This window comes from Pteropus medius, unplaced genomic scaffold (assembly GCF_902729225.1).
Source record: "Pteropus medius unplaced genomic scaffold, Ma_sr-lr_union100, whole genome shotgun sequence".
NCBI classification, from domain to species: Eukaryota; Metazoa; Chordata; class Mammalia; order Chiroptera; family Pteropodidae; genus Pteropus; species Pteropus medius.
This window is the reverse complement of record NW_024344321.1, coordinates 176,926-246,350: the sequence shown is the minus strand read 5'-3', so window position 1 is coordinate 246,350 and position 69,425 is coordinate 176,926. Positions and strand designations below refer to the sequence as shown.

General features: G+C 42.2%; 5 protein-coding genes, 1 non-coding gene and 1 pseudogene across 10 annotated transcripts; 4 read left to right on the top strand and 3 right to left on the bottom strand.

Moving 5' to 3' along the window:
• Positions 1–10,761: 10,761 nt before the first annotated feature.
• Positions 10,762–10,882, top strand: LOC120608115 (uncharacterized; annotated as a pseudogene).
• Positions 10,883–14,883: 4,001 nt separating this feature from the next.
• Positions 14,884–20,805, bottom strand: PNP (purine nucleoside phosphorylase). The gene is made up of 6 exons (XM_039869811.1): positions 20,647–20,805; positions 18,738–18,907; positions 16,811–16,914; positions 16,449–16,624; positions 16,146–16,336; positions 14,884–15,551 (listed from the first exon to the last, which is right to left on the bottom strand). The coding sequence occupies exons 1-6, from the start codon at positions 20,655–20,657 to the stop codon at positions 15,334–15,336; spliced, it is 870 nt and encodes a 289-aa protein (XP_039725745.1). The 5' UTR covers positions 20,658–20,805; the 3' UTR covers positions 14,884–15,333.
• Positions 20,806–30,171: 9,366 nt separating this feature from the next.
• Positions 30,172–33,796, top strand: PIP4P1 (phosphatidylinositol-4,5-bisphosphate 4-phosphatase 1). Of its 2 annotated transcripts, none has more exons than XM_039869810.1 (7): positions 30,172–30,559; positions 30,899–31,089; positions 31,438–31,544; positions 31,933–32,038; positions 32,247–32,299; positions 32,403–32,493; positions 32,951–33,796. In XM_039869810.1, the coding sequence occupies exons 1-7, from the start codon at positions 30,418–30,420 to the stop codon at positions 33,092–33,094; spliced, it is 834 nt and encodes a 277-aa protein (XP_039725744.1). In that variant the 5' UTR covers positions 30,172–30,417; the 3' UTR covers positions 33,095–33,796. The 2 variants fall into 2 exon arrangements, with proteins under 2 accessions (XP_039725744.1, XP_039725743.1); XM_039869809.1 differs by having other exon boundaries at positions 30,288–30,580.
• Positions 33,797–33,875: 79 nt separating this feature from the next.
• Positions 33,876–36,818, bottom strand: APEX1 (apurinic/apyrimidinic endodeoxyribonuclease 1). Of its 3 annotated transcripts, none has more exons than XM_039869805.1 (5): positions 36,503–36,818; positions 36,068–36,187; positions 35,664–35,857; positions 34,825–35,017; positions 33,876–34,689 (listed from the first exon to the last, which is right to left on the bottom strand). In XM_039869805.1, the coding sequence occupies exons 1-5, from the start codon at positions 36,636–36,638 to the stop codon at positions 34,172–34,174; spliced, it is 1,161 nt and encodes a 386-aa protein (XP_039725739.1). In that variant the 5' UTR covers positions 36,639–36,818; the 3' UTR covers positions 33,876–34,171. The 3 variants fall into 3 exon arrangements, with proteins under 3 accessions (XP_039725739.1, XP_039725741.1, XP_039725740.1); XM_039869807.1 differs by lacking the exon at positions 36,503–36,818 and adding an exon at positions 36,472–36,499; XM_039869806.1 differs by lacking the exon at positions 36,503–36,818 and adding an exon at positions 36,313–36,473.
• A 139-nt stretch (positions 36,819–36,957) lies between these two features.
• Positions 36,958–43,283, top strand: OSGEP (O-sialoglycoprotein endopeptidase). The gene is made up of 11 exons (XM_039869808.1): positions 36,958–37,222; positions 39,073–39,192; positions 39,375–39,550; positions 41,128–41,223; positions 41,359–41,408; positions 41,558–41,636; positions 42,163–42,228; positions 42,336–42,426; positions 42,667–42,742; positions 42,843–42,941; positions 43,088–43,283. Exons 1-11 carry the CDS (start codon positions 37,108–37,110, stop codon positions 43,125–43,127), a joined length of 1,008 nt encoding a protein of 335 aa, XP_039725742.1. The 5' UTR covers positions 36,958–37,107; the 3' UTR covers positions 43,128–43,283.
• A 5,872-nt stretch (positions 43,284–49,155) lies between these two features.
• Positions 49,156–63,606, top strand: KLHL33 (kelch like family member 33). Of its 2 annotated transcripts, XM_039869804.1 has the most exons (6): positions 49,156–51,629; positions 51,834–55,357; positions 55,555–57,053; positions 60,661–61,585; positions 61,720–61,887; positions 61,997–63,606. In XM_039869804.1, exons 3-6 carry the CDS (start codon positions 56,318–56,320, stop codon positions 62,547–62,549), a joined length of 2,382 nt encoding a protein of 793 aa, XP_039725738.1. In that variant the 5' UTR covers positions 49,156–51,629; positions 51,834–55,357; positions 55,555–56,317; the 3' UTR covers positions 62,550–63,606. The 2 variants fall into 2 exon arrangements, with proteins under 2 accessions (XP_039725738.1, XP_039725737.1); XM_039869803.1 differs by having other exon boundaries at positions 51,834–57,053.
• Positions 59,450–59,568, bottom strand: LOC120608104 (5S ribosomal RNA). The gene has a single exon (XR_005654305.1). It is a non-coding gene; the product is annotated as a 5S ribosomal RNA (ribosomal RNA).
• Positions 63,607–69,425: the final 5,819 nt, after the last annotated feature.

The window sequence follows — 69,425 nt, the reverse complement described above, 5'->3', positions numbered from 1 at the left end:
TAAAAACTATGGTCTTGGAAATTACAGTGTAAACAGGAAAAGGTATGGCACTATGGACATAGAGTGTCAGGGGAGACCCACAGTGGGGATTCTTGTCAATCCTTGATGTGCAGGATGATACTAGACAGTCAAGTGAGAACAAAGAACACTAGTAAAGAAGTGTGTGTATGTGTGTGTGTCTGTCTGTCTGTTAGAAGGAAGATGATCGTTTGTGAAATGGCTGACAGGTAATAGTAACACAACTCTTAGAGAATGGCCTCAAAATATTAAAACAATAAACTTCACAGAGAAAGAACCAAACTTAAACAATTGTCACTATGTTATACTTCAATTTGAGGTAGTTGTCTAACAACTTTTAGTGAAACCACACTTAACTATCAAAAACCTCTGAAATCAAAAGAAGATATACCAGCTAAATTGGTGGCTCCTAATCTTTTAATCTCCAAGGACACTTTATTATTCACAGCCCTCATGGGTCTCTATAAGCTACATTTGTTAAGTTACAACTATTTCTCTTGCTTAAACTAAGATGAGATAACAAAGACATCCAGAAAGGCCAGATGGCCGGCCACCTAGGAGGGGCTTCAGGAAGTAGAAGCAGCACAATTACCCAAGACACACCGGGTCCTGTTCTCAAGCCACAGGTCCACACTTAGTTTTGTCCATGCATCCTGACTCACAGGATTGACTCACATCACTCGATCTCAGCATAAAACTATAAACATTCAACAAAGAGCTACATTGGAAAATGTGTATAATCAGTCCCACATACTCTCTCCCTGAATTATGTGGGAGACCAAACCATAAAGATGTTTGTTTCATGAGCAGAGCTGGTGAATACTGTTAATTCAAGACAGGATGAGGGTGGGGAGACAGTTCTTGCTCAGAATTAAAGACTGAGCCAGCATTTTATCCCGGAACAGTTGTGGTTTACAAGGAAGTAATTTTCCCAAAATTTAGAATTTCCCTTTATAATCTCCAAGTTCCCCAATCTCCTTCTTCAAATATATTAGCATGCTTTTTGGTTTGTATTCTTTCACACCCCACCTTGTTCCAAGATAGGATTAAAGAGAGCTTGCAAAACTATCTACAACAAATGATGACAGAAATCAAATTCAGGTTAAGAGAAAAGAGTCAAGTTCCAATTTGATTGATTGTATTTTAGTTGTGAGGATACTAAAACCACTATACTTCCTTAAGCCTGTATTTTGGTCCCCAAAACTGGAATCTATAGATTCTAAGTGACCCGTTCCCCGTGCCACAGTGTGGTGATAGATTAGGAGTTTGAATGGTTTGATTTTGCAAATGGTGGCTACTATTTTCCAAATGCTGATCTGACCTGATTTAATCCTCAGTACCAAAAATTTCAAGCTTTGAGAAACTTTTGCTATTATACTTGTGAATCACCACAATTTAATTTTCCCATTTGTATTAATAATAATAATAATAATAATAATAATAATAATAATAATAAACTTATAAGACTGAGATAACCAGGGTTGCCACAATGGGTTGATAAAATTCAAATAAACTTAGTTTTAGTTAGCATGTTGTAGTCTTATTCAGAGTAAATTTGTGGTTTTCATTAAGATTTCTGAAATGTTAAAATTAGCTCACAGATCTCCAAGTTTCCGTTCTTATATCTAGGCACAATCTTGAAAGAATAGCCACCAACTGCCTCAAACAAAAATCAAGCAAGCAGGTAAGCAGGCAAGCACAGGTGCCCCTTAGTTTGCAAATCAGATATTTTCCTGCACAAAAGTCATAGGAGAGCAATAAAGCTAAAATTTCAAGGTAAAGGAGATTGTTTTCTCTTTATGAAACTGCGTCTGGTGCTCTGGTCGGGTAATGATGACAGAGCAACTGGCTATCTAAGGAGCAGTGTTTTTTTTTTTTTTTTTTTTTTTTTCTGCAGAGTTTCCATATACCCAGGTAAGGTCACCAGATGGACAAGCCAGTCATATGGGCATGATTCTTCTAAAGGCAGGATACAGAACCAAGAAAAGAACCCACTCACCAAGGAGAAACTCTGCCCTTACCATACTTTTTTGAGATCAGAGGCCAAGTTCACTGGGGTTAGCAGACCCTGGTACAGAAGTTAGCATTCTGTGAAGTGCAAATAAGATTTGGTGAAGGAGAGAGGAACTGAGGGAAGGTGAGCAAGAAAAAGGAGTAGGGAGGGATCCAAAAACAAAGCTCTAGCCATAGCCTAGAGGAGAGCAGTTGAGATGAGCTCAGGGGAAAGGAAGAGTCCTGGACTCTAAGAGATGCCCTTCTGACAGACTTTCAGGTCCCCATGCTCTTGGCCAGTCTCTTTTTTACCTCCCCCAGTATACAGTTGTTTTAATCTAGCTGGCCAGATAAATGATTGCAGGTCTGCTTTCAAAGATGAGAGCTGGAGAAATAAGAAAAGGAAAAGCACTTAGAATCTATAGTAAGACATATTGATAAGTAAGACATATGTAGATCTTACTGAATTAATATTAATCTTCTTAAGTGAGATAATGGTATTGTTATTATGTAGAAAGTCCTTATTCTTAGAGGTGCATGCCAATGCGTTTAAAAATGAACTGTCGTGGTGTCTGCAACTTACTTTCAAACGGCTCAGGAAAAAAAAAAGGAAGTGTGTATGTGGCAAAATGTTAACAATTGATGACTTAGAAGGTATGTATACTAGTGTTCATCACACTATTCTCTCAACTTTTCTATAGGCTTGAAATTTTTCAAAGCAAAAAGTTAGACACAAAGAAGACATTAAAAATTTCCAAAAACTATATCAAATCCATAGTGAGTACACCAAACTGGTAACAGTGAGGGAACGAAGGGGTTTTTTTTGTTGTTGTTCTTTTTTTATTTTTTGTTCTTTATATTGTCCAATTGTTCTACATTAATATGTATGGTTTTATAATCATATAAGATTTTCATTTAAATTTTTTAATATATATATTTCTTATTTAAAGACCAAGCAAGGACTCTTCCTTCTGCTCCTGTGGCCTCTCTCACTATACCAAACACCACGCCCCCCACCCCCACAGCCCTAGCAAAACAAGCCACCTACAAACCAAAGTTCTCAACAAGTCACCAGCCACATAACCCTCTCCCTGACAAGCACTTTCCTTATAACCTACTGCCCACACAAAATATATTCCCTCTAAACTACTTTCCCTGAACAAATAACTTCTTTGGCCACTGACTAAACCTCTGTGCAAGGCTTCCACCCATAAACCAGTCCTTCCCCAAAGTTCCTGTGTAATTCTTCCCCCTCCCATCTTCTCTGAGACACTATCTCAGTCTCCTGGTGAATTCCACCTAGAATGCTGCTACGGATTTCTCAACTGCTGAACTAAAGGGTTGCCCTTTCTTGCCTGATGAAACAGTGAATTGCTCTCACTTTTGTATGGGATCAGTCATAGTTCTCTACTCTTCTAATCTAACCACCCCATCCCCCCGCCCGGCCCGCATTTCCGACGCCTCCCCTGCATTGGTCTATACTTGGATATGCAATTAGTGCAATATGAAGTACAGTGTAACAGCCTTCCTTCCTTCCTTCCTTCCTTCCTTATAACTTAGTGTTGGGGGACTGTGCTACTGTTATCCGGACTTTTGCAAACAAGCCATAATGTTTCAAGTAGCTTGATTTGAACAGAATTTTAGAGATTATAAAGTCAAAGATTTCTCTCTAAAGCTGTGCCAAAAATTCATCTAGTCCCTGCTTCAACACTTCAAGAAGGTAACTCTTTATTTTTTTGTGGAGCTCTTCCTAATATTGAGTGGACTCTGTCTCCCCATTTAAGTTCCAACTATTCAAAGTTGCATAGAATAAATTTGCTTTTGTTTTATATCAACAATCCTTTTAAAATAATAGAAAACAGTTCCTCGCTACCCCATTTCATCTCCGATGTTCCAACAAACTTAACACCCCTTCATATTCAGCTTAAACATGGGATGTGTTTCCACTCGATATTCACCAAATCACTTTCTGTAGATTCAATGATACAAAGACAAAAGTCCCGAATCTGAGTTCTGGTTTAGCTGTTCCTTTGCTTTGTGTGATGGTGGAAAAATTAGGTAAACTTTCTCTATGCCTCTCTTTTTTAATCTGAAAAATGAAAATGAGAATAATATTGATGATACTTACTCAATGATCTCGATGAATATCAAAACTGAAAAGAACAAAGAATGTAAAATCTTTTGTAAACTGTAATGCACTGTATACACGTTACATCTGTGGTTATTCGCATGAAAGTTCCAATCACAGCAGGAGTGTCTTCCTCCCTTCCATCATAGATTAAGTCTCTCTCTACTTGACTTTTTTGGTAAAATTCTCCACAGACTTTGGGATTCAGCATCAATGGCTCTTTTGAAATTATAGTGATGGTGATAACTCCAGGGAAATCAGTCTAATTATAACATCAATGATCCAACATCATTGTTCTTTAAATGCTTCAACAAGATAGCTACAACTTCTCTCTGTACTAGCCATCTCTCCATACTCAGTCAGCTTTATAGTTGCTTCCTTCCCTCCAGATCTCAAAGCCTGGCCACATTATTCAAGTATGTCACAAAGTATGTAGCCTCTAGGGTCTCTAAGTTAGATATTAGCATTCAAGTTCTGGGAAAGAAGGACCACATTCCCTCTATTATCTTTGAAGAGTATATAGCAGAGTCATTACCCTGCAGGGACCAACTTGCAATTTCTCTATTTCCTAGCTAGCTCTGCTGCCCTCTTTTGGACCACTATCAAGTCAAAGCTAAGCTCCCAGAGTGGATTCATATTATTTCATTATCAAGGGTCCCTATTGCACAGCACAGTTGTAACTGTACTATAAGCAAGTCATGGAGTACTGTATCAATATCAATTAAACTTGTCCCAGTTAACTTCCATCTTCTCTCCTCCTTTATATCATAGCCAAGTCCTAGTTGGTTTCTTTCTATTTCAAAATACTTTCCATCAAAAAATAAAAATAAAAGTCCCTTCCCTTAGCCTTACATCCTTCCTCCAGCCACCACTCCCTATATAGCAAAATTTCTCAAAGGTGTTGTTTGTGTATCCTCTCTCTACTTCCTCATTTTTCATTTCTCTGGTTTCCACTTCAATCAAGGTGCATCCTTGTTTCTCCACTAAGACTACCTGTCAAGATCAGCAGTGACTTTGACCACTCTCTTCACTTGCCCTCAAAGACATTCTACTTCCTGATTTTCCTTCTACCTCACTAACGGTTCATTCTTACAACTCCTTCTTATCCTGATTTCTGTTCCTAGATGATATTATCCAGATCAGTGGTTTGGATGCCATCTATATGCTAATTATTTCCAAATTTATATATCTAGCTTAAATCCCTTTTCTTTGACTTGAGACTCATTTACCCAACTGCATACTCCACTTGTCCACCTGGAAGTCTAGACTTTCCAAACTTAACCGCTATAAAAGCAAACTCTTGATCATCTGCTCCTCTCTTAAGGGTCTCATCTCAAGAAATGGCAACTCCATTCACCTGACATATCAGACTAAAAGCTTAGGAAATATTCTTGATTCCTCTCTTTTTCTCATCCCTTATTTCTAAGTCATGTCTGCTCTTCCTTCAAAATATCTCCAGAATCTGATCTCTTCTTACCACCTCCATCACCACCACTGGTCCAAGCCAAAACCAACTTTCAATCTGGTCTACCACAGTGGGCTCCTATCTGATCCCCTATTTCCATTTTTTGCCTAATACCTTTGCTTTACTACAAAGCAGCCAGTGAGATTTTTTTAGATAAATCATTTAAAGATTCTTTCAGTATCCACCTTTTATGCTCAAAAGAAAACTCAAACTTCTTACCATGACCTACAACACCTGCCTACATCTCCAGCCTTATCCCCCACCACTGTTCCTGGTGTTCACTCTAACAACATTGGTCTTCTCGCTGTGGCTGAATTGCTAAGTTTCCTCAGCACCTTTACCCTAATGGTGACTTCTACTTGAAACACTCTTCCCTAAGCACTGCATTGCTCATTTCCTCATTTCTTTAGGCCTCTGTTCAAATGTCAGCTCCTCAGGAAGGGCCTTCCCTGACAGCCTCTTTGAAATCACTCACTCCTTTATTGCCTTCTTTTTAATAGCCTTACTGAGGTATGTTTTACATATCAGAAAATTCACTCGTTTTAAGTGTAGAATTAAATAATTTTTAGTAACTTTTAGTGTCACAACCATCACCATAAATCGACTTGGGAACATTTTCACTCCCAATTAAGATCTCTTACGCCCATTTACATTAATTTCTATTTGTGCTCTGAGCCTCAGGAAACCGTTCATCTACTTTCTATAAGTTTTCCTTTTCTGAACACTTCATGTAAATAGAATCATAGGATACATATTCTTTTGTATCTGGATCATTTTACTTATAGAATGTTTTTGAAGTTTGAGGTTAATCCAGGACATAGCGTGTGTCAGGAGTTTGTTCCCTTGTGTTGCTGAATAGTGTTCCCTTGTGTAGATATACATTCATCTATCCATTCACCAGTTGTTTCCAGTTTTGAACCACTATGATCAATGTTGCTGTTAACATTTGTGTGTAAGTCTTTATGGGGGTATGTTTTTATTTTTCAGTAGGTACCTGGAAGTGAAATTGCTGGGTCATACGGTAGTATAGCGTTTAACTTTTTGAGTAACCACCAGTTTTCCAAAGTGGCTACACCATTTTACATTCCCACTAGCAGTATATGAGGGTTCTTGTTCCTCTGCATCCTTGCCAACATTTGTTAATATGTCTTATCTATTACAGACATTCTACTGAGTGTGATCCATTCTCTCCATCTTGCTTTAAAGTACCTCATTGTAGTTTTAACTTGCCTTTCCTTCCTCTGTTACTTTCCATCCCTTTATTTTGATTATGCTTTTCTTAACACTACTACTTTAGATTTTCTTTACATTTATATTTATTTATACTGACTCCCCCAATTTAATGTAAACCCCATGAAGACAGGAATATTGTCCTGTTCTTTTCTGTATCCCCAATCCCTAGAACATACTCCCTTCATATGCTCATGTCTCTCTGCTCAGCAGCCAAGAAAGGTAAACTTGACAGGTGCCTTATTTGAGATATTGAAAAGATTCAAGCTTCCTCAAGGTTTCATAGGCAGACAAGAGTTTATAAGCTGATTTTTAAAAATTTTTGCATTATATATGTATACATGCCACACACACACACACACACACACACACACACACACACACCAGCATTTCTATGTATGGCTTAATACATCTGATTATCAAAAAGATAAAAATCAAAATAAATAGAGAAAAAATAGACAAACATAAATGCAATACAAGGTTATCAAGTAACTGCTATGGTAATCCAAGTGGCCGCTGTATTCAAAAACATCAATATTAGGTACAGATTGATGGCAAGACCTGACACATCACTTGAATAAATCAAACAGGATTATTTATCCAAAAGCAAACAGGGTTATTTATCCGAATTAATTCAGAGGGATAAACAAATTTTCCACAGACAGAAGTACAAATATCTTGACTCTAACACCTTCACCAGAAGGGTGCATTGTCACTGAAAACTCTAAGTAAGTGAGAGTCATGTTAGACTCCATGGAAATATATCAGTGTCTCTCAGTCTACTCTAGTTGTACTCATAAGCAGGTGTAAACATGCTCAGACCCCCTCTAGTGTGTAAGGGTTATACAATGCACAATACAAGGCACAGTTAGGTTCTCTAAGACATCTCTTTCAGACTCTCCAGGCTAGTATATTCTGGTCTGAGAACATTCCTGAAATCAGTATTGTGGAAACATAACAAATATCAGTTTCCTAGATCCTTGGGATACTGGCTAACCTTAGGCCAATCATAGAACTATCTAGAAGTGAAGAGCCAGTAGATAGAAAACATTTTAGAAGCTGTACAGCCACAAAGAATGGAAGATTTACATTAAAAAAAGGAAGATTGGCAGAAAATATCTAAAATTAACCTTACCATAATTCCATCTTTATTTTTTTCAGTGAGTGGTTTCTATCCATTTGTGAGGGAGGAGGGAAAGTTGGTGGAATTAGCATTCGAGGAAACTTAACAACCTTCTCCCTCTCCCTCTAAATTCAGGCACACACATAATCTTGCAATTCAGGGACTTCACAGGATCCCTAAAATCCTATCTATGGATTTCCAGAGTGAGAACCTTCCTACCTCCAAAAGAAGCATATCAAAAACAACCACTGTGCCACATATCAACTTTATGTCCTAATGGAAATTAAATTATTTTCATACTTTGTTTGAGGAATTTGGAGGCATGCTAACAATTGTGGTAGCTATATATTATTATTTGAGGGGAGTGGTGAGAATTAATATTGTGAGCTGGAATTGACCTTAGACAACCTTTGGTGAGTAAAAGGAGTACTTGACAGAATTAGAATGGATTGGGCTACACATAAAGTAGTAGTATATTCCTACTGATCTTTTATTATAAAATTATAGCATGAGCACAAGTAGAAACAGTGCAAAATAAAATAAAAAAAGACTAAGGTTAAAATCATATAGCTGACAAGCAAAATTACATGAAAAATGTAAATAACAGAAGAGAAACAGGACACGAAAAAAAGAGAGACTGGCAAGTGAGATAGACTAAGCTTTCTATAATGAACAAACTCAGAATGGAAGTAAAAGGGAAAACCAGATGGACAGTGGGGGATTTTTGACCCCAAAACAAGAAAACAAAGGCAAGTTAATTCCAAACAATATCAAATCTAATTTAGGCTGAAATTTTAAAAAAGGGAAAAAGAAATTTAAAGATAGAAAAAATTTTTATTTTTATTAAAGTACAAATTTACAATGACAGAAAAACCAGGCAGATAGTTAATATTTTTTCAAGGATGTGCTTAGAAACAAAAACTAATTATGAAAAGCAGAGACTTATTTACAAGGAAAAAGTCAGTGCTAATCTAATCCAAGTCAATTTAGACAGAAGGCACAGCAAAGAATGAATGGTTCCATTCTCTCCATCTTGCTTTAAAGGAGCAGCAAGTGACATTATCTCTTTGTTTCTATTCCTATTAATAATCAGCAAACAAACTGGGAAATGGCTAAAAATATTTTAAGACCATTTTCTTTCTTTGCTTCTAAAATATCCTAAGTGACGAACCTGTATCTTTGATAGCATTGACCTAATTCATTAAAAAATCACACTAATTTATTGATGTGAACAGCTCTCCAAGATATATTAAAATAAAATAAAATAGCAATATGCGGAACAGTACATATAGCATGCTAACTTCTGTGTATAGTACTACAAGGAGAAAAAAATAAGAATATGTATTTTTATTTTTTTATATTTTTATAAATCCTGGAAGAACACACAAGAAACTAATAATAGTGGTTACCAGTGGGGTAGGGAAGAAAGGGTAGATGGGGGACATGATAAAGGTAAAATTTTTCACTGTATACATTTAATGTTGCTTCATTTTTTAACTATGTGATTATATCACTTATTCAAAATTTTATCTAAAAAAAGAAAACTACTAATTTGACTTAATTGTATATTTTCATTTCTAAATTCTTCTGTTTCACCCTTACATTTTACTTTATATTTATTTTTACTTATATATTTACAGTATATTCTTTTAAACACTACAAAAGACCTCAATCTGATTAAAAATTAAATACTTAACACCATCAGTTATGCTATTCTATACAGCTGTTTTGGGGTGAAAGTAATTCTACCATCAAAACAAGCCTTCCTACTTCTAGTTAAGCTTCAATCCATCAAAATACTACAGTGTGATTTTCACCTATTAGTTCTTACTTTAAAAGCCTTCAATGGCTGGCCATCTTGCCTCAAGAATATGGTTCGTATACCTCAGCCTGGAATCAGAGCCCTAAACAATCTAGTCCCTGCCCCTCAACTTTATCTCCTACTGCTCTCATTTATAATTTCAATTTAACCATTTCAATCTGTTAAATGATTAAACATTTTTGAATTTGTTTACATGTAGTGCCTTCTGCCACTTCCTCTTCATCTATCACTTCCGTAAGACCTAACTCAGATCTCACCAATCCCTTTCCCACTCCCTATGCCCAGTATTGGTTCTCTCCTCTGAATTCCTGTAGTACAAGCCATCACTGGCACTTAGTATATGCTACTTTTCACACATTTTTGCATTTCTTTTTCAAAAAGTTAATCCCTCTTATTCACAGTTCAGCAGAGAAAACTGATTCTAAAAAATGACAATATAACATATCAAAAGACTAAAAGTAGGTAGAAGGCACAACTAAGTCAGCCTCGTTTTTGTGCACATATCTTGTCTCCCATCTAGATTGCAAGTACTTTTGTATTATTACTAATACCTAGTATGAATTTAGGACAATGTTCTATTCAAAGTATATGGTACATGATTAATAAACATTATTGATGTTGATAAAGATAATCATGACAGGGTCAGGGAAGAAAGCCTAACATGATGGAGAGTGTGTTTTGACATCTATCATGATGATGCAGAAATGTTGTGAAATCAGACCTGCGAGAAACCAAGCACCACTCAGAGAGTTGGAAACTCAGGTTTATTACACAGGCAGTCCCAGAAGAGCTAGTGCTCTGAAGATCTGGGCCCCCAGCTCAGGGGCAATCTTGCTTTAGTAGGGCTTATCCATGCTGTTTGGTGAATTTTTCCTCAGGAGTTACTATGGGTTACTATGGGCAGTTACAGAGCAAGAGATTTTCAAATAGGAACTTAGACAATGCATCTGTTATCTAGACAGAACAATCAAAAGGGAGGGTGAGTCTACTGTCATGCTACCCTGAACAAGCCTGATCCCGTCTGGTCTTGGAAGCTAAGCAGGGTCGGGCCTGGTGTTAGTACTTGGATGGGAGACCACCTAAGAAGACCAGATGCTGTAGGCGTAAAAAATAAAAAAAATAAGGGATTGTAAGCTGACAAGGTCCTTGCAATCTGTGAGATCAATCAAGGGTTGCCTGGTCTAAACAAACAAACAAACAAACAAAATAACAAAGGGGAGGGTGAGTCTTTAGTTGATCTGGAGATCACTCTGCCCTTTGGCCTATGCAGCAAACATGTCTACAGAAGCAGAAAAAAGAGCTGATTACAAAGTTAACCATTTGAGTGGAAAATTCCTCTTCAGTGAGATTCAAGAAAAAAAATCCATTCTGCAGGCATCCTGCAGGCCCTTCTGAAGTAGAATAGTATCACCAGCCTTTTTCAAAAACAACCCTTCTCTAGGTGGCCTTCCCAGACCTATCTCCCTTGACTTTGTGTTTTATTCTCTTGTTCACCAAAACTGATACATTCAATTTGAGCTGGGTTATTTGGTACTTTGAAATTGAACACATTTGATAAGTGAAATGTGGTGTATCCATACAATGGACTATTATTTGGTCATAAAAAGGAAGTACTAAGGCATGCTACCAGTTGAATAAAACTTGAAAACATTATGCTAAGTTAAAGAAGCCAGGCACAAAAGTACACACGATTCTGTCACTGTTGGGGCTGATGGGAGTTTGGTGTTGCCCCAACAGTAGGAGGGAGGGAGAGGGATAACGATGGCACAGAAGTGTAGTTAGCGTTTTTTCCTCGGTTCTTCCTTAAATGATGCAATGAAGAATCACAGGTCATTGAGATTTAATAGTTTTATTAAAAATATTTTTTAGAAAGACAAAGAATGCCCCAAGGAGGCACTTGGAGAAAGACAAAATATGCTGTAAGGAGGCACATGGTCCCAGCGCTGTACGCAACACAAAGGGGCCAAAATGGCTACAAAAGGGCAAAAGGCTACAAAAGGCCACCTAAAAGGGAGGAGAGCCCAGAAAGGCAAAAAAGGGCCCAGAAGTGGGAATGTCTGCCTTGTATTTGTACCGTGATGGGTGGTTCCAAAGACATTCCTGGTGATTGGCAAATGAGGTCATTTTGACTGACATCTGATTGACACTAAACAATAACTTCGCCTAGTGTGTACATGTGTACTAAGAATTCAGTCTATTATAATTAGATTCATGAACTTCTAGGCATAGTCACGATATTATAATGATAGTATAATGAGGCTGAAGTTATGGGCAGTACTTTCTGTGCACTGCTGGTTTAGGCCAGCAGTTTTTATGGCCTCCCTGGTCTAGGATTTGGGGTAATTTATAACTCTAAAAGGGAGAAATTTCTGGGAGGTCCTTAAAGAAGGTCTTCAAGGAAAGTTTCTATGGTTACAGAACTGGGCCCCTATTCCTTTGGTCCCCTGTCACTCATGTCTGACTAGCTACATAACAATTCTGGGCATTATTCCGTTTATATGAAAGCCTAAAATAGTTTAATCTATAGGGACAGAAGGTAGATTAGTGATTGCTTAGGCCAGGGGGTTAGGTGGGCACAGAATGATAGATAAAAGGTACAAATTTTCATGACCTTTTGAGGTCATGAAAATGTTATGAATTTGACTGTAGTGGTGATCGCACTTACCTGTGGATATACTAAAAACCATCAAACTATATACTTTAAGTGAGTAGATTTTATTATATGTGCATTATATTTCAGGCAAGCTGTTTTTAAAAAGAAATTAAAGACACTTTGTGTTCATGTTTTCTCTCCCCATCTCATACTCCTTTAAACCTAGAATTCTAGTGAATTAACTTTGAATTAATACTTATTACCTATAATTAAATGACTATTAATTGCCTGTAGCTACTTTCCTTGTTATATCTCCTGGTTTGCATTATAAACAATGTACAATTTTGTTTTCTGCCTCCATTGGGGTATATTTAATACCTTAATATGAATATAGTAATATATGTACTTGGTATATGTATATACACATAAAGTAGGTGAGTCCTACATTTTGTACTTTAACTTAGAACTAAAGAATTAAATTCTTGAAATAGGATATTGAACGCACAATCTTCTTGAATCTAGTATCTTATGCAACTCAACACTCATTACAGGATAAATGTGTAAACTCATTCACTAAATCTAAAAAGCTAGAAATTCCCTTAAATATTCTACTCAAGTCTCTCTCAGACACATTTTCAGGTGGCACAATTCTGGTTCCTGATCCATCTCGCCAAGAGGCAGATCAGGGTTAAGAAAGCCAAGTACTCAATGCAGCCCCACTCTGACCTCTAAATACCTGTCTGCTCACAGCTCACTAGAGCCCTTCGTATCCTCTATTCTAGTCACAACTTTTGTGACAACACATGAACATGCTTAGTAGTACTTTTCACAGTTCTGTGCTTTTCTCGCTCAGGTGTGAATCCTCTTCCTCCCTTCCAGCCTTTAAGACTAAGCTCAAAGTTTTATATAGAACTTTCCCTAAACAAACAATCCTCATGGTCCAATGTATACAACTGGTCTGTCCTTTGGGCTCCCATCGCATGTGACTTGTACCGATCTTATACTGCCTTATATTAACAGCTAATGGTTTTACAAATGTATCTCAACCTTAAGATTGTAAGGCACTTGAAGAAAGACTATTTTTAGATTCTTAATTTAACATTATGTTAGCTGAGAGTGTTATACAGAGATATTTAATAATTTGATTAAAATGTTAATAAACCATCTGATTAGATGGACAAGTTAGAGTTGTACATAAATCTAAAGTACTTACCCTCTGCACCAACTCTCAAAGACAAATGACAGGTGCTAGCAGATTGCCTAAATGTCCAGGCAGATTTTAGAGCTGGGTGGAGGTACAAGAACTGATGAAAGGAAGAGTGGTGACAGGGCCACTCCAGGATGCTTTTTCTTTGTGCTGGGCTCAGCTAAGTAGGTCGGTTACCAGACAAAGGATGATTTGAAAGAGTTTTCAAATGCTTTCTGTCCAAAATGCCTCTTGCATATTATACTAATTGAAATGTCACCATTATTAGAGGCTCGTCCAGCACTATCCTTTCTTGAAAGGCAAATAGACCTGGGAAGGTAGTATGCTTTCCAAACACACCAGACTGCTGAATGCAAGTTGATAAGCAAATAGTGCAATGAGCCAACAAAGGGCCATGCCCGACTGCCGTGTCATAGGAAGGTTCTGACGAAGCAAAGTGAATAGAAAGACTAGAGTCAGAATGGAAATAAGAGAAAAGGAAATGCTTAAAGAGAAGCTGAATACGAGCCAACTTCACAGGTTGCCTGGGCTTGGCAGGACTCTAATCAGCAGTAAAGTGGCTGGCAGAGGATAAAGGGATATTTGCCAGAATGGAGTGAAGGAGAATATCGTTGCCGTTAATTATGGAAGATGTTAGAGTAGCGAGGAGAAGGAAGTCAAGAGGGAATATAATGAGCTCCACCATGTGAGGAGACCAGGGAGAGGGTCTTCACCAGACCCTGACCATGCTGGCACCCTAATTGCAGACTTCCAGCCTCCAGAACTATAAGAAATAAATGTGTCCTTAAAATTACAAACAAAAACCAAAACAATATCCAGGTAATATATTATTGAACTGTACACTCGAAACCTATATGATTTTATTGACCAATCTCACCCCAATAAATTTAATAAAAAATAAAAATAAAAATAAGCAAAAAAGGAGGAAATATAATTAGGGCTTAACAAGGAACTGGCAACAGTGGAAGAGAAAGAACAGTGGAGATCGTGAACTAATTCAGTTATTTATGAGAGTAGATAGGAGGTGAAACAAGAAGGCAAAGGACAGAGGCAAGACTGGTCTTAGGGAAGTGGCCATCATATCCCAGAAGTTAGCCTTTTCTCCCTTATCATCTTCTAATATCTTTATCTTTCATCATCTTGCCTTTTCTTCATCCTTCCCTGCATTCACATAGCGCCTCATCTCAGTTCTTAGCTACCTGTCTAGAAAGCAAATAGTCATAATAACACATGTGGTCTCGCAGCCTTTCAGGCCAATCTTGGACTGTGCCCCAGCCTAATCCCAACTGTACAAAAATGAAGAAATTATTTCATCTTTCTCTTTATTTTCAAAATATAAAGCATTAAAAGTATAAAAGGTATTGGGCTGGTCCCTGTGTGGTTTCCAGTACTTTGGGGGAGGCAGAACTGAGTCCCCAGGAATGTGAGAACATCATCTCAAAAAGCTAAAAGCTAGCATCGACTTCTACTGTGTCAAGTTCAACAGCCGACATCAAATATCTATGGATGTGTAGTAGGGCTTGGCTTGAGCTCCAGCTCTTGTGAAAGAATAGAGGTGGACACTGTTTTGAGAAGACAATTGAGCAAAAGAGGACCCAGCACCAGAAGAATCTGGTGGGAGAAGTGGGAAAGGGAAATATAAAAATCTTCCTCTCTTTTCTGCTACTGCTTAAGGACAGAGGCATGTGACCCCAGCAAAGTAGGTAGCAACTACTTGGAAACCATAAGGGAGAAGCCAGACCACCCCAGGGCTGGTTAACGAGCATGGTCAGGCAGTGGAATGCTAGTCATAAGAATGGAGACAAACTGCTCCAATTTCTGCGCAGCTTGTTTCCCGGTCTTTAGTACTTCCTCATGGTTTGTTTTCTCAAGGCTTTCATAATCCATGATGACCTTGTTCGTGATGAGGGAGAAGCCAAAGACTCGAAGTCCACAGTGCCTTGCAACTATAACTTCTGGTACTGTGCTCATGCCTAATGAGGAGAAAGAGAAAAACCAAGTGTCAGGGTCCTCAAATGACTCTTTTCCTCACCCTTTATTCATTAACCTCTATTCATTACCTCATTGACAATTTAACATCTCAAAAAACAACCAAGGAAGCAGCTAAATTAGTGTTGAGCTTAGGTTGCTTCTGTGTTGCTTAAAAGAGGAAGGCTTCAGAGGGCCTTACACATTTCTTATAAATGTTACCATTGCGATGCTTTTTTTCTATAACTGTCTGTAGAAATTTTGAAGTCGATTCTAATGATGTAGTTCCATCCTCCAGTCAAAGGTACAGAAGGTGGCTATGACATTTGTTAGAATAATCCTTAGAAGTAGCTATCAAATCATGGATAGGTCTTTAGCAATACAGCTGTTAAACTCTTTGATACTGTGTAGGGAGGTTTGATGCTACAACACATCAAATCTCACCATCTTAATATATTTCTGGAAATCAGTTTAATTTAATCTTCCCTTAAGTCAGATCCTCTCTCCATCCTATCAGGTCTATAATCTTTTACTCCTTCCCATCTCTATTTTATCGGATCCCTCCCGCTTCTAGTCTCCAGCCAAGTTTCCCTTCTCACCAACAGCATCTGCACCCAGTTGCTGCAGCAGACGAGACTCTGCCACAGTCTCATAGCTGGGGCCCGCCACCATAACGTAGGTGCCTTCCTGTAGCTCTCTCTGCTCTCCCATTTGTTTCCAGGCACTATGAGCCTTCTGCCTCATCTCCCGGTCATAGGCATCGGACATGGCAGGAAAACGAACTCCATACCTAGGGCATAGGTTGGATTATTTCAGAGATATGGAATATAGTGAGCTCTCTCCTAACTCCCAGATAGGTCCTTAAACTCTCCCATCTATAAACAAAGGAGCGAAACACATACCTTTCATCATTGGGCCCTATGAGAGGGTTCTCACCGCAAATACCAGGTAGGTTGATGTGATCGCGGATTAGCATGATGTCTCCAACCTCAAACTTGGGGTTGAGCCCTCCAGCTGCATTGGTGACCACGAGGGTGTCCACACCCAGAAGCTGGAAAACCCTCACTGGGAATGTCACCTTAGAAACAAAATATAAAAGATCAGAAAGCGTTCTTTAAAATTTCACCAATCCACCATGCAGATATGCATGATATACACCATGAAAGAAGGAAACTAAAAATCTACCTTGCCCAGCTAGTTAGGTAATAAAGTAGGAGAACTCTTTCCTCCTCCAGATCCAACCAGGCCTATGATCCTGATTTACCTTCCAGAGCGGGTAGCCTTCATACAGGTGGAACCTGCCCTGCATCATCACACAGGCTCTGTCATTCAGGAACCCAAACACCAGTCGACCAGCATGACCTTGCACTGAATACAAAGAAAGGGAAATGAATGAGATGATGTTTTCATACAACACATACCCATTTAGCACCTACTGTGAGCCAACTCACTGTGCTCAACATGTGAGGATATAATTAAGCAAAAGAAGACATTATTATCTCCACTTTCAGAAAGTTTAAGTCTGGTAGAGACAGAGGTTAATCATAAGTTACAAATAAGTATATAAGTACATCCTGAGATTAGACCTATGAGGGTAAAGATGTTCAAATGAACATATATCAAAGAAAAGTCCTTTTAAAGAAATTGCAAAAGAATGAGAAAGCCATACTGCAAGAGAATAAAAGTGAACAACAACAAAAGAATAAGTGGGTAATAATGAATGCAGTGAACACAGTTATAGATCTCTTTTCCAAAATTTCCGAAATTCTCAAAAATGCATATTATTATTTATTACTCTAACTAAACTATATGTATCCTTACTCCTGAAAGGGAGCTTATGGTATATTCTGCTTCCAAAAGAGGCTACTGAACAGGGAAAGGGGCTGAGTTAGAACTCATTCGAGTCTCCATTATGACACACAATTTCCTGTAGGAATACATACCCATGATGCAGCATGCAAAGATGACTCCCCACACAGATATAATATCTATTATTACCATTTTCTTTGTCTGGCATTTCTCCTCTAATGGACGTGGTCAACCTATTCTTTAAGGAATGAATGGTCTGAGAGAGGGACCAAAGCCAAGAGGAAGAGTTGAGAGATACTTAAGAGATAGAGGAGTTTATTTAAAATAAAAAATTGCCAATAATAGAGCAGAGGTGACACAGTTAGAAAAACCCAAGTAGAGAATAAATAAGAAGTCGATAAAGTTTTAAAAAATTAATTCCCTTATCACTTAATGCAGCGCCCTTCTCACTATGTGTAGGAGTGGCAGGTGGATCCAATGTCACTGTTATCTCCCTTAGAAAGTTCTGCTATCCCTATCTCTTTAGTGTTTCCGTCTCCAATCCCCATTCCCACCTCCCTGCTCTGAATCCCCAGCCTTGCTCCAAATGGTTTAAAAAGTATCTGTGAAAAATCTGTTAAAAGTCATAGCTTTCCAGGGAAAAGAAGGTGGAAATCCAAAAGAGTATTAAATTAGCCAAGGGAAGTTAGTTATCTGAGAAATTAATAAGTAGACCAAATAAATAACTCTTATCCTTTATTACCCTTATTTCACCTGGCCCTTTCCCAGGCCTTAGCCATACCACTTTCCAGCTGCTATTAGGATGCTGGATACATTATCCTCAGGTCCCAAGCTCTACTGTGCACAGAAGACGTCTGCCCTTTTCCCCCTCCAAAGGGTCAGTGTGCCAGGTTTTATGTATTCATGTATTATCTGTGTATTTGTCTGCAAGAACATGGTAGTCTGTGTGTTCATTTGTTGCTGTGCAGGAGGACATAGGACAGGGCAGGCCTGACTTTGTCATGGGAGGTTACAGGCACTGCTTTTTCCATTTAAGTTGCAGAATGATAGAAATGAGATGCGTGTGTGAACATGTGGTGACCATGGTATGTATGGGGATGATGTTGTAGAGGTTTAAGGATCTCTGAGTCGTTAAAGCATAGGAAATGTGTTATCATATATTACCATTAACACACACATGCCCTGTCTATTACGAAATTTCTACTAGGGGAATTTCCTTCTAAAGGCATTCTGATTCATGGTGGCCTTTTTTCTTCTCTTACAACAGTTATTTTTAGTCCAATGCTATAGAGGATAACCAGGTCTGGACAGAAGCATTGCCCTACCATCAGAATCTCATCAAGCTCCCTTGGTCCCATACCTCTCTCCTTGCTAGCCAGTACCTGTACTTTGGGGGAAGTTTGGTATCTCACTGTAGTCAAAGATCTGGGTCTGAGTTAATTTATCAGTCAGGCCTCCTAATCCAGAACCGCAGATCACTGCCACTTGAGGTCGGTGCTTGGTGTGGGACAGAAGCCATTCTGCAGTGTACTGACAATCTTCATATGTGAGTCTAGGAAAAAAGAAAAATCAAGGTGACTTTTGCTCCCATCTGAAGGGCATCATAGACTAATGCCCTTTAGTGCAGAAAGGCTGGCAGGTATACTGAGGTGGTGGGGGACAAAGAAGTTGACTGAAGAGCTACCCTCTCTCAGGAGAGGCCACACTAAGCGCATCCGCCCACCCACTCCTCTTTCTGAATCAGACCCACTGAAAGTCTGATATGAAATTCATTTCAGACTCCGACAAAAGTTAAGGACATCTATGTTTCCACCACCAGCCCCAACTCCACTTTTGCTACCACTGTCAGGTTTTATAGCTCTCCTTATGACAGAGATTTAGAGAGGAAAGGGTCACAGTGTCTACAGAAGTACAGTTGAAATAATCAATTCATGGAGGGTAAAGAGCTCCACCTATCTTACAGGCTCAGTTTAAAAATTAATTAAAACTGCTACTAATAAGCTCCAAAGATCTATTACTCCATAGATCAAGGTTCAGCTCCATAGCTCTTGAATTTTTCTTCCACTTTCCTCTCTGCTCTGTTCTCCTCCTTGCCTTCTGTCATCTTTTCTTCTCTTCATCAAGCTTCTTTGCCCTTCAGAGACTTAAGGACATACACTTACCCAGAACTCATACATCCCAAAAAAATCAACCTAAATTTTTTCTCAGAAGTCCAGTCCAATTCTCTCACATCCATCCGGAAAGACCAAAGATTGAAGGGAAAAAAAAAGTGAAACTGAACTGAATGGAAGTAACCGCGCCTCTAAAGGAAATTCTTTCCTTAAAAGTATAGCCTTTGAAACCAGATGACACTACAATAAACCAGGCTACTCTCAGGAAGCAGCTGGGTAAAGGACAAGGGTGAAGGCTAGAGGCAATAGAGCTGGGCCACAGAATGGAGAAGAGAAGCAATAAAATGGTAAAAAGTTAATCAAATACCATCAACAGATGGGAAAGGAAATGAAAGAAATGTGAACACCTAGCATATCTAGCCACAGTTTACAGGACTTTCTCATTGGCCATCAGTTCCACAAGAACACCTTCGATCCCTGGGCATCCAAAAGCCAGTGATCCCTAACCCTGCAGACTTGGACTGGGATTTCCAGGACCAAAGCAGAGAAGGCTTTTCAAAGGTGTGGGTTGGGGGAGTGGGCAGGATCTGCTGCTGAGCTCACTGAAAAAGGATTTTCTTCTCTCCTTGGAGAGTCCATTTCCAATTTAATTGGACCGCCAACGTGGAGGGAAGGGAGTTGTTGGCGAGGGACGTGAGCAAGTTCTCCTTTGTTGGGACTCTAGATATGAGCACCAAAGCTCCTCTCGGCTTTACCTAGACTCTGGAATGGGAATCTGTGAAGAGCACATGGGTGAGAAGACCGTTTTGGGGGCCGGGGGGAAGGGGAAAAAAGAGGTATTCTTCTCCCCGTTTCCCAATCACTTGCACCCCAAACGCGCGCACAAACACACACCGGCTACTTTTTCGAGTAGACTTCACTGTACTAAGCCGTCCCCTTCCTGCTCCAGTGGCGCCACTCCACCTCGATTCTCGCGTGCGCCGCTATCGGCGCGGGCTGCCCGACTGCTCTGCCGCCTTATCCCTGACACCGGGCTCCGTGCGAGGCCTCTCGGCATCTCCAGGGCCTCGCTCCCTCTCTCAGACCCCTCCGGGCCCAGAGTGCCAGGTTTCCAAGTCCCCGTGACAGCCATTTCTTCCCGCGCTCCCCAGCGGTTCCCCGGGCCTGGGGCCCGCCTCACCGTTTCTCCATGTTTCCGCCGACGCCCTCTAGATGAGCCTGACCTTCTCAACTCGGTTCTGCTGTGCTAAACTACACCGCGGTCACCGGTCCTGTCTGCACAGATAGTGCACTATCTGCCGAGCGCTGGCTTATATCTCCAGCCCGGGAGTCCCCAGCCAATGGCAGCGGAGCAGGCGGGTCGGCCCCATCTCCATGGCGACACACCCTGATTTAATCTTCGGAAGCTAGGCCGTTAACCTACTCCAAGTTCTTCTCAGCACTAGACCCTTTCTCACGCCCGCCCCACCCACTACCCCCACCACCACCCCCAACCCCGGCTGGGTGGCAGATTAGAAGGGCATTCGGCATTTCATCCCCGCACGGATTCTGGTCCGTAAAGCTTGGTTTTCCGGCAAGGAAGTCTATGCCGGAAGAGGACTAGAAGCCAGAGAGGGAATCCCCTAACCATCCCTCCCCCATCTATCTGCAACTCCATTCCAAGTCGTGTCTGCAGCAAACCTTGAGAGATTTAAAAAGAAAAAATTTATACCTTAGACCGTGCAACCACAGAATAAAATTAAGCCTACGTTTGAGTTGTTTCCTGGACAAAGGAAACAGGGTCGACCCTAGCAACATTGCTGACCTGGAAGTTACAGAATTGGGGAGAACGTATCAGGGGTCTAAATCTAGGCCCAGACCGGGAGAAGAAAAAAGTTCTAGGCGAAAGAATTCCTAGCTCTTCTGCACAGACAAGGAGTGGGGATAAGACCGGAAAACGCAGACAATCTCTTGATTTAACACAATACTGGATCCAAGCAATACGGATAACTAGAGAACGACTCCTCTCAAGAGGAAAATTCCAGTAAAAGAACTACACAATATAACTTCTTTGTAAGAATTCAGCTATTTCCTCTCCCCTCTTTTACAACTTTAACTAGCTTCACATAAAATCACAAATCAATGGCACTTACTTATCTATTGGAATCCTTCACATGTTTCCACTCTCCTAAACTCTAATCTTTCCTGCTTGCCATTTTACCCATCACCGTGGCCCAAGCCATTGTTTCTCAGCCCTGTTTCTCTCTCATTCGTGTAAGAAATATTTATTGAACATCAATTATGTACCAGAACTGTTTTAGTGCTAAGGACATAGGAGTAAATACAATATATATATAAATAAAAAATTATATATATAAAGTATTATTATTATTACTATCCTTATTCACCCATAATTTTAATGAAGATAATAGGGCAATCTAAAGTAAATATTAGTGATCTTAATAATGGGACTATAAAGTATTGAAACATTGAAAGCATGATTTTAAATGATGAGTAAGCGCTGTCTCAGGTAAAATCCAGCCTAAGGAAATATCTATCCAATTCGGTTGCTGAAAGATATTTTTTTTTCACCATCCCAAATCCAAACCAGCTTACACAAAAGATATTATATCTGAGAAAGTGCAAACTTAATCAATTGATTTCAATGGACTCTGTCTAAAGTAAGTGTATGTGAATCCAAAAATGATGATCTGCAATATATCTGCAAAAGGAAAATTGAGGGACAGGCTCAATCTTCTTCGTGTTTCTCCAACATCACATAGGGAAGAGTCTGCAGTATATATAAATATTCCAGTCACCAAAGAAATATACTGTTTCTTTGTACTGTGACGGGCGAGGACAGTTTACCAGACCAGTGTGCCGTACCCTTCAGAACTACACAACAAACTTTATTCTGAATTCAAGTTCAGCAACCAAGGTTCTGCATAATCACTTGAGTACCCAATCTCTTTAATCTCAGATTCACCAATGGCTCAGAGAGGAGTCTACTTTTTGAGGCTCAGCAGGTCTCCTCAGACCACATCTTTTTCTTGTGGTCTAGTCCACAAGAGGGTCCAGGCTCTTGGTTGCATCAAACCCTACTTGGGTCCTGTCCTACCCCTAACCTTGGTTTGTTTACATCTTTTTGCTTCCCTCACAGGTTTTGACCTTTAAAGTATACAGACAGATTCAAGTGGTGTGTGTGTGCATCTGCTGCACTGTGAATACTGGTATACAGCAGATACTTAATGGTTGAAAATATAAAATGCCTGTTAAATGTTTATTATATCTGTTTAGGTCATGTTAACCTAAAAATAAAAGGCCATAGTGAGAGGCAAGTGTTTATTTGAGATCCAAAAGAAGAGCTATTCAGGAAGCACTCACTGATTCAGGCAGAAACGAAACAGAAGGTGAAGGGAAGGGGTATTTATGAAAAAAGGAAGGGGAATAATTACTTGATTAGAAGGAATTTCTATAGGTGTAGATAAGCTAATACAGTGATGCTAATTTTAAAGAATGTTTTAAATTTTCAGTCCTATAGTCACAATATCTGCTTTCTTGTTATCTTTGGAAACAGTTGCTTGGAATACAGTGCTGCTTTAGGCCCAAAGGTTATTTTGCCCAGTTTTAACATTTCAAAGGTTTAAGGAATAAAACATGCAAGGCAGTTCCTCTGCAATGGTAGCTCCAACTGCATTTTAAAGTGGCTTCATTTATATTATTTTTTACAGCCATCTCAAGCCAAATTCCCATACTCTATTCCTTTATGACCATTTTGATCTGTTTTTAGCACCCCAGTCTAGCCGTTCTCAATTTCTTAGTTTATAGTATGCTTAGTATCTCAGCAATTATTTACAGCATCCCTAGGTCAAAAGAAACACCTAACAGTTTTGCTTTTTAAGTGGTTGGCTCCTAACGGCTTAGTAACCATTTTTAAAAAATAATACAAGTCAGAAGAAAAAATTATTTTTTTCTTAAAAAGGCCATAAATAGTTACTAATGGAATGTATATGCCTGTTGGACACTGCACAACTTCTCAAACCTTGGAATACAACACTGCTATCCCCATTTCCTGTTCTGTGCTGATTTTCACACAGTACTTACTTTTTTTTTTTTATCAGAGGGATATCCTAAAACCTAGCTTCACGAAGATATTTTGAAATCAAAAGGAATAGCACAATCTAATGTTCAAATTGTGAATTACCTCATGCTAAGTAGTTTGTATGGTATACAAGAAATGTTGACTATTGCTGTATTTCCTTTAAAATTTTTAAATATACCATGGTGGGTGCCACTATGAATTTGTACCTTGGCACAGGGTTTGGGAACTACGGCCCTAGTCATTCTATGCCACCTCATTATCTTGAATCTATGTCATGTAAATGAGTGGAGTCTGTAATCAAGCTATTTGTGTATGAGTTCTGTCTCCACCCCTTATTTACCAGCTGTGTGATCCAAGGCAAGTAAAATTCCCACTCTGCCTGCTTTCTTGTCTGTAAAATGGTGATAACAATAGTACCTACTGTTGTTGCAAGGATTATATAAAATGCTTGCAAAGTGTTTAGATAAATGCCTAGAATTAGAGTAAGCACACAGTAAATTTTGGCTAATATTATTATTCTCCATCATCCCTTTTTCTTTTTTATTTATCTAGACCCACCTAACCATGAATTGGATCAGAAGAAAAACTAGAGCCTATAAATAGCAATTCTAATTCTGCACTGATTATAGCCCATTACTGCCTTACTACCATTTCTTCTATCTTCTTATCATCCTCTTTTTCTAACCTCTAATTGACTGCCATCCAGGCACATACTGAGGAACACACCTATCCTCCACACTCAAGGTGGAGGAAACTGAAGAACAGATGCAGAAGATTTTAAGTCACTCAGCATTGCCTTATACAGCAGGGAGATGTCTCCAGATAGTGACTCCCAACATCAACATTTATAGAAACAGGCTCAAGATAACTTAGGAGAGAAACCTATTTTGTTCATTTTCTCTCGACTGAGATCTCTCATTCTGTCAAGACCACAAGATAGATGTTCTTGTCTATAAACACCTACCCCTCCCCACCACCAAAAATCTTTGACCCTCTATTTTCTCTAATTCCTGAAATTAAAATATAATTTTATTTTAGTTATTTTTCCTGTTAAAAGGATCACTTTTATTTCTCTTCTCTAAGGGTTAGATCCCTATCTTGTCTCACTCAGTGGCAGGAACAGAGTGGACATAAAAAGATTAACTTAATACCCGTAATTCCAAATACCTTTACTTCCAGTCTACAATTAAAAGGAAAGGCAAAGAACTGAGTACAGGAAGGGCATGGAACAAAAGGGAGCAAAGGTTTACTGTAATAAGTAGAAATTAATCCTTTAAAACTAGACCATACCCTTCCCCACCCCATCCAACCCCCATACTACCCCTCATCTTGGTTAACTCACTCTGTATATTACCAAAATATTATTTGCCCTAGATATGGAGTAAGGGACTGTGTTGTTTTCACCCAGGTAGTAAACTACCACTCCAGGAAAGGGAAAAGAAGAAATAGGGTATGTGGGGAAAAAAAACAAAGAAAATTGAGACACTGTTGGCCACATAAGCCAGGTAGATGTTTTCCACCTCATTCTCTGCCCACTCACACATTTGGTAGTTACCAGTTGGTTGGAAGCCTGAAGAAAAAATGCTTCCAAATCTTTAGAGTTTTTTTCTATACAATCTCATGTTGTGGACTGTTATAAAGTGTTCCCTCGAAATTCATATTATGAAACCCTAACCCCGATGTGGCTATATTTGGAGATAGGGCCTTTTAAAAGGTAATTAAAGTTAAATGAGGTCATAAGGGGCCCTAATTCAATATGACTGCTGTCCTTATAAGAAATAGAAGAGACAGCGGGGATGTGTGCCCACAGAGAAAAGACCATCTGAGGACACAGAGGAGAACGTGGCTATCTCCAAGCAAAGGAGAGAGGCATGCTGACACCTTGATCTTGGACTTTAAGCTTCCAGAACTGTGAGAAAATAAATTTCTGTTGTTTAAGCCACCTAGTCATGGAAGACCTAGCAAACCAATAGATTTCAATAGCCTGATTTTTCTCAATCTAAGTGAGAAGACCCCACCCAATAAATAAGATACCTAGTACCAGCGGTAATATTGAAATGATTTACCTATATAGTACAGGTACCAACCAATCAAAAACAACGCCAGCCTTAAACAACTGATGCTGGTTGCACTGGAGTGCCCCAACTGAATATCCACCCTACTTGAGACTGCAGCTGACAATATTGCTTAATATACAAATTTCCTCAAGATGGGACTTAAGTTAATTAATTGATTGATTGCCATTTATCAAGCAACTTCTACATTTCAGGCATTGAGTATAAAAAGACTCTATCTAAATACTGTGCATTCTACTACATCTGTGCTTCTGCCCTTTTTAATCTGCCTAGCAGATGATATGAGTGTAATAGCATTAAACCATAGTCAGAAGACCTGGACTTTTAGTCCCATTTCAATCTCTCACTTAGCTTAAGTGACTCTAGCTTACAGAGCCTCAGTTTTCATATCAATAAAATAAAGATAGTCTTGTCTTCCCTATCCATCTCATAGTGGCTTTTGAAATAAATGAATATAGATATAAAAGTGTTTTATTAACTATGAGAAAATTACAAATATTAGCATTACTTTTTGCATTTTTCTGCCAATTGACCTCAAGACAGAGCTCAACTTCAAGTTATCCACACACAACAATATAATAATCCTTCTTTATATTTTGAAAGTTTTCTCTGTCTGCTCTGGCTAGAAGAGATTTCTTCTATCCCTGAACTTATATGATACTGTTTAATTCATTTGTTATGAAGCATGTGTTGAATCATGAATTTCTAGTAGTTTTTTTTTTTCATGTAATAAAAGATTACTAGTGCTGATATTTTATACATGAATTTTTACATTATTATGTCTCCCTACCCAGGGTGTAAGTTTCTTAAGGAGTGTCTTTCACAAAGAATAGATATTTAACAAATATTTGTAGAAGTAGTGATTGCTGAAATTCTACCATTTACAGTAGGTTAAAAAACATGGCCACAATATTTTGCAGCTCCTCCCACCAAGATTTGAAGTCCAGTTCTCCACACCTTGAATCCGTGTAGGCCTTGTGACTTGCTATGACTCTAGAATGTGGTAGGAATGATGATCTAAAGATGCCTTTCAGCTTTTCTTTTCACTCTCTTGGACCATCATTCTAAGTACCACCATGCTATAAAGAAGCCTAGTCAATGCAGCACATACAACTACCAGACATGTGAGTGAGATCATCTTGTTCCACTAAGTTTTTCCCAGTTACCTCTGACTGCACTCTCATGAATGAACCAAGAAGAGACCAGTAAAAGAACCACTCAGCCAACTCACAGAATCAAGAGGAAAAAACACATCATTTTCTGTGGGTGTTGTCCATTATGCAGAAATAGATAACTGAAGATCAGAAGAAGTATTCCTCTCCTCCATGCTGATAGGGTTTTTTTTTCCCCCCTACTTCTTTTATGGCCCTTCTCACAAATTACCTTGCTTTCTGGACATGTATCTTCTGACCACTGCCAGATTATAATGTCCCTAAGGGTGAGACAGAATTTATTGATCTTAGCTCTCTCCTAAATTACTGTGTCCAGAACTATAGGTAGTGGACGATGAGTCCATTTGCAGAATAAGCGATGGCTCCTTCCAAAGGAGTCTTGGAACGTAAATCCCAAAGGAATTTATTAAATTACATAAACAAATATATTATTTAGTATAAGACATTTTTATCATGAGAGCACTTTAGAGAGCCATTGTCCTTCCCTTAACCCTGTCCCACACTTGGATGGGCAGAGGTTAGTTTGTCATTAAAAGAGATCTTTAACAGGACATATTCAGGGATTATTCCAGCACATCTTTCCTTCAGTGCCTCACATAGCTGTCAGAAAGAACATTCATTCTATTGGTTAACGTTTACTTCTCCATTTACTTCTCTAGCCACACATCCCTATATTTCACCTATAAGAGCCCAAACTACTAAAAAAGTAAGCCATTCTACTCATCTGCCCCTAGAGGATCCTTCATACTGTATTCAATTCTCCATCTCTCCTACATTTTTATACGGATAAAACTAGATTTAAATGAACATCAATATGGCTTTTGTAAGTGTGGGGACAGTCACAAAAGACAGGTTTTGGAATGCATATGTACCCGAGGTGCAAATAATGAACCTACTCTACCCCAGAGTGAACACTTGAGCATCTGTATACCAGACAGAACAAAAAAGAGCAGAAAGAACTGCAGACTGGTCTATCCCCCTGTAGAGATACAATCCCTTCCTCATTTTGTATTCAGAGGTTCCTTAGTTCTTTAAATGTCTGTGGGAACTAATTAGTGGAAGGATCCTTGCTTCTATGTAGAAGCTGACCTGGGAAAGCTGTGTCTAAACATGGAAGCCAGGTGAAGTCTCTAGCCCCTGTAGCAGCCATAATGGCTGGAATAGCAGTAGTACCTTTATTATTAAATATTTGGGGTGGGTTGCACTTTCCTCAATATTAGGTTCAGGGGAGAGGCTCCGAGCTAAACTGGTCCTGGTCCTTAAAAATTGTTTTTTCAATTCCTTGTTGCCTCTCAGATGTAAGACAATCTAAGACCCACAGTTTGGGCTATGACATGGGGGGAAACCCAGATGTAGTTCAGATTCCCATAAAGGCCACATGAGGTTGGGAGAAAGGGGTGGTGGGACATTAACTGTTATGGCGCGAACAATTCTGAGACCCACGGAGCCAATTGAGATTAATTATGAGCCTTTATTAGCCGGCCGGCGACTGACTCTCTACCACGCAGGGCTAGAGGAGATCAGCCCCGAGCTTTCAGAGGAGGCAGCTGATAGAGCTTAAGACCATATCCTGGTGGTCTCCTGAACAAGCAAGCAGATTACAGAAGTGGAAGTTGGCTGTTAGCATATCTTTGCCCGGAACAACACCCTTAATTAACAAGTAAATGGATTACAGAAGTAGACATTGGCCATCTTCATATCTTATACAATACACTTCCTAAACCACACACAAGCAAGTAGGACAACTCCTGATATCTAAAGATATTTCTTCCCTGTAGCTGACTTAGCTAGTTTGCTCACTTGAAAATTTTCCACCCTTAACATAACCCCAAGGTTTGGGTTCAGCGGTTACTGATAGACTTTCAGTGTTCTGCTTTGGTTTCTGGTAAGGGTAAGAAAGGACCCTCATCTGAGGGGTTCTTTAGAAAAAGGCAGCCATCCCAGCATTATTCTCAGTCAAGGAGCCCCTACATTTAACAGACCTGAATTATAATATTCTCATTCGTAGCAATCAGATATTTCCCAAAAGCTGGAACCATCTCCGTTTGACCTCCCGGTACTCTCTTCTATGACAATGAGGCCTTCCCATACTGTATTGGCTTAACTAAAAGAAATTACTTCAGAAACGCTATAAAACGAAGATTCTCTAAGTTGAGTCCTTTTTACTCTGTCATCCACCATTAATCCCAGAATAATAGCCTACTCATCCTGCGTTTAGAGAAATCCTCCTAAATTATTCTTTCCATAACAAAGACCCGTTCACCTCTACTGATTGCCCCTGCTCTACCCGGAAACGCCCAACAAAGTTGAAACAACAAAGAAAAGAGTTCCTTTCAACTGGGGGATGGGGGAACCTACACATTTCATTTCTGTCTGGGTACCTATTTAGCAGAGCACCTTAGTAGGTTTGAAAAGTAGTCTTGGCTGCTGTACAATATGAGTATGGATGAATATGGATAAACAGGAGAGTGGGTATGTGGATTGGCTGTATGTTTAAATGCCTGAGCTGCTTAATAAGATCTTTTCCAATACTTGTCAGAGCAACCTCCGTTGCAGTCTCCTGGCTGGGGGTAAAGTCGAGTCTTTAGAAAGTCTAAAGACTGTTTTATTTGACAAACAAGGTGAGATAAAAATATCCTTGGACTTGATTAACTCAATCAAAAGCCATTTATTGTGCTTACGTGTTTGGGAGTGTGGGATCACAAAATTGAGTAAAACGCTAAGATCTCCTTAAAAGGTAATTTCACAATCTAATCAGGGATAGGAATAGGATGGAGACTGCAGGGCTGCTTCCTGAAAAAGCCAGTCTCGTATCCTGTTCCAGAAGAGACTCCATGAAGAAAGAGTAGGGTAATAATCTTAATATTTTAATCCATTTCCCCTTAGTGCAGCTTTTCTCTTGACTTTTTACATGTATTTCTTTGAGTGTCTAAGGGCTGTCTACGGTTCCTCCTCCCACTGCTCAGAACTGCCCAAGCTCCGGCACTCTCTCACTGCCGGCTCCTTGAGCCACGCCTCCGAGTTCTGGCGCTAAATTCGGGCCAATAAAGTTGCACCCCAACGATCACAGGATGAGGGAAAGGAAGACTCCAGCCAATGGGAGGCCAACTTTAACCGCAAAAGAGGGAGAAAAACCTTTTAGTAGTGTTTGGACCAATAAGGAGCAATGATTACGCGCCCGCTCTAGATGAATACCAGAGAATGCCCGGCTTCCTGCAACACGTGACTAGTTAGCCTGGCAGCCCGGCCCCACCGCCTGGTCTGTAGGTAGCGCGATGGACTACGCTTCCAATGGTTTGCGGAACCTCCCGTCACGTGCAGTTTTTGCAAGCCCAGCGGCCTTCCGGAAGGTCATGTGACAGTTGACGTTATTGTGACGCTCCCCAATGGAAATGAAGAGCTACCTTCACAGGACAGGAATTGGTTTCTCTCCACGAATAATAGCCCCGCGGGGGCAGGGATATCCTATCACGTGCTGCGGGATGGATTGGGGCGGGGCAGGCCACTGGTTGCGGGGCGAGCTGGGCGCGAGGCGCGCAGGCGCCTTGGGGACCCGGTAGCGGCGGTGGCAGTGGCTGCGGCGACGGGATCCTTGGCCGAAACTGAAGGCGGTGGTGGCGGCCATGGCGGCCGATGGAGAGCGATCCCCGCTGCTCTCCGAGCCCATCGATGGTGGTGCTGGCGGCAATGGATTAGTGGGACCAGGCGGGAGTGGGGCTGGGCCCGGGGGAGGCCTGACCCCCTCCGCACCACCGTACGGAGCCGGTAAACATACCCCGCCCCAGGGTAAGCCCGGGCGGGTCCGAGGTGTTCCCTGGGGGTACTCTGAGAGGTGGGAGGGGCGGGGCCGCGGGCGGAGGCGGGGCCCAAGCTCCAGGTGCAGAGCTTCTGCACCTGTGACAGAGTGAGGCTTCCTGCTTTCCGCAATTGTGACCGTAGCTTGGGGACGGAAGGGGGTTCTGAGGAAACTGATCGAAGCACGGATTATAAGAAGCTCGCCGAGTTTGGTCAGAGGGTTGAGGACCAGAAAGAGTTCCATGACCCCGTGGAGCATCAGAGGGGGTGACTGCTAGTGATGACAGACCTTTTTACCTTCCTCTTCAGCATTTCCCCCATTCCCTGAGGGACATCCAGCCGTGTTGCCTGGGGAGGACCCACCCCCCTACTCACCCTTGACTAGCCCGGACAGTGGGAATGCTCCCATGATCACCTGCCGAGTCTGCCAGTCTCTCATCAACGTGGAAGGCAAGATGCATCAGCATGTAGTCAAATGTGGCGTCTGCAATGAAGCCACTGTGAGTTATGCATATCAATGAAACGGGCCCTGTTTCCTGGATCCTCTTTCTGATTCCTTGATTCTAGACCTTGATCGTCAGCCAAGCACTCTTCATGAAACGCAGGTTTCAGTTCCAGGAGTCTCACACAGCCATTTCCCCAGAAGCTAATGTTTACCATCCGTCACCTTCATACCTATACCAAATACATAAGCCTAGTTTTCATTTTTCAGTCACATGCTGTATGCCTTTCTTTCATTTCTGTGTCCTGGCTAAGACCTTATCTATCTGATCTCTGAAGGTGTTTTGGAGGAAATGAAAGGGATTGGGAATAGACGTTTGCTTACCAATATCCTCGTTTTTCTCTAGCCAATCAAGAATGCACCCCCAGGGAAAAAATATGTTCGATGCCCTTGTAACTGTCTCCTTATCTGCAAAGTAACTTCCCAGCGGATTGCCTGCCCTCGACCCTACTGGTAAGAGGCATAGGTGGGAAAGGCATCGGTGGGAAAATTGGAAAGCCAAAAGAAGATGAATATTTTAGAGAATGTCAAGGTGAGAGAGCCAGTGCTTACTTAGAAGGAGAAAAAGCTAAGAACTGTTGTGCCTCTAGAATGTTACAGCCATCTTTCTCATCTGTCAATAAAAAGATTAGGATGGACTAGTGTCCTTTAGAATGGAGAGTTTTGGACACTCAATTATCCTGAGATAAAAGGGAAATTAGAGACCTATAGTTTAAGCAGAGTATCTTAACCGTACAGGGAAGTAGAGGAACTTAGGCAGGGAGTGGGGAGTACGAAGGAGGGATAGTGTAGGGATCTTTAGGATTAAAAACTTTTTAAACATAGTCTTTTCCTTGTACAGCAAAAGAATCATCAACCTGGGGCCTGTGCACCCAGGACCTCTGAGTCCAGAACAACAACCTGTAGGTGTCAGGGTCATCTGTGGACATTGCAAGAATACTTTTCTGGTGAGGAGGGGTATTGGGAACCCTGGCCAAACAAACAAACAAACAAACCCAAGAGGAATCGTGAATATATTTCCAGTTTATGATAATGAATCCTGAACAGGTCTGTTCTATGAGGACCCATTTCCCATCCTCCCCTGCCCCAGGACTCTCATTGAAGATGACCTTGCTTATACTATTAATTGGTTTTCCCTTTTTTCTTTCTCCATAGTGGACGGAGTTCACAGACCGAACCTTGGCCCGTTGCCCTCACTGCAGGAAAGTGTAAGTGATTAGAGAGTGGCATCATTGAGCTGGTAATCAGGTAATGTGTAGAGTAAAAATTACAGAGCCATTGCAAGCATCCATTTCTATTTGCTCCCCACAGGTCATCTATTGGGCGCAGATATCCACGAAAGAGGTGTATCTGCTGCTTCTTGCTTGGCTTACTCTTGGCAGTCACTGCCACTGGCCTTGCCGTGAGTAACTATGATCCAGCCCCTTTCATTCTCCAGTCTCATCTCTGTAGACTAAGATTTGGGAATAGGTATCTTAAAAAAAGTAAAAGAAATCAAGGGATTTTATTTTGTGTTTTAATGTATAGATGAAGTTGAAGGTAATTGATAAACAGTTTTCATTGTTCTATAGGAATAAAAAACAGCCATCTTCTTTATGCAGAGGGTAGGACAGAAGAGAAATGGCTTAAATTAGGAGTTGCTCTTAGAAAACCTAGTGCAATTGTGAGACATTAAGAAAAACTGACATGTTTGGGATTGTAAGAATAATTTCCTGCTTAAGAGTGAAGGGAGCTGAACTGGGCCTTTAAGTAGGTCCCTGAAGGTGGCTACACATGGATAGGCAACAGGGACTGTTACTAGGGATCCTAGAAAGTGGTGAGAGATCAAGAGTAACCTCATCTTTCTTTTTCTCCATCAGTTTGGGACATGGAAGCATGCACAGCAATATGGAGGCATCTATGCAGCCTGGGCATTTGTGATCCTGTTGGCTGTGCTGTGTTTGGGGCGGGCCTTCTATTGGGCCTGTATGAAGGTCAGCCACCCTGTCCAGAACTTCTCCTGAGCCCCATGATCACCCACAGACTGTGCCTGGCCCCTTCCTGGTGGGGACAGTGACACTACAAAGGGAACCATAATCAAAGGCTCCCTGGGCTTCTATAAGGGAAGCCAAGCAGCTGCCTTCCTTTTCCCTGGCGAGAGGTAGGAAGGGACCAGGCCCTCACCTAGGTTTGGAGGGGTAGAAAAGGCCACTGTTGGCCTGGCCACCTGCTTTCCTCCAAGAGTTGCTATGTTTAGGGTGAGGTAGGTGAAATGTTGCCCCTAAACCTGGGTCATAAAAGATGGTTCTAGCCATGTCTTTCCTATGTGCTCCCTGAGAGCCATTCCTGTCCCTTACACATTCCAGGGCAGGGTGGGGGTGGGTAGCCCTGGGGGTTTCCCTCCCTCTTGTGTACCATTAGGACCTTGCTGCTGCTATTGCACTTCACCAGGGGCTGGCTCTGGCCTCAGTACCCTCAGTCTCCTCCCCCCATTCCATGTCCTATGGGGGTGGGGTCAGCCGCTGCTCTGTACAGAACCACAGGAACTGATATGTATATAACTATTTAATATGGGGAATGTCCCCCTAGTCCTGTGTTTCCCTTAATTCCTCCTTCCAACCTTACTCCCCAGTGTATTTAACTGGGCTGGGTAGGGTTGCTCTGTTGTGGGGGAGGTTAGGGATTCATCCTGTGCTTGTAAATAAATAAGGTCGTGACTACCCTTTTCCAGTTGTTAATCTGTATGTACAAAAAAAGAGGGGAATTTGTAGCCCCACAGAAGGGTAGAATACAAAGACAGCAGGGTTGAAATTATGGCTCTTTATTTTCACGTGGACAATTCAAAAGAAGTCATCAGTAGCTTTTGTTGAATGTAAAAAACACACACACACACATACACACACAAATACCTTGAGCTTAAAGGAAACCTGTCACTAGGAGCCTGGTTGAAGGATTCATATTTTTAGAAGGGAAATGCAGTGCAGAATTTTTTAGAGAGCAATTTTTAAAGAAGTTTGGCAGAAGGTGGGGGCGGGGGCAAGGAGTTTTAAAGCTAGTTTTAGAGGCTTACTTCCTAGGCTCAAAGTGATTTAGGAGAGGTATCACAGTGCTAGGTATAGGGTGATGGGACAGTGGTCACTGCCCAGGGCCTTGGAACGGATCTTGCTGTCACACAATGCAGGTAACAGAGAGTGAGACACCAAAAAGTAATCAAGGCGCCAACCAACGTTTTTGGATCGAGCATTCATCATGTAGGTCCAAAAAGTATAGGCATAGGCTGTGTTGGGGTAGAGGTGCCGGAAACTGTCAGCCAGTGGCACAGCCTGCAGCAGTTCCCCGAAGCCTTGACGTTCTTGTGGAGTGAAGCCAGCATTCTTTTTGTTTCCCTTGGGGTTTCGAAGGTCAATTTCTTCATGAGCCACATTGAGATCCCCACATAGCACAAGAGGCTTGCGGGAAGCCAAGCCCTTCAGAAACCTGCGAAAGGCTTCATCCCAGCGCTGCCGGTACTCAAGGCGCACCAGACCTCGGCCCGCATTAGGTACATAGGCTGTTACCAGCACAAATGCATCAAATTCAGCCACAATCACTCGGCCTTCCTGGTCATGTTCCTCTTCACCTACAAAAATGGTAAAACAGTAACAGCTTTAAGTATAAGAAAAAGGAGGGAAGAAAGGAATCAAGAATTGAGGCAGGGGTAGGGTATAAGCTATTGGTTTTGAAGACCTCGGGCATAAGGAATCAAGGGTCTCACCAATGCCATAGGAGACTTTGAGTGGGCACTGGCGGGAGAGTAGGCCCACACCACTGTACCCTTCCTTGTCTGAAGGAGCTGACCAGTACTGATGGGATAGACCAGGCAGATCTTGAAGTTCAGCCGGTAGTTTATTCTCTGAACATTTGGTCTCTTGCAGGCACAGGATATCTGGGGCTTCTTCCTTTACCCACTGTGAAATAAAATGTATAAAAAGTAGTATCAATTCAGCAGACATTGAAGCATCTGTGCCAAATACTAGATATACACAGGTGAAACAGTCCCTGTGCATAAGGTGTGTACAGTCTAGCAACACGGTATTTAAACAGTTATAAGTGGTAACTAATGGAAGGCCATAAGACTTAGTGCAACACTGAGGAGACTGTGTTTTTGTTTTTTTCCTATAGATAGTGGATAGCTAAGACTTTTTGAGCATTAGATATTTCTAAAGTTTTATTAAATGTATTGAGGTGACATTGGTTAATAGGATTATGTTTCTATAATACATCATCTTTATACTGCATTGTGTTAACATAGTTATTTAAATAGAGAATATGTTGGAGATAAAATGGAATAAGTTCAGTAACAAGGTTTTTTCAACTTGTTGAGAAAGAGATGAAAACATTAAACATTTAAGACAATGGCAAAAGAATTGAAGGAATAGTTACGCAGGAAACAGTTGATATGACTTCGTGAAGCCCCTCCTTGTACATCCACTAGAAAACTACCAAGGACAAACTCCCCCACACAAGCTGGAGACTAAAATGTGAAAAGGTGATTAAACCTCAAGATCATTCAATACTAAAGAATGTCTCTTCCCCTCCTTGAATTCCACTCACATCTAAACCTTTCTTCTTAATCCAGGCTCGAAGTCCATCCACATTCCAGGAGCAGATCTTGAGTGTGGCTGATTTGCCACTGGGTGAGGTTTTCTGATCTGGGGGGTCCTCATACAGGGCTGGCCCCTCTCCTGCTGCCTCTTTTTCGTTTTTCTTTGCTCCTACTCCCACTTTACTCTTCTTGGCCTCTGGCTCTATAAAATAAGTAATACACAATAATAAAAGTTGACGGTATCCAACTTTCACCCGGAGTTAACTATAAACTCACCGAGAGCCTACAGTTGCCGCTACTTTTTCACAAACTGCAAAAGCGCAGTGCGTCGGTCCTTACTTCCCGTTTATCCATGAAATTAGAAGCACCCCCATCGCAACCTCTAGAGAAAGGAGCTCATTTATTCTCTTACCAGTCTTGGGCTCTACCCCGTCTTCTGCCACCGCTCCCTTTTTCCCACGCTTCGGCATCACTGTAACGAACGCCCTCCTGCACCACGTCGCCCAGCGAAGCAGTATTTTTATCGCGTTGCCTACAGACACAAATAAGCGGTGAAACCAGCTAATGCTGTAGAAAAGACTCCCCCCTCGCGCGGCCTGTTATTATCTCTGAATCTTTTCCCCGCCTCCGAGCACCATAGGCCCTTCAGCCCCTCACCCACAACACAATCATTTCACAGTGCCGTGTGCCCTCCTCGCGAGATCTCTCCTCAGGCCAATCGGGAGCCTTAACTAAAGGTCCCGGTTAAAGCTAGCCGATCGGATGTCCAGAGAGGCCCCCTCTGATAGGCAAAAGAACAGCAATCCTGTATCTGACCCACTTGAGTCCCAGCCTGCCTCCTCCTTACCCGAGCACAAAGAACACCACACTGTGCCCCCACGTGGGTAACTGGCGTGGTCACATGACCTGAGATATTCACCGCATGGCGGAGGAATGCCGGTGATTAGTCTGTCTGGCACCACGTGACGGAGAACCCCGGCCATCTCTCCCTTCTCCAATGCCTCTAGGGGACTAAAGGCCCCATCTCTCCATTCTCGGACTGTTTATCGGTGTGCCATATACAAGTCTCCTGCTGCCACCCTGACCGAAGATCCCAACGCTGTGCAAGAGGGAAAAAAGTCAGTGGAGAAGGCTGGGCTGGACCATCGGATAGAAGGAGAGGAACCGAAGGAATGTAATGAGCAGATGTCGGGTCAGCGTCCCTGGCAGTTAGGAGGACAAGTCCTTGACGGGGGCCTTGACCGGTCGCCATGACGACGGGGGCGGGGCCGGCGCAGGCGCAGCGAGCGCTGGAGTTCGGTATTTGTCTTGCTGCGCGCTGCCCACTTAACAGTTACTGGCTCGACGTCATCTTTTGCGCTCGGATGCCTGCGGCTCAGCGCAGACTGGTGAGGGTTCCACGGCTGCAGTGGTAGCTAGGAGCCCTGCCGGTGTTTACTCCCAGCTTCGGCCATGCCGACGGTACTGGGTTTTGAAGGCAGCGCCAACAAGGTTGGCGTGGGAGTGGTACGGGATGGTGTAGTGCTGGCGAATCCGCGGCGGACTTATATCACGCCTCCGGGCACAGGTGAGTAGGAAACTTATAGTTTGAAGTGCACGTCTCCACACAGCATCACCTTCTATCTTCCTAAACACTAGTGAAGTAGAAGCGCATTACCTCTCATAGAGTTTTTGATCCGAGTCTCTGAAATTATGTGGCAGTATTAACGTCACAAGGCTGATGGATAGAAGAGTCACAGACACTTAAACTTGGATCTTCAGGGTTCGTTCAGCTTTCATGGAATGAAAATATGAAAAATTCAGTTTTATTGATTTTCTTATGTGCTAATCGTCAGCTGGATATAAAAATAGATATGAGCCTGCTATGGAGTTGGACGTGTAAACAGAATTTCATAGCATGATAAATAACAGATACAATCAAAATATTCTAGAATGAGCAGTATAAAGACTCCCAGCTTAGGTGTTAGAACTGGCTGGCTTTGCAGTACTCACTCAGTGTTTGTTTTTGGACTTTACTTTTAAAATGAGAATAATAATAATACCTGCATCATTGAACTTGATAATTAAACTATTAAACACATTACAACTTTTAATAAATGTTATGTGTAAGTTATGATGTTATGTCTTGCCTACCATCCCCTAAAACACCTGTGTGAGTGGACAGTTGATTTGCATATACCCGAAAAGCCTCCTTGGACAAGTGGCGTTTTGACAAGTTACTCATTAGAAATATATGTTTAGCATTTTGGCACCAGGAATACAAAGATGAATGAAATAGCCAGTGTCTTGAGATGCTCATGGTTAAACTGGGAAAACTACAGATAATTATGCTATAATTGTTACATATTAAATACGGTTCTAGGTATTTTTGCCGCATACATTTTCTAATTATAAGGCAATTTCACTGTAAAAGGTAAAATAACTGGTTGACAATTTGCTTTACATTAGGCAGACTTAATGTATTTAATAAGCTAGTTCACAGTTTGGTTTCATTTCTCCACTGAGGAAGTTCTTGCAATTACTCCCATTTTTATATTATGTAAATAATAGCTCTCATCATAGTTCCTACAGTGATGAGTAGACGTGTTGGTCTGAAATAGTGGATGATAACAACTATGTATAAAGCCAGATTACATGCTATACTAGAAAATAATAACATATCAGTTTGCAAATCCTTCCATGAGCACAGTCTTCCCTCTCATCCGTCAAAACCAAAAGCTTACCAAGCTATGGCAAATACGAAAGAGGTGGCTACTAATTCACAACAGTCTTTGAGAGCATTAATTATCAATTTTTTAGTTGAAATTGATACCTCTTTTACTAAAGGAAGAAATTATAGTGAAAAAGGAAAGGTGATGCCGATCAGGGAGATGAATCAACAAAAAAAAAAATAGTATGAACGAAAGACCTCGAGACAATGTATTTTCATTTTTCACAAGTTTTTTAAAGTTTTGTTAATTTTTCATATTTCAACGTCCTTGTTTTATTTCCCATTATTTTATCTTTTACTGTGAAATTGCCTTAAGGCCAATTAGTTGTGCTATGAAAAATGCTTGTGGAGGAAATGCTTACAGCAAAGAATTTACAGCAAAGAAGCTTATGACAAAAGTACTAGATATAGTTATATATAGCATGTTAAATACAGTGATGTGATCACACACAGGGTTTGTTAGGGTCACAGAAAATATCACCAAAGGGTATGTAGGAGGTAAGTATCACTTGCCTTGAGTCCTGAAGACTGAAATGGTGGGTATGAAGAAGGGCATTTCTGAGGGACTCTTCAGCCTTCTGAACAGGCTGGAAATAATGTATCTGAGCACCTGAAAGACAAAATGCTTAAGAATGAAAAGTACTCTCCCTATACTACTAGAAAACTACCTACCTTTGCTACAGAAAAACCCTGTGTTCGTCTTTTAGGATTTCTTCCAAGTGATACGGCCAGGCACCACCGAGCTGTTATCTTGGACCTACTTCAGGAGGCACTAACCGAGTCTGGATTAACCTACCAGGATATTGACTGCATTGCCTATACCAAAGGTATGGCTCGGTGAGTGGTTGGCAATGGAAGAATATACTTGGATCTTGGCTATGTCAAAATGGCCTGCAACTTGCCTCTGCTACCATCACTAACCTGACCCCACCTCTCACGTCCCCTACTTCCCCCAGCTCTGTTTTTTCCAATCTCTATAGAATTCTAACTCCCATTTCTATTTCCTTAGGCCCTGGCATGGGTGCCCCACTGGCTTCTGTGGCTATTGTGGCCCGTACAGTGGCCCAACTGTGGGATAAACCATTGGTGGGTGTGAACCACTGTATAGGCCACATTGAGATGGGCCGCCTCATCACTGGAGCCACCAGCCCAACTGTGCTTTATGTGAGCGGAGGCAATACACAGGTATTAAGAGTACTCCACCATTCCTTCTTAATTTCTAAGGCACCATACTGGCAATTTTCACGTTCTACCTGAATTGCAAAAACTACAAGAACAGTGCTGGGCTCATCCTAACTAAAATGTGATACACTAGAAAATCCACAACAAAGTTTGTAACATTGCAGATTTGAGCATGATGATCAGAACATTAAATGTCTTTTATGTATGTAGTTATAAAAATGAGGAGTTTCCAATTTAGAAAATGTAAGAATGGTAAGGATCGAAGCCTTCAAAATAATGAAATCATTTGTACTTTAATTATTTTGAAGCTTATTTTTTCTATGAATCTTAGCAATTACAACTAAAGGGTACTACCCATTTTATTTCTTTACAGTAATAACATGTTTGTTTTACATTACTTGTGATAAATACATAGAAGTTTTTATTCTAAGAGTGTGAAAATGTAAATAATTTTTAAAACACTCTGTAAATAATAGTAGGTATTTTAAGTTTCTAGGTGAACCCATAGTTGTTTGGGATACCATATAAGACCTTTTTAGGTTGGGATTAGAGAATGTTAGCCTTCCTTTCCCATAGAACACATGGTGGAGTTATTGCCGGAAATAGTCATTGTCCCCTGCCTATGAAAGGGTTATGTTCTAAAACTTCATTGTGTGATATAGTTATTGAAGACAAAGCACACATTCCCATGAAAACAATGTGGGAACTTTTAACAAGTAGAGGGCAAGTAGCTAGTTGAAGCCTGAAAGATGGCATACAAAGTTAGAGAGACTTGGAGTATGGAATGTGGCAGTGGAGGCTTACAAGAGTTAAGAGGAGCAGTGATGGAGTCTTCTCTTTTCCTCTTCTCTTTTGAAGCCTGCTTTAGTGTAAACAACAGGGAAGATGATTGGGTGGAGAGGAGTAGATGATAGAAGAAAGACAGGAGTTTTTCCTTCCACTTTTGTCATCAGCCTTTTCACAACAGTGTAAGAGCTACATCAGAAAACCCTAGCAGCACCAGGAAGGGAAAGGGACTTCTGTGGTCCCTAGGAAGCACTCATTATCAGAAGTATGGGACATATGTGTCAGTGGATGATACATATTCTCTGTGCTAGAACTTAAAGTTGATTGCCAGTGCTGAGTTGGGTGGACCATTAGTCTGACCCAAAAATGGGATTTTTTTTTTTTTTTAGTTTTTTAACTCTACTTCTTCTCTTGTTTACAAACACTACTGCCCTGGTAAGATATTCTAAAAGGACCCTGGTTCCCTTCCTCCAAACACTGTCAAGACCGATTTTAAGGGACTATATCAGGAATCTCCAAGCTAGAAAAATGTATTTAAAATGACAGTTTGCTTCTGCCCTAATCTAGGCTATCTTCTGTAGATTAGGAATCTGCTCTGGGAATCCTCAAGGTATATGTGAGCTTCTTCTCAGATAAGACCTATAAAAATATCCACTCAGGGTTGGGCAGAGTACTTTCTTCCTTCCTGTTGGGATGTTCTAGTGGCCATGTTGACCCTCTGCTATATTCTTCCCCAAAGCCAAGTACTCCTCTTTACAGACTAGAGGTTTCATGGACATCCTCATCACCCTTAGGTGATTGCGTATTCCAAACGTCGTTACCGCATCTTTGGGGAAACCATCGATATTGCTGTGGGTAATTGTCTGGATCGTTTTGCTAGAGTGCTAAAGGTAAGCCTTTGGGTTGCAGAGAACATAAGATGTGGATTAATTTCTGTGGAGCCATGGAAATGGAGGGAGAAAGTAGTAAATTAGTTTATTATGCTTCCTAAATATTCGACTTCATCCTCTTTTCCTATTTGCTAGATTTCCAATGACCCAAGTCCAGGCTACAACATTGAACAGATGGCAAAGCGGTAAGGGGACATTAGGTAGAAGGAGGCTGACTGGTGGGGCTTCAGAGATTTCCCTATATATATGTATTAATGCGGTTTGGGAGGGGCTTTGAAGGGTGAGCAGCCAGCTAACTACAAGCTTAGTGCCTCATATACTCACTCCCACATAGAGGCAAGAAGCTAGTTGAGCTGCCATACACTGTAAAGGGGATGGACGTCTCATTCTCTGGGATCTTGTCTTTCATTGAGGTGAGTATGGGAGAGGTGAGGAGGTGGCACTTGCATGCTTTTAATGAAGCATATCTGTCTTGCTCACCATTGTATTTCTGGCATATAGCACAGTATTGGCCCATAGTAGATGCTGAATATATTCATTTAGCAACTATTTCTTGAATACTTTTGCCAGGCACTGTCCTGGCAATAGCAATATAGCGTGGAGCAAAATAAAAATGCCTGCCTACTTGGAGCTTGCATCCTAATGGGGAGAAAGATAAATAACCCCCTACCCGCTACCCCCCAAAAAGGGGAAGAAAGATGGGGAAATAATCTAATATTAAAGCTTAGATGGTGATAAGTGCGGAAGAAAATTTAGTAGGGTAAGAGGGGTGCCAGGGCAGACATTCATATTATTGAATCTTAATTAATGCTGCCCATTCTATAGCTTGGTGCCAGTGAAGGGCAAAGTGTGATACAGGATGTGCTGGTCCGCTGATTTTTGCTCTTATGGCATCCCCAAACCACTATTTATTTTATCTGTTTGTTTTCTCTTTTATAGGATGTAGCCAAGCGGATGCTGGTCTCAGGCGAGTGTACTCCTGAGGATCTGTGTTTCTCCCTGCAGGTAGTGGAGTAAAAAGCTGGGACAGAAAGTTTAGGGTAGAGGAGCTTTTATATGATAGAGCTAAGGTTGGGTCCCCCTAATGTTTTCACCTTGTTTGTCCCCCACAGGAGACTGTGTTTGCAATGCTGGTGGAGATCACAGAGCGGGCCATGGCACACTGTGGCTCTGAGGAGGCCCTCATCGTGGGTGGTGTGGGGTGTATGTATCATTGGACTGTGCTCCGATTTCCTATTCTTGGGCATATGCATCTTCCTCCTGACAGTCTAAATCTCTAAGAGTTTGAGGAAATTACTTGTTTTATTTCTTGTTCTGTGCTTCCCAGTCCTTGCTCCCTTGGGTCCCTACTTCATTTTCCTAAGTAAATGCACATGAAGTATAAAGCTAGATGATGGAGAAATGGCTCAGATTAAGCTAATCCTACCCCCTGCCTCATTGTAGGTAATTTGAGGCTGCAGGAAATGATGGAGACGATGTGCCAGGAACGCGGAGCTAAGCTTTTTGCCACAGATGAAAGGTAAAGGCCCTTTCCCTTGATTTTTTTTTCCTCCCATTTTTCCAATTATTATGATTTTCCACCCCTAGATCCCAAATTTCATATCTCTTTTCTTTCCCAGATTCTGCATTGACAATGGAGCCATGATAGCACAGGCTGGCTGGGAGATGTTTCGGACTGGACACAGGACCCCCCTCAGTGATTCTGGAATCAGACAGAGGTGAGTACCCCTTGGAGGGGATAGCTAGGACTGTATGGGAGGTAGGCAAAAATAAGCAGGGAAGAGGGTCCAGAATCATGAGGGCAGAGAAAAATGGAAGATGCTAAGGGATTGCCAACCACCAAGTTTCTCCTATTTTTTCACAGGTATCGGACAGATGAAGTAGAAGTGACCTGGAGGGACTGACAAGGTTAACAAGATCAGAGTAGATAGTGCCCTAAGTGGAGCCCATAATCTCTATCCTAACATGGGAGTCCTGGCAAGGCTATGGACTCCCCCTCCCATCATTTGAACCTCAAGATGACTCAGCAATAAAATTTTTTTGGTTTTGTATATCGCTAATCAGTTTGTGTTGTTCAGGAACAATATAGAGATGGCATTGAATAAATTATTATTGGTAGGGTGATGGATAAAGGAGGCAGGGGTCAGAGCACTGCCCTGGCTTTCTGTGCAGGTAACCTTGGGGGTTGCTGCTTTGGAGCTGAGACTGAGGGGATACCTGTTAAAAGCAGGTATGCTTTTAACATCCCCTTACAATGGTATTATAACTCACGTTATTTTAGTATCAGGCTTTGCGCTAACTGCTTTACATTCATCATCTCATTTAAAATCTTTGAAGTAAGTACTAAGGACTTGTCTTAAAATAGTCTGGAGCCAGGTCTAATTTCATACTAATTTATAACTCAAGAATAAAACTGTCCCTCCTCCATACACTTACTCCTACATGCACTTCTATTGGCAGACTTGAAGGGGTGCCCCAGATACACATTCCTCTCTACCACCCCCACCAGAATTAATCTCATTATGCCCTTTATCTTGTTTATGTCAGTCACCTCAAGAAGACCCAAACTACCAAGTCACCTCTCATCTTTTACATGCTAATAACCATTACTCTCCACCCCCTTTTTTGTCCCCATCTACTTCCCTCTTCCAACTCCTAGAATTCTTTTGTGCTCTTTGGAACTAATGACCTGTCATTAGCAAAATTCCCTAGATATTTACCCACTTCTCTGAATGTTCCCTTTACATTCCTGCCCTGGTTTCTCCTGAGGACTCTGCTTTTACTACTACCTCTAGTGGTGGGGTTTTCTGTCACACCCTTGGTACCACTGGGCCTAGAGGCAGTGCAGATTTCCTGAGTTTTCCGTATACATTTTTAGACTATTCTCTCTCTTCTCTAACACACTTCAGCTTTGAAACATATATCGTTAGATTATACCATGCCAATACCACTCATATCATAAATCTTGATGATTTCAATATCCATGTAGATTAACTTTCTAATACTCTGGTTTCATTTCTGTGCTCCTCCAGTGATCTTATCCTCCACCCCCATCTCAGTCACCCATTCCTTTGGTCATAGTCTAGATCTACAACTACTCCATATCTCATTCTCAAACATCCCACTCTCCCACATTACCTCCTATCTTTCTAGTTCATTCTCTAGAGGGCACTGAATCCAACAACTCATTTCTTCACCAGGACTTTCTTTTGATCTTCCTTCCTTTCCATTGACCTCATTTCCCTCCCCCAATGCCTTCATTTTCCTCCTCCAGCTAAATTGTAATCACAAGCACTTTGTTGCATACACTCATCTCCCTTGTCTCTGTTTTGTCATACTCAATTCTTCACCTACTTTATGCCTAGACCCATGCCACTGAATGGGCCAGCAAAAAAATAGCCAGGCTGACTTGTCTTACTTTAAACTTGTCACCATGGAACTTAAGTGGGTCCTTTATGCTATTTGGCAATATTCCTTAGTCCTTTCACTTGCCTTCTTTCTGATAACTTTCTGCTACCTTCTGACCCCTTAAAACTCCAACATCTTCCCCCATTGCTACTCTTACTTCGGTTCCTATTTTAGTGAGAAAATAGAAGCAATCAGAAGCTCCCACCACTATATCGAACCATCTTCCAGCATTTATAGCTATATACTCTGCTTTCCCTCCTGTTACTGTTTGCCAGAGGTTCTCAACTGGGACTGACTGCTCTCCAGAGGACATTTGGTTGTCACAACAGAAAGGCAGTGCTACTTGCCAGTGGCCAGGGATGCTGCAAAATATCCTACAATGCACAGAACAACCCCCTACGACAAAAAATGGGCTAAAATGTCATTGCTGTCAAGGTTGAGAAACTGCTATAAACTATCCATGCTCCTGTCCAAATACTGTGTGGTAGAGCCCATCTTCCAGCTTTTAAGGACATCTCAACAATTTTCCCTCCTTTTCTGTAGCATTGGTATTTCCCTTCTTTCCTGGATCTTCCTATCCATGCATAAATAGGCTACCATTTTTCTCATCTTACAAATATGAACCCTCCGACTCCATTTTTACTTCCAATTCTCATTTTTCTGTCCCATTTTACAGCAAAACTATTATAAATTTTATTATGGTGACATTGGTTAATAAAATCGGGTAAGTTTCAGGTGTACAATTCAACAGTAAAGCATATCTATATCTATATCTATCTATATCTATCTATCTATCTATCTATCTATCTATCTATCTATCAATAATGTATCTATATCTCGATAGAGATACAGATATTGCATTGTGTGTTCACTGCCCATAGATTTCTTGCTGTTGCATATAGTGAAACATTTTTAAAAGAGTTGTCTCCAGTTCCTCTTTACCAATTCCCTATTAAGTCCACTTCACCAAGACTGTTCACAGTCACGGATGACTTGCACAAACCTAAATCTTAATGGCATTTTCTGCTTCATCCTGCGTAGGCTGTCAGCAGCATTTGATACTCCCTCTTGAAACATTTTCTTTACTTGGCTTTAGGACATTTTCTCTTTGGTTTGTCTCTTAGCTAAATCACTGCTCTTTGTTAGTCTCCTTTGCTGGTTTCCCCTCACCTCTACAACCTGTTAACTCTTTAGAGTTCAGTCCTTGGACAGTTTATTTACACACATACCTGCAGTGATCTCATCTTATACAATAAAACCATTTTAATGTGGATGACTCCCAGTTTAGCTCCAACCTAGACTTCTGTCCTTACTATCTAGCTGCCCATTGGCATCTGGACTTGGATGGTATCTCAAATTTACCATATACAAAATTGGACTTATTTTACAGTGTTTCCTATTTCAATTAATGACAGTTCCGTCCTTCTAGATGTTCATGTTATATCACCTTGATATTACTTTTGATACCTCTTTTTCAGCTCCAATTTATCAATTTTTGTTGACTTTACCTTGAGGATATATCCAGAATCCCATTTCTCCTTGCTTTACCAGCTGCCACCCTAGACCGAGCCAGAATTATCTCTCTACAAGATTATTGCAATAGCTGGTCTATCTGCTTCTACCATTGCCAGCTTATAGTCAAGTTCTCAACACAGCAGCCAGAATGCTAGTGTTTACATGGAAGCCATATTATGTCACTCTTCTGCTCAAAACCCTCTGTGTTTTCCTGTATTTGAGTAAAAACCAGAGTCCTTTAAAGGCCTGCGAGACCCTCCATGAGCTGTCTCAACCTTCCCACTTACTGCTTTGATCTCATTTCTTGCTACTTACCTCCTTGTTCACTCTGCTCCAGCAACATTGGCCTTACACACTGAAGGTGTGTTGACCCCTTCAAGGTCTTTATATTTGTTGCTCCCTCCGCCTGGAAAGCTTTTCTCCACGTATAGCTCATTCTGTCATAGTCTTTAAGTCTTTGCTCAACTTTTTTTCTTTTTCTTTTTAGTGAAATATTCCTGACAACCCTACTTAGAATTGCATTCCTCCAGCACTTACTAGCCCCTTCCCTATTTTTTTTCTCTTCACAGCACTTATCTTCTAATCTAATAGTTTTATTTATGATCATTATCTGTTTCCCATGAAAATATAAACTCTCAGCGTGATCACTTCATAAGGTAAATGTTTAATCACTATGTTGTACACCTGAAACTAATATTGTACATCAACTACAATTGAAAAATAAATTTTAAAAAAGAATATAAACTCCAAGAGAAGAGGGAATTTTTATCTTGTTATATGCATTGCCATATCTCCCAGGTCTTAGAATAGGATCTGGCACATAGCAGACATTCAGTCAGTATTTGCTGAGTGAATGAATAAGTTGATGGGGAGTAAACCAAAGAAATAATCAAAGGACTATAAAGTAAGGCTTGGGCCAAAAGATGAAAAGAATTAGGATTATTTGAGTTTGGGAAAAGAGTAAGTTTCTGATTACTTACTAAGTAGAAAATAGTGATAAACACTTTTTCATTTACAAAGGATAGACACATAAATGCAATGAAAATGTGCTAAGACATGGAAGTTCAAAATCAAAAACTTGAATCAAATATATGGTGACGGAAGAAAATTTAATTTTCAGTGGTGAACACAATGCAACATACATATGATGTATTATTGAATTATACACTTGAAACCTATAAAATTTTATTAACCAACGTCACCCCAATAAATTTAATTTAAAAAGTTGGAAACTTTGGAAAGGAAGATAGAGTGTTTGGGATGCAAGTAGAAAAAAGATAAATTTCTCTTGGATATGTTTGAGAACAGGAATGATCCCTGCCCCTCTAGGCTTGGACAGTTAATTTTATACATGAGAATCAAGTATGTTATTACACATTAGCCTCAGGTATTTATTTGAAGCTTTTATTAACATTACAGGTGGAATGGATTTCAAAGGGAGGACCTTCCTTGGTGATGTAGCCCCTGTTGGTATTGCTGAGTAGGGGAGTCCCTTCCTGAGAGAGCTTTGGGCTCTTCCCTGAGGCTTCCCACAGATAGACTCGGTGGAGCCAAGAGACTGAAATCATGGCTCCATGAGTCTTCAATTGTGGGCTCCTCCTCCTTTCTCGGTCTCCTGAGTCTCTCACAGCATCGGCATGTCCTGCTGATTTCCACATGTGAAGGCAGTGGGGGATGTTAGATCCCTGGACAGCATCTCCAGCCAGGTCATGTATAGGACCCCAGGGCAGACTGACCAAGGGATCACAGGTAGGCTCCTGTGAGGAATGGAACCTGTTCTTCAGCTTATCTAGCCATTGGACTAGCTCCATACCTGGCATCTATGCTCTGAAGTTTGGAATTTTCCCAGACTCACATGACTGTGAGTACAGCATCCTGGGAATATTGCCATAGGACGTCATGAAGACACATATGCCACTCCCACTGCATGGTTAGGAAGAATTAGCAGAGAACAAGGTGAGCGCCATTGTCAGTTCCTACTCTGGGACAATTGCCCCACTTGGCAGCCTGTTCCTATATACATACTTTTGGTTTGCCTGCAGGTCCTGCTCAGAGATGTTGCCTGAAGGAGCAAGAGTATTGAGAGGTAGATTCCAGGTCCCCCTTTGGTGGTGGCTTCTGCAACTGGTGTAAAGCCACCAAGTCTTCAAAAGCCTTTTGACTGCAGAGAAAAGAAACCCCAGACTTAGCAAGGAGCGGAGAGTATATGTTGTCTGATGAAATTTCTGTTCTTGGGGTTTTAGGAATAATAGGGCTTCTTTACTCTTCAGTTTTGCTGCCTAAACTTGCATTTCTTCCACATTGGAAACCATAAACCCATTCAGATGTAGGTAGAGACGACAGCTACTGTTTCCCCACAGCTAGTACTTCCCACTACAGTCCTCTGTCATCAGATTTCAGCTGCTTCTTTCCTCTTGCTTACCAGAATATTTAGTTAAGTTATAGCTTGTCTGACACTTGCTCCGTGAGGTTCTTAGCTGTGAAGAAGGAAGGGAGACCTGCAAGAAAGAAGTGTATGGGTTAGGGAGGTTGGTTCTGACCTCATCACTTGAGATTTGCCTGTGATCTCAGGTAGTAGTCACATGTTGGAAGCCAAGCCTGAACCTTCTGAGGGGAGAACGTATCCTAAGGCAAGACAAGAGAGAAACTGGACATTTTGCCTACCTTTCCCAGCACCTTTTCCTCTCCCTCCGTCTGCAACAAGTGGCTCAGTACCCTCCCCTCCCCTTCCTGTCTTCTGCATGTTAGGCCATAACCTTGGGTTTTCATGTCCTGCTTATTATTCTTTGTGTTCCTCCTCCAGCTTCCCAGGGGGACTGCTCACAAAACTTACAGCACATCAAGCCCATTTTTATCTTGCATGTCAGTAGATAGGGGATGAGCATAGGCAGCCTGGTGAGGATAAGAGGAGAGCAGATAAGCAGCTTCCCTGCCTGCCTTCTCTTGGGGGCAAAAGAACAAATTATGAATGCCTCTGAGATGGGAGGAGGGCAGTGTGTGCTTTGTAAATACAGTTTGTTCTGTCTGCTCTTTATTTCCCTATCCTCCCTTCTCTGTTCTACTCTGGAATTTGGAGAGGAGCTGGAGCTTTTTAGAGAGCCATAAAGTCCCTACCTCCATCGTCGCTGAGCTAATTCACATCCACTGTCCACTAGCCCTGCTTGCACTGGAACAGGGTTTGAGGCTGCCAAGATACGACCCCAAAAAAGAGCAGAAAAGAATGAGACAAATTCCTTGTCCAGCTGAGTAATTGCCTCCAACTCAATATCATACCTTCCCTCTCCCAAAAGAAAATTTTTGCTATTCCAGAGATATGTCATGTGGCTTCTCTCTCCATTGACTAACCCCACTCCCTTTTGTGTTTTCTGCTCCTCTTTCCCACTCCCCAAATCTACTTCCCCTAAAACAGGATCTGTTTTAGGATTGATCTCTCCTTTCTGAGTGTCCACACCTATGGTGTCCAAAAACCTTAGATTTACTGGGAAAGGTAGGAATATAACACAAAAGAATGTTGTCTTTTTGCATCTTTCTTCGATCCTACCCATCAATGACGCCCAAGTGTTAGCTAGTTAGCTGTGTGCTATTATTAGAATTGGAGTAGTTCCAGAAACCTTGCTCTCTAGTTGGGCCATACCCCCTCCTGACCACACTCCAGCTCACCTTCAACCTGCTATTTTATATCTTGGTCCACCTATTTCTATCACCTGAATTGAGAAGATAACTTTAAAGCTTTCCCCTACCCCCTGAGGTGTCAGGAGAACTTAACATACAGGGAGGATCCTCAAAGCAAAATTCAATTTTATCTTATCCTGATACCTGATTCTATTCAGTCTCAACCTTTGGTAACTAAATAAGTACACTTATTTAATAACTCTAAATTAGTACACTGTGACTGTCTTTGACAGCCAATTTCTATACTTCCCACATCTTATCCTTCTCTTAGGCCTACCCCATTTTGTCTCACTTTAAGCTTGATGTTAGTTAGGTAGCCAGGTTTAACCCCAGTGGCATCCTTAAGAGGCAGACACCATGTCTTGTAGTCAAAGGCATCGCTTTATGGGGGACAAAGAGATTAAGAGCAAGAGTTGAAGATAAGGAAGCTCCTGTTCCTGGGGACACAGGTACTGCTAGACAGCTGGAGGGAACACGGCTTCACCATGATTATATTTCCTCTCCCCCTGGTTCCTGACCATTTCTAAGCCCATCTTCACCTCCTTAACCCCTCTACCTGCCACTTATTGTAGAATGCCCACATACGTCCATATTGGATATCAGCCCCTCCTGCCAATTTTGCTTATATCTCAATACCAGCACATTTGTGCTTCAGCTGGCCCAAATCTGTAACCAGAAAGGAAGGGCAATGAGGAAAGAAGGGAATATAGTACATTGGGCAAGAAGGTGACAAGAAGGGATACGGTTTGGTAGGCTGAACTGCATGAGGCTCTGGGCAAATATGACTATAGAATGAACGAATCTCTCAGAGGTTAAGCAGTTGACATGATTCTCAGACTCTTGAATGGCTTGGGGCTCCTCAGGGGGAGGCAGAAATGTTGGCTAGGACTGTCCCTCCCTTAAAGCATCCTTCTGCCTGACTCTCACTACTCTCCAAATTTTCCAAGCTCACTCACTGATCTGTTGATCTCCTCACCCCTTTTTCTTCCCTCTAGTCTACAGCCTCCAGCCTCAGTTCCCTCCTACTGAGAGTCTGTTCCCATATCTCTTACTAAGACTGCATTTCCACAGATCATTGAACTCATCTTTTTGGTGAAGGACCCCATGAAATCCACCAGGGCTGGCTGCTGGCTACAGGGGCCAGTTAGTACCAGGCACTGTGGCCTGTGGAGAGGAAGGCAGAGATAGTGTTCAGAGAAGTGGTCAGCTCTTCCCACTAGAAGATTTTAGAGAAGATTTTAGGGAGAAACCAAGAGTATTAGAGAGGCTTCTCCATATCACAGCACGATGAGGGAAATTGGTTCCTGTGGTCTTTGTCCTACCATGGAGCACCCCCTCTTCAGGGAACCCCGCTTTCTCTACCCCACTAGAATTCTGTTCCTTTCTTTTTCCTCCTACTTCCCCTCCCAGATTTTAGGAAACTAGTTTCCTTTTATGTCTAGGCAGAGATTGAAAACTCAAGCCTGCAAGAACCAGTCACATAATAATCAAAAAATAAAGTCGACCAGGTGGAAACTGTGGCAAAGTAGAGAGTACCTGCCTTGTCTCATGGGACAGCAGTGACTTGGCTCTAACTAGTGTGCCATGTAGGATGGAGGCCCAGCACTACTAGATTCATGTTAAATGTTGGCAATTATTATTATTATTTTTTTATTGTAAATGCTCTGCAATCTGAACAAAACTTATTTGCAGGTAAGATCCAATTCAGAGGCCATCAGTTTTCAACTTCTGGTCTAGAGACTCCCTCACCAGAATTTCTTGACGCAATCCTGCACGTTGGACAGGCTTCCTGAGGAGGATGGTGCCTTGTGGTAAGTGCCCAGATGGACCAAGGAGCCCAGTTCACATTTGTGCAGTGGAAGAGGTGGTATAGAGTGATCAGAGGTAAGGCCTCACTTGTCAGGAAGAAGAAGAAATGGAGATTTACTGTTGGTAGTTCTGGGTTTCTTATGGGGGTCAGCGTCTTGCTGTTTCTCACTCCCTCACTCCTTTACCCACCTGCCCTTACTCACCAGGTTTCTTACAGAATGGAGAGAGCAGCAGCAGAAGAATAATACAGCAATAAGCACTGTCCACTAAGTGAAGATGAATGTGAGCCGGGAAAGCAGACGGCCCTGCGGGGAGAGCCAGGAACTGTACCATCAGAAGGAAGGGTGCCAACTTGCAGGGGCGAGTGAATGCACCTATCCCTTGTCCAAGCCTCAGTATCACCCCCTCTTGTACCCCAAGGATGCTCCTTCAACTCTCCTAGGTCCTCCAAGTCCTGGGCCTGACCCCAATATCTGCCCATACTGACCAGGTGACTGGCTAAAGGAGGTGTAGAAACAGCCCAAGTCGATGAGGGCATAGGAGCGGAGGAAAAAGTAAGAGATAATGGGAGTAACATTGTGCAGACCAGCTTTGGGTGAGATGAAAGGTAAGGGAGTCAGTCTGCAAACTGGAGTCTTGGGATCTGGGTCTGGAGAGTCAAGAGCATTATTATCTTCTGGCTTCCCTTTCCCCATACTCCCTATTCCCTACTCCCCTCTTCACCTTCTACACACTCCACCCTCACTACCACCAATGTAGCAGACTTTTCATCTACTTTCAGGACTAGAGAGATAGAAAAGAGGCTTTGGGGGTCCAACCCTAAAAGCTAGAGGTAGGGCAGTGGGGCGGGGCATGAGGAGAAAGTGATTAATGAAGCCGGGTGTGAGAGTTAGAGGAATACTCACCAGTAAGGATGAAATCAACAGCAGTGAGGAAGGTGAACAGATAACCTCATACAGGTTCATTGTTCTTGCCTTAACCTGTCCCTTAAAAGCCAATGACTGGGTACAGTTTGTCCTGGCACAGCTACTATAAGAAAGCATGGTAATTATCAGGGGAGGGTCCCAGGAAGAGGAAGAATGATAGCTTCTTCCTCCTCTAAAGAGGCAGGAAAGAATGGGGGAACACAGAGGGATGAGTTGAGGGAGCTTAAGAATCTTAACAGGAAGAAAGGATCGAAGGAGTAGAGTGTGGTAAGATCTCTGGGAATGTGCAATGGGAAAAACAGAGTGAAGAATGACAGAAGAGTGATGCCCTCCCCAAATTTTGCCTTGATTTATGGGCAGACTTTTAATTTTGTTATGTGAGCTCGGATTGTCTTTTAAATATCAGGCAACCACAGTCATCACCATCTAACTCCTGGTTGCTGAGACTGAACCCTTTTTTGCTCCTCTTCAAAAGATTAGACTCTTGGGCTGTCCTGGTCTACTTACATTCTCTCCTTTCTCCCATAAGCCTCTTGCTAAAGTACCAACTAACCTAGAAGGCTTTGGGGGCTGAAACAAAGCAGGAAAGGCAGAGAACAGGGTGGCACTGAAAATTCCTGCAGACATCAGAAACTGAAAGCAGACACCATGCTCATGGCCTAAGGAGAAGAGTAGGCAGAGGCAGACATCACTGTATTCTGGAAGCAATGTATTCCACCCATATTTTCACCTCCTAACTTTCCCAGAAGTTGAAGGGAATATTAAATTTTATCTCATCTTTGAAGGTTTTACCCTGTCCACATGCATCCACTTAAGCATATACTGGTTTTGGAGCATCTGCTCTATGCCCAGCAGTAGACAAGGTAGGATTTATCTCTCGAATATCCCCTCTGGTTCACTCACCTGGTAGTGATTAGAGAGCATATAGAGGCAGGAACCTTGCCCTCGACAACTGTTGAAATCCCAGCCATACTGGCACTCTGGGCCCAGGCAGCTCTCATTGTACAACTCATGCCAGTCCTATTTCCTGAAATATCTTTAGTCGTGCAGGAGCCTATACCCTACCACCTCAGTGAGGTAGAAACCAGGGCTCCGGGTCATTCTGCACAGAAGGCAGGAGTGGAGGGCCTTACCCATAGTGGCAGAGATGCCCAGGTAGGAAAGTGTGGTTCTTGGGATGGCAAAGAGGGTTCCTTTGGGGATAGCTGTAGCAGGGTGCTGGAAACAAAAGTTGTACGATTAGTGGAGAGAGAAGAGGGGTTAGAGAGTGTGTTCTGTGCCTGGACATCCTCATCTTGAGGTCTCCAGAGATAGTGGTCCCAGTGCGTAGCCCAGTGGCTGAAGAGAAGATGGAAAACATACCAAAGAAACTGCCCTTTGGCCCACACCACTGTGGGACCACATTTTCTAAGAAAATACTCCCGACATAAAAGAATAGAGAGAAAAGATAGGGTCTTTAGGAGGACCTCCTGGCTTCCCTCCATTCAGCCAAGATCATTACCCCTCTACTCAGTTTAGTGCCAGTGACTTAGGTGAGGCTGGAAAGATAAGAGAATGCCTAGGCATTTATAGGACTCAGAGTGGTTTGATGGTCAGTTTGTAAATGACATACAGAATCGGAGGTCAAAGGGTCTTTTCTGAGGAGGTCTGGGCTAATGTGACATTCTGAGGCATTCATGCCCTTTAACACATTTCTCAGCCAGCTTCCCACTGTCTCACTAGGTACTCAAAGAAGCCAGTGGGTTTTGGCTGGGGTTTGTGGGGAGGAATGCCTCAAGGAGGTAGTTGATAAAAGAGAGGAGGATCAGGAAGAATTTGGTCCACCTCAAAAAAGGAGAAATGTGAATCAAAGGGGAGGAATAAATACTACTCTACTTCCTCTCATTGTCTCATCTTCACTCTCCTCTCCAATCCTCCAATTTCCTTTCCCGCCAGCCTCTTTCTATAAAAGAGTGTGGCTAAATTTCCTTCTTGCCCCAAACTGCAAAATGTCCCTTCCTATGCCAGAGAGATGAACCTCAAGATTGTAAATATCTGGAGGCAGAAAACAGCATTTCTCATCCAGTAGTCTTGACTGGTGCTCATCTCAATAGGTCCTCAGAATGAGTCCTTCTTACTTTCACCTTAAAGAATTGGCATGTGCAGTCTCTCCAGGCAAAACCATCTAATTTCGGGTCTGAGTCCCTGGAAATCTGCTCTGCCAGCTACACACATACACAAAATCCCATAGCTCCCCACATTTGGCCCCTCTCTGATCTGTCTAGCTCTCACAATCATCCCCTTGGCCTTCTCACCCCCATCTCTATTTCCCCTTGCCTGCCTAAGACTTCCACTGCATGGAGAGGGTTCTGTGTTGAGCCACTCACCTGCCCACCCTCTTTCACACTAATGCCACCCCTCTTACTCGAGTCTTAAAGAACAATCTTGCTTGGCTCCCCAGTTAAGTCAGGTTGTTAGGTTAATCTATCCATCCTGGATCAGCCTTTATATAGGACAGGGAATCCAGTCCCAGCAGCCTTTGGCCTGTCCTACCTCTCTGGTAGAGGGGAAGGAAGGGTGATTGCTGCCCCCTTCTCTAAATGTCTTCTTGAAGATACCTGGAACTGCAGGGGAAAGTAGTTGCTTGGATTTAGAGGTCTCAGGATGAGAAGGGTGTTGTCCCAGGCAGAGTGTGTGGCTGTCATTGTTCTGCCTCAAACAGAATGCTTACACGCCCCTACTCCACTGAAGTCCAGGACTCCAGTCCCCGCAGCAGCAAAGATCAACCCTGCATTCCATTTTCTGGTGTCGTCCCAGTGACCAAGGTGAGGGGTAGACTCTAGCAGAATCTTCTGAAGACACGGGTTTGGATTTTGCTATCTCACCACCTACCTCACCTCTGGACATGGAAGAAACGGGCGCTGGGGGTGGGTTACTTAGGGTGAGCTGTTCTGACCCCTGCAGCTTCACCTCCCCGACCCCTCCGCCCTCATGGCCCAGTCGTGTGCGTTTGTGTTTCCAGTCATTGCTGTGCTCCAAGAGTCCTAGCTTTATCCTGCACGGAAAAATCAACAGTCAAAGCCCCAAACCAACCCAATGCATGCTCTACTCCTCTCGCCCCACATTCCCGCCGGTCTGCACAGCCCAGACTCTTGCCCACCTCCTCCGCCCTATCGGATGAACACAGCCTTTGAGGCCTGACTCGCTCCACTGGATCTTCGCATCCTTGGCATCCGAATTTGCCTCGCTCAGCACCAAGACATGACCTACAGGTGGAAGGGGGAAGAGGTCATCTCGGGACGGGGCCCAGGGGATTGGGTGTCCGAGTTCGGGCACCCTGAGCCGAGCTCCAAGCCTGCCAGCACCGGCTATAATTAGCCGGGTGCAGCCGCTGACGGGGTTGCTGGGCGAGTTCCCTCTGCCACCGGCCAAAGCAGAGCAGGCTCAAGTGAGAGGGCAAACAGAACTCTGCTGTCTCGGGAGAGTGACTACCCAGATGGGGGCAAGACGGGCGGGGTGTGGGCTCCGGTAGTGGATCTTTACCTATGCCTCTTGCACGCTTTGCTGTACCTTGTGAATCCCATAGTTGCATGGTATAGCCTGACCGTTCGAGCCTTGGAGTGGAGTGCCAGAGGGGACAGGAGGCGGTGGTTAGAAGGGTTTGAAGTAGAGAGAGAGACTGAAACGTGCCGGTCTGGAAGCAGGGGTTCCACCAGCCTCTCCGGGTCTAGTTCTGGCCCCCTCCTCTCCTTTGCGCATCTGCAGCAAGCCAGCGAACTTGAGCTATGAGCGTCTCGGACTCCCAGCATCGTCCAGGGCGCGTCTCCCTTCCAGTCCAGAAGGATGGCCTCGGCTTCCCGTTGCCCGGCCTGAGAAACCCCTCTTGGCCTCGGACCCCGGACGAAGATTCTGGTTTGCCGCTCTTTCCTCTGGAAGAGCCTGGCCTCAGGTCTATGGCACCAGGGAACCTCCCCTCTCCAGCCTTGTCCCTAGAGGGGGAAGACAATGAAGATGAAGAAGACTCCACGGAGCCTGAGGGACTGTGCAGCGAGGAGCATCCCAGCCAGTTTTTCGCGGAGGCACAGCGGCTGCGGGAGCAGAGGCTGTTGCTGGATGAAGAGGTGTTAGTTGCGGGGCGAGTATATGGGGTGCATCGGGTGATCTTGGCCGCTGTTAGCAGCCTCTTTCGAGGCAGGCTGCAGGGCATCAGAGGTCCGCAACCTCCTTTCAGCCTCGATGTGGCCCCCGGGGCCTGGGAGGCTGTGCTGACTTTTGCCTATGAGGGGGTGCTGGGTCCCGCCCCGCCTGGGGATGTGCTGGTTGCTGCTGAGGCCCTGGGAGCACCACGGGTGAAGGCTGTGGCCCAGGGGAAAGGCAAGAGGTCTGGAAGCGCCCAGGATGATGAAAAACGGCCCAGCCAGGCAGAGGAGCTGAGGGAGAATCTGCGCAGCATCGAGCTCCTATACCAAGAGGGCATCGGGTGTGACCTGGAGCTAGAGGCAGGCGGCTGCCAGCTGCGGGGTGAGGGCCTGTTGGGCATTAAATTACTGCAGGTGCAAATGCTACTGGAATGGTTGGTGTGTGCAAGCAGCAGATGGTTTGATCCCTATCATAGTGGTGGTTTTGATCCCTGCTGCAGAATTTCCCTGGGGTGGCCTTTGGTGCATCTCCTGGCCCACTGGGAGTGGGGCATGCGCAGTTGAGTTGTTTTCCTAGGAGTTGTGACAGATTTAAATTGACTCACCATGCTGTGGCTCTTCCTGTGCCCAGTAACAAGGAATTTTCAGCCAATTGGCTGAAGCTAAGGGTGCAGCCCATGCCAGCAGAACAAGCAGAAAGTGATTGACTCGAAAAGGGATTAACCAAAGGCCCTTCTTGGAGTCTTCTATTTAGGACACAGGGAAAGCCAGAGGAATATGGTGTTAAAACTCAGTGTGTCCTTTCACCTAAGTGTGCTTGACACCATGGCAGATGTGTCCCTATGGCTGATGAGCAAGGTCTGGTACAGTTTTGCTAGAATCTGGAGGCTACCCAGCCATGGCAGTTTGAAGTTAACTCTGCTCGTCACCAAGAAAGCTAAGGAGGGCTGAATAAATTGAATATTATTCAGATTCTGCTGACATATAGTGAGGTACTAGGTTCTACAAATTGTTGCATATGCCACCTTTTTAAATTCTCACTGAAAACTAGTGAGGTAGGTACTGTTATCCCTAGGCGCAGTTAAAGAACATTAAACTCAAAGATGTTAACTTGTGAAAATCAGGTTATAAGCCCATATCCACTAGCCTAGTCTGCTTTCACTATGCCATGCACTACATTCTGTGCAGCCAAATCAAAGGCACATAGGAACTGGCAAATGGAGTTGGGATGTAGACATATAACATCTAAAATTAAAAAGGATTAGTTTAGAGATTATCTGGTTAAGCTCTTATACTTTATTGATTTAAAAAAAAGTGAACTTCAAGAAAGGTCCAAAGTCACATAGTTATTGCTCATTAAAGGAATGACTGGGACCCAAAGTGCTTCTGGGATTCCCAGAAGGAAAAGTCCTGTCTTAGTCAGCTTGAGCTGCTATAACAAAAATACCATAGACTGGGTAGTTTAACAACAGACATTTATTTTCTACAGTTCTGGAGACTAGAAGTCCAAGATTAGGGTGCCAGCCTGGTCAGTGTCTGGTTAGGGCCCTCTTCTTGGTTTGCAGAGGGCCACTTTGTCATTGTATTTTCACATGGCAGAGAGATTGAGAGAGAAAGAGAGAGGGAGGGAGGGGAGAGAGAGAGAGAGAGAGAGAGAGAGAGAGAGAGAGAGAGAGAGAGAGAGAGAGAGAGAGAGAGAGAATCTCTTTCATGTCTCTATAAGTGCAGTAATCCCATTCATGAAGGTTCCACTCTTATACCTAATTACCTCCCAAAGGTACCATCTACAAATTTACAAATATCATTACACTGGGGATTCAACATATGAATTTTGGGGGACACAAACATTCAGTTTATAGCAGATCTCTAAAGTGTTTGTTATCATTTCTGATAGCACTGGATGGAGGGAGAATTTAAAATTTCATAGTTATAAAATTCTCACTAGGGTTTGGAACTTAAACATATTTATGTCACTGTTTTTATTTCCCTAAGAAACATTCCATCTTAATGGTGGAAAATTTTTACTTAAAATTCTAGGGACTAATGATGAATAAGAGGGGGATACAGGTGGTTGTGAGCCTTTTCACAGTTGAGCTATAGGTTGATAGATAGTATGGAAGATGAAATGGCTTACCTGCTTTGAGGAATGCAGATTTTCTCAGTCAATATATATTTAAAAGCTGTCACCGAGGTTTACCACTTGGGAAGCACTAAGCCACTACCTACAACTTATGAAGGTAATGAAAAGCCATATCAACATCACCTGCCCTTTGAGATAGGTGAACGTGCCACAAATGGTCAAAGCAGCTTGAGGTTCATAAGCCTCACTGGGAGCTTGGTCCTGTGTCACCTGCCTAAGAGGACTTCTAGCAGCATTCTCCCCTTTATTATGAAACATTTTTAACACACAGCAAAGTAAAGAGAATATTAAGATGAACACTCAAACACCCATTGTCCACACTTAACAATTAACATTTTAATATATTTGTTTCATCTCTTTATCTTTTGCTGAAGTTTAAAGTAAATCTGTGACATTTTACTCATAAATACTTGGGTATGTGTCTCTTTAAAAGAGGACATTTTCTCGTTTAATCATGATACCTTTATCATTTCTAACAAAATTAACAATAATTCCTTAATATCACCTAGTTCATCTTAAAGTTTTCTCTCTTGTCTAAAAAATGTCTTTTAGAGCTGGTTTGTTCAACCCAAGAGCCAATCAAGGACTGTGCTATATACTCAGATGTACATCTCTCTCTCTCTCTCTTTTTTTTTATATGCCTACAGCACCTGGTATTCCTAGGTGGTCTCCCACCCAAGTACTAACCAGGCCCAACCCTGCTTAGCTTCCGAGATCAGCTGGGGTCAGGCACATTCAGGGTGGTATGCCCATAGACAGATGTACATCTCTTAAGGTTCCTTTACTCTTGTACAATCCTCTTTCTCTGTTCTATGACTTGACTTACTGAAGAAACAAGATAAGTTATCTTATAAAATGCTCCATTTTTATGTGTTTTCCCTCATGGTTTTGTTTAACTTGTTCTTTTAGCCTCTTAATTTCCTATAAATTTAAATTTAGATATAAAGGCTTGATTAGATTTAGCTTAACTATTTCTGTCAGAATACTCTGTAGGTAATGCCAAGCATGCACATGAGTTACATTAGGAAGCATATGAAATATATAGTTGTTTAACAGAATTTGTTAATAGGACAGATTCAGTGTCATGAGGGCCAGTAAGTAGGGTATCAATACACAAGTATACTCATTGTAGCAATTATCTTAAAAGGAACAATTGAACTTGACGATTTTGAAAGTTGCCCGTTTAAAATCTCATAATTCCATGAATTATGCCAAGATGAGGAGGGCTATGTGCAGAAGAAAGCTAGAATATATGCGAAATCTTAAGCAAGATCTTGGGCAAGAGGAGATGGTAGTCAGAGTAGGTTGGGTCACAGTCATTCCTGAGTGTGATAAAATCTAACAAAATGGCTGATATCAGTGGTTCTCAAAATTGTAAAGGAAAGAACTTTATTCTGTGCACAATATAGAGAGAACTATATAATTTGCATATCAGTCTTTGCAGTTTATTTTGTGCCCTCTTTTAGAAAATGCTGCCTATAGCATCTTCTCAACTTGATCCATCAAGACTTTTTCTAATTGATGTGGATCAAAAAGACTAAAGCAATGTTTATCAAAGTATTGTCAACCACTAACATGAGAATCATGCAGGGTGCTTGAAAATGTTAAAATACGAAATCCTAGGATCTCCATCCAGACCTATGGAATCAGAATCTTGGGAGGTGGGTTCTGAAACCTGCATTTTAATAAATGGTATTCCATTGTTAAATACCATCTCATGGTATTCTGATGCACACCACAGTTTGGCCTGTGGCCTTGGGTGGTTGGCCCAAAACTGGGGTTGTAAAGTTGGGATATTGCCTAGCAGTTTTCATTACTCTGAATCCCCCTCTGCTTCTCTCTCTTGCAGTGCACCGAGCAGCCCTAGCCTGTGGCAGCGAGTTCTTTGGGGCCATGCTCCTGAGTGGGATGAAGGAATCCCAGGGCGCAAAGGTGTCTCTGCATACCATCGCTGCCCAGGACCTGCGACTCCTTGTCTCTTTTGCCTACTCTGGGGTTGTACAGGCAAAGTGGCCAGGACTGCTGAGAGCTGCTCAGGCTGCTCTGCAGTACCAGAGCTCCTCCTGCCTGGCTCTGTGTCTGAGGGCCTTGGCACGGGGCCTCAGCCCTGCCCGTTGCCTGGCCCTGTTCTCCATGTCTGAAGCCCCTGGGTTGGAGAGGCTCTGGAGAAAAGCCCGTCACTACCTCCTCACCCACCTGCCTGCGGTAGCTTTGTGCCCCACTTTCCCTTCTTTACCAGCTGCCTGCCTGGCTGAGCTCCTGGATAGCGACGAGCTACATATGCAGGAGGAGTTAGAGGCCTTTATGGCTGCACGGTGTTGGCTAGCTGCCAACCCTGAGACCCAGGAGTCAGAGGCCAAGGCCCTGCTTCGATGTGTCCGTTTTGGCCGTATGTCCACCAGGGAGCTGCGGAGAGTACGGGCAGAAGGGCTACCTCCACCCCTGCCTCAGGGCTTGCTGCATCAGCTGATGGTGGAGGCTGAGGTTCCAGGTAAAGTGAGGCGGAGGGAGCCTGACCAGACTCTGGTAGTGATTGGCGGGGATGGGCTCAGATCAGACATGGCCGTAAGACAACCGTCCCGAAGAGTGTGGTGGGCCCGGGCCTTTTGCTGCGGCATGGGACTAGTGAGAACTGTGGAGTGGGGGCGGCTACCTGCCCTGCCTGCCCCAGGGCGCTTCCGACATGGAGCTGCGAGCCTAGCAGGAAGTGAACTCTACGTGTGTGGGGGACAGGATTTCTACAGCCATTCCAACACCCTGGCTTCGACTCTCAGGTATGGCACCCCTTTCCTGCCCCCTGCCCCAAGAGTGGGAGGCTCCAAGGTGGGCAGCAGAGGGACATTGCTAGCCCAGCCAAACAACACACTCCCAGGGTCACTCTTCCCATCTCTTGTCACACTGTGTCTAGGTGGGACCCCAGTCAAGAGGACTGGGAGGAGATGGCACCTTTGTGCCAGGCTCGGAGTTTTTTTCCCCTGGTGGCACTGGATGGACTACTTTACGCCCTGGGCGGACGCGCCAATGGTGTTGCCCTCAAGTCCGTGGAGACTTATAACCCCGAGCTTAATGTCTGGAGGTGAGAAGGGAAAGGGGCTTTCTAGGCATCAAGGAGAGACTAGGGGACTTGGAGGAGAAGGAAAGTTGAGGATGATTGTTGCCTGATCATGTGCCCTGTTCTCCCTTAGGCCAGCACCTGCACTTCCAGCACCACGCTTTGCCCATGCAGCTGCTATTTTGGAAGGCCGATTGTACATGAGTGGTGGCTGCAATGGGACTGGCCAATGCCTGGCCTCATTGCTGCACTATGATCCCAAACTTGAGAAGCCAGGGACACTTCTGAGTCCTATGAGGGAACCTAGAGCTGGCCATGTCATGGCTGCTCTGGGTGGGCGGTTGTATGTAGCAGGTGGGCTAGGTGAGACTGGGGACTTGCTGAGCTTTGAGGCCTATGAACCAAGGACTAATAGCTGGACTCAGCTGGCACCCCTGCCTTCCCCCCATGTGGGGGCTGCAGGTGCTGTGCTGGAGGGGGAGCTCCTGGTGCTGGGGGGCTACAGCCACCGTACTTATGCCATCTCCCACCTTATCCATGCTTACTGTCCTGGCTTGGGCCGATGGCTCTGCCTAGGAACTCTGCCAAGGCCTCGGGCTGAGATGCCTGCCTGTGTCCTGACACTGCCTACTGTACAGCACATAGCTTTGGGCCCCACACAGCACCAAACCAAACCTGCTGGGTGAGGGAGGGAGTAGCAGTGAATGGGGGGAGGAAGGGATAAGGCACATCATAATAGAAGAACAGAAATTCTGGGGGGAGAAAGAGAAGGCTTTATTCATGAGAGTATTTTATTCTCATACAGTGCTTACAACTCATAAACTGCTTTTGAATATATGATCTTCACTGAGGAAAAGGGGTTCCAAAATTCCTAGGGAAAGGGCATTGGGGAAGGGGAGGCAGCTGAATACCTAGGTAAGGAGACAAGACCCAGGAACAAATATACAAGGTTTAGGGACCCTGGTACAATTCTTGGTGGGGAAAGTACCTCTAGCTGGGAAGACAGTCGAGAATCTCCAATAGCCAAGGTGTAGGGGCTATAAGAGGACAGTTGAGAAAACGATGATTCTGGCCTATGGATCAAGGAGAAAACTGTGAAAAGGCCGGTTTGAGGAGTGGAGGGTGGCGGCGGGGGTGTAGGGGTGGTGGGGAGAGGACTGTAGTTGTTGAGCCCTTCCCTTTTCTAAGACTTGCTCCTTTCTACTCTTTAATCCCTGGGGTACATGAACCTTCTTGACAATAGTCTTTCTCAGGTAACTTGCAGACCCAGTCTAGTGTTTCCTCAGCCTAGACACTGAAGGCTACCTCTAAGAGCCTCTTGGTTTTCAGTCTGAGGTAGAAGTTCCCGTTCAGACTTGGCACAGCACAGGGGCCTGAGAAGCCAGGACAATAAAGGGGAAGTGCTGCATGTGGGGAAGATGAGGAGGGCAGAGGCAAAGGGATTATACAAGGTTTGAAGGAATGAGATGGAATAAGTCAGAAGCCTGACTGGCTGCTTTCCTTCTCTTTGGAGTGAATTGAGGGATCAGGAGTGAAAAGAGGACAGTTGTGGTGTAAGGTTATGAGAGGAAGTGGTAGAGAGAAGAGTGAGAGGCAGAGAAGACCTGGAAAATTGGTTTTCCCCTTTTCTGTCCCTTTCTTCCAGAGTTTTTTGAGTCTATTTCCCTTTTTTGTAGCTGGAGAACCTTGAGTCAGATGCTTTCTCTCTCCCTTCCTCCACTGCCTGCTTTTTCCTTCCTTCCTTCCTTCCTTCCTTCCTTCCTTCCCTTCTTCTTCCTTCCTTCCTTCCTTCTTCTTCCTTCCTTCCTTCCTTCCTCCTCACTCCCCCCTGCTCCTCTTCTCCCCCCCTCCTTTTCTTTCTTTTCTCCTTTTACCCTCACAGTTATTAAGTTACCAACTATGTGCCAGGCACTATATAAGACACTAAGGATACAAAGGTCAGAGAGCTCTTGACCAGCAGACAGACTTGTAAATAAATACAAGTTTTGCAGTGGACACTTATATCATACATTTCATACCTGATACTTAGAGGTATGAGAGCCCAGAGTATGGAGGAGTGAACTCTGCCCAGGGGGGCTTCTGTTAGGGAAGGCGTCATCATCAGATGGGTATAGTTTGAGCTGGATCTTGAAGGCTGCCTGACTCACCAGACAGAGAAAGGAAGCAAATGGGGCATGTAGTGCCCTGTGTCTCCATAGCAAAGGGGAAGTCAGAATTCCAGTGGTTCTTCAGAGAATGCTGCTGCTGTGGCTAGCCTATTCTCTTCTCGAGCCTATTCTCTTCTTTCTGAAGACAATGGCTTTCACTTAATGATTGTATTTTTCCTCCTTCCATGAATCTTCCCTAAATCTTTCCTCTCTGATGTTTTCATTTCTGACCCTTGAGCAGCTTGGGGCAAAGAAGGGCCAGTTCTTTGCATAGATAAATTTTCTATTACCCTTGTTTAAGATTCTCATGCTCCTAAGGGTGAGATAAAGGAGTCTCCCTTGCATCTTTTTTCATCCTCACCCCAGAGGTACTTGACATGTTTCTGTGGGGTTTTTTTATTTCATTATTTCATTAAGGTTTTTTCTATATCTCTGTTTAGGAACATAGTTAAAATGAAGGGGAGTAAGTAGGATACATAAGAGAAAAGAAAAGAAAGATTGAAGAAGACAGGGAAGAAGGAAATTAGAAGTATTGAGAAACTACTAGAATTGAGTCTTTAGTGTGAACGTCTGTGAACACATTCTTTATGATTTGTATGCAAAGACAGGCTCAAATAAAGCTTTCTCATGATTGAATCATTCTTGTCTGAGTTTCTTTATTATGAAAAGCATTCAAAATTCCCTGTAATTTGACTTCTATCTCCATCACACTACTGAAACCATCACCTTTCTTCATTGTCACCACGAGCTACTTCTCACCAAATCAAACAATCTCCTTCCATCTTTCTGCAGGAGTTGACTGTCTTGAAAACTAGCTCTTACACTAGAAAATTTTCCTCTCCTGGCTCCAGAGATAGCACACTCTCCTGAGCCTTCTCTTATTTCTCCAATCCAAAGAGGTGACAGAAAGTCAAATTATAGTGACCAAGAGGGCCTGGCTCTATCCCAGGTGGAGCTGGCAGCCAAGGGTCCCAAAGTGTGCAGATGCGAGTAGTTAGATGCTGAAGTTTCTAGCTTTCATTATTAATTTTTAAATTGAGGTTAGAGTGAGAAGAGAGGAGGAGGGCTTTGATTTGAAACAGGGCCCTGGTTAATAGTCCACTCTTCGGTGAGAGGGACCTGATATAGGCCAGGTAAGAGTTGGGGCCCTCGTCAAGTGGACTGAGATTCAGGGTAGTATTTCAATCCCAGAAGGCAAGTGTAGCGAGAGTCAGGAATTGGTACAGAACAATAATACAGACTGTGAAATCATGGCAACTTAGGGATTAGGCTAGTTTGGTGAATGTGTAGAGGCTCAGGATTCTTGTCTTTGATAAATCACATATAATGAACCAAGGCATTTTAGATACTCCCCTACTGGCTCCCCTACACCCTTCCTTCAACCTTCTTTGTTGATGAGGGTAGAATTTCCGTTTTTGCTCCTGTCTTTCCAAGATTGACTTAAGGAACTGGATAGATGGGGCATGCAGGTTTTTGTCTAGTACCAATAAGTGTGTTGGACTACATGGGTCCTTTGTCTCCTGTGCCTAATTCTACATTGTCCATGTTCTTTTACCTTGCTTTATGTTCTTCTGAATGCTCACTTCTCCTCTATCTCAAGCCTTAATGACTCACCTAGGTTCCAAATCTGAGTTTTTCAGCAGCCCTCATCTCCACTTGGATGTACCACTATCATAAGTTCAGAGTCAGAAAAAACAAATGCAACAAAGAGCTGGTTCTTTGAGAAGGTTAATAAAATAGACAAACCCATGGCTGGACTCACTAAAGAAAAAAGAGAAAGGACACAAATGAAATCAGAGATGAAAGGGGAAAGTATGACACACTGCAGAAATACAAAGGGTCATACAAGAATACTATGAATAAGTATATAACACCAAATTTAATAACCTAGAAGAAATAGACCAGAACTTAGAAAAATACAACCTTTCTAGACCGAATCAAGAAGAACTGGAAAATCTAAATAGAGCAATCAGGAGTATGGAAATCGAAACAATTATCAAAAATCTACTGAAAAGTAAAAGTCCAGGACCAGATGCCTTCACCAGTGAATTCTACCAAACATTCAAACAAGATTTAATACCTATTCTCCTCAAACTCTTCCAAAGAATCGAAGAGGAGGCAATACTTCCCAACTCATTTTATGAGGCTAATATCACCCTGGTACCAAAACCTGGTAAAGATAACTCACAAAAAGGAAAACTAAAAACCTTCCCTCTAAGATCAGGAACAAGGCAAGGCTGTCCACTATCACTACTGTTATTCAATATAACATTGGAGGTCCTAGTGAGTGCAATCAGGTAAGAGAAAGGTATAAAAGGCATCCGAATAGGAAACAAAGAAGTCAAATTGTCATTATTTGCGAATGACATGATTCCCTACATAGAAAACCCTAAAGACTCCAGAAGAACACTACTAGAAACAATAAACAAATACAGTAATGTTTCTGGATACAAACTCAACGTTCAAAAATCCATAGCATTCCTATAGTCTAAAAATTAAGTGTCAGAAAAAGAAGTGGAAAATAGAATTCCTTTTGCAATTGCAACAAAAAGAATAAAATACCTAGGAATAAATCTAACGAAACATGTGAAGGGACTATATAATGAAAACTACAAGACTCTATTAAAAGAAATTGAACAAAATACAAAGAAATGGAAAGATATTCTGTGTTCTTGGATTGGAAGACTCTACATAGTTAAAATAACCATATTATTTAAAGCATTATATAGATTTAATGCAATCCCCATCAAAATCCCATTGGCATTTTTTAAAGAAATAGAACAAAAAATCATCAGATTTGTATGGAAGCACAAAAGACCCCAAATTTCCAAAGCCATCCTGAGAAAAAAGATCAAGGCTGGAGGCATCACTCTGCCTGACTTCAAATTATACTACAAAATGACAGTAATCAAAACGGCATGGTATTGGCAGAAAAACAGACACATGGACCAGTGGAACAGAATCGAGAGTCCAAAAGTAAACCCATATTTATATGGGCAAATAATTTATAACAAAGAAGCCAAAATCATACAGTGGAGTAAAAAAGCCTCTTTAATAAATGGTGCTGGGAAAACTGGAAAGCCACCTGCAAAACAATGAAACTAGATTGTTGTCTATCACCACACACCAAAATTTACTCAAAATGGATTAAGGACCTGAATATAAGACCTGAAACAATACAATGCATAGAAGAAAATGTAGGAACTAAACTTAAGAATCTTGGACATAAAGAGGATTTTATAAATTTGAACTAAAAAATAAGGGAAGTAAAAGCAAAAATAAATGAATGAGACTACATCAAACTAAAAACCTTCTGCTCTGCAAAAGAAATTGTCAATAAGGTAAAGAGATAACCATCCAAATGAGAAAATATATTTGCAAGCAATACTTCTGATAAGGGCCTAATATCCAAATTATACAAAGAACTCATGCAACTCAGTAACAACAAAAACACAAATGATCCAATCAAAAAATGGGCAGAGGACCTGAACTGACACTTCTCCCTAGAGGACATACAAATGGCCAACAAATATATGAAAAGATGCTAGCTATTAGGGAAATGCCAATCAAAAGCACAATGAGCTACCATCTCAAACCTGTTAGAATAGCTATAATCAACAGGACAGGTAATAATAAATGCTGGAGAGGATGCGGAGAAAAAGGAACCCTATACACTGCTGGTGGGACTGCAAATTGGTACAGCTACCATGGAAAACAGTCTGGAGGTTGCTCAAAAAACTAAGAATTGATCTACCATATGATCCAGCAATCCCTCTACTGGGTATTTACCCCAAAGACTTGAAAACCCATATCCAAAAAGATATTGGTGCGCCGATGTTCATAGCAGCATTATTCACAGTGGCCAGGACATGGAAGCAACCGAAGTGTCCTACAATAGATGACTGGCTAAAGAAGCTGTGGTACATATATACAATGGACTATTACTCAGCCATAAGAAGAGATGAAATACTGCCATCTGTGACAACATGGATGGACCTCGAGATAATCATGCTAAGCGAAATAAGCCAGACAGAAAAAGCTTAAAATCACATGATATCACTTATATGTGAGATGTAAACCTAAAAGCAACAGATAAACAGGACAAACAAACAGAGACTCATAGACATGGACAATGGACTAGTGGTTACCAGAGGGTAGGGGGGAGGAATAGGGGGAGGTAGACAGGGTAAAGGGGGTTAAATGTGTGGTGACAGAAAGAAATCTAACTATGGGAGTTGAACACACAGTGTAAATAGATATATTTCTTTTTGTTAAAGGGTACAGCTGAAACTTACTGGATTATTAACCAATGTCACCATAAAAAAATAATAAATCAGTTCAGATTCATCATGCTTTGTTGGCATCATCATTTTCCCTTTTTCCTAGACATAAATCTTTGTAATCATCTCAAGCTTCTTTTCTCCTTATCTTTTTTCTTCTCTTGACTCATCGTGTAATTCTGACCTACTGAAATAGACAACTAATTGATCTCTTCTCCCAATATTTTTCTGTCAAATTCATTATATATATTATGCCCTGGACACCTGAAAAAATGATAGTAAGAAAAGGTTAAAAATAATTTTTAAAAGGAGGGTAAAAAATAGTCACATGAAAATCCTACTAGCTACAAAACCATTTTTACCCAAACAGTCTGGGCTGTAGAAGCAACAATGTCCAACCAAAAGAGTAAAAAACTATACAAATTGTTTAATAGAATCATGGAATAAAGAGATTTTAGAGATCATGTAATTCAAACCCTTTTTTATACCATATAGGAAGCCAAGGCATGTGGCACAGTCTGAATAATGCAAAAGAAGGCTTTTCATGAGAGCAGTCTCTGGGTGACATATTTGTGCATAAGGACCCAGAGGCTGACTGGGACAAACATTGCAGTTTAGGGATATAGGCAAGACTGTCATAATTACTCTTTCAGGGCCACAGACTACATTCCAAATCCTGGCTAACCCTTGAAATCAAAGGGTCATAGGTAGAAATGTGTGAATTTATCACAACTCCCATATAGTAATATAACTATAATATATATAGATAGATATAGATAGATAGATATAGATATAGATAGATAGATATATACACATGAATATATGTATATGTCACTAGTAGTGAAACTATAGTCTTTTTTTCTCTGAGAGCTAGATGTTCATGGTATATTATAACTGATGATTGAAGATATAATAATCTATATTTCTGATTAGAATAATTTTTCTAAAGTATGCGTAGCTTGAAAATGTGCTGAATTAGAATCAGTAACTTGGGTTCAAGCCCCAAAACAACTGCTGTTTTGATAATGACAAGTAAGTCCATTAATCACTTTGAATGCCAGTATCTTAATCAATGAAACAAGGATAATACGTGTACTATAAACAGTCATGAGCCCCAGAGCTTGGGATAGTCCTA

Coding starts and splice junctions, on each gene's coding strand:
- PNP (XM_039869811.1), bottom strand. Junction 16,915..18,737: donor AAACTTCCCCCAAAGTACAG/GTACTGGCTAGC, acceptor CTTTGTATTCAG/TGCAAGGTCATGCTGGTCGA. Junction 15,552..16,145: donor ACTGGGTGCAGATGCTGTTG/GTGAGAAGGGAA, acceptor TCTCCTCATTAG/GCATGAGCACAGTACCAGAA.
- PIP4P1 (XM_039869809.1), top strand. CDS start 30,418: ATGGCGGCCGATGGAGAGCGATCCCCGCTGCTCTCCGAGCCCATCGAT. Junction 30,581..30,898: donor TAAACATACCCCGCCCCAGG/GTAAGCCCGGGC, acceptor CTTCCTCTTCAG/CATTTCCCCCATTCCCTGAG. Junction 32,494..32,950: donor TCACTGCCACTGGCCTTGCC/GTGAGTAACTAT, acceptor TTTCTCCATCAG/TTTGGGACATGGAAGCATGC.
- APEX1 (XM_039869805.1), bottom strand. CDS start 36,638: ATGGCCGGGGTTCTCCGTCACGTGGTGCCAGACAGACTAATCACCGGC. Junction 35,018..35,663: donor TTAAGAAGAAAGGTTTAGAT/GTGAGTGGAATT, acceptor TTTATTTCACAG/TGGGTAAAGGAAGAAGCCCC. Junction 34,690..34,824: donor CAAAGTCTCCTATGGCATTG/GTGAGACCCTTG, acceptor CCATTTTTGTAG/GTGAAGAGGAACATGACCAG.
- OSGEP (XM_039869808.1), top strand. CDS start 37,108: ATGCCGACGGTACTGGGTTTTGAAGGCAGCGCCAACAAGGTTGGCGTG. Junction 39,193..39,374: donor CTGCATTGCCTATACCAAAG/GTATGGCTCGGT, acceptor CTATTTCCTTAG/GCCCTGGCATGGGTGCCCCA. Junction 42,743..42,842: donor CTTTTTGCCACAGATGAAAG/GTAAAGGCCCTT, acceptor TTTCTTTCCCAG/ATTCTGCATTGACAATGGAG.
- KLHL33 (XM_039869804.1), top strand. CDS start 56,318: ATGAGCGTCTCGGACTCCCAGCATCGTCCAGGGCGCGTCTCCCTTCCA. Junction 61,586..61,719: donor ACCCTGGCTTCGACTCTCAG/GTATGGCACCCC, acceptor CACTGTGTCTAG/GTGGGACCCCAGTCAAGAGG. Junction 61,888..61,996: donor CCCGAGCTTAATGTCTGGAG/GTGAGAAGGGAA, acceptor GTTCTCCCTTAG/GCCAGCACCTGCACTTCCAG.